General features: G+C 33.2%; 1 protein-coding gene across 1 annotated transcript; it reads left to right on the plus strand.

The window, feature by feature from the left end:
• The first annotated feature begins 21304 nt into the window (after positions 1-21304).
• On the plus strand, positions 21305-55269 carry RASSF9 (Ras association domain family member 9). The gene is made up of 2 exons (XM_063115647.1): positions 21305-21351; positions 54009-55269. Exons 1-2 carry the CDS (start codon positions 21305-21307, stop codon positions 55267-55269), a joined length of 1308 nt encoding a protein of 435 aa, XP_062971717.1.
• Positions 55270-72089: the final 16820 nt, after the last annotated feature.

The raw sequence follows: 72089 nt of genomic DNA on the forward strand, positions 1-72089 counted from the left end.
TTTCTTGTCCCAGGGGAAAGTTATTCTCCAACATCAATCAAAGTGTTTTGAAAAATTAGCTAATTCTCCATGAGTTTCACTATTGTTAGTACAGCATCCCCACAATGAGTTGGAGCACATCCAAAGGGCATTAGTCACTCTAAAATGGGATTTCATTTTGGACAGGTCTCTCTTTTTTGTCTTTATTCTGTATAAAATCATGCTTTTGACATAATCAGTTTAATTGCTATCTTGCAGTAAGCACAAATTATTTAGCTCCTACATCCTGGATTCTCTACTCAGATTTTCTTTTGTTTTACTATGTAATATCATTGACATCAGAGGAGAGGGTCTGAGAAGGCCTGGTAGCTGGCCTCAACCCACCCTGTTCTCTAGCAGGTTCTTGGCTGCCACAAAAAAAGAGTTCAAAGACAGAGTCACAGTACAAATTGAAAACAGGTTTAATGTGACAGTTAAGAATTATAGGCTTCACAGAGAAAGTGCAACCTAGCTCCAGAGACTGAGCAGGGTCTGCACCAAGTTTAATACAAAAGTATTAAAGTATTAACGTTTAGTACAAAGTGTAGGCTGGCTCAAGAGAGTGAGTATCAGCCCCTCAGAAATAAGATTAACTCGAAAGTAAAGTATACACACCACTCCCGGTGAAGCGAAGGTTGGTCCCAGGAAAGTGAGCAACCAACCACAGCAAGTTTAATACAAAACTACAAATACAAACTTATAGAAAAAGAGCAGACTGGCCCCGGGAGAAAACAGCAGCCTGCTAAAGGTAAGTTTCATACAAAAAGAAAGAAATACACACCTCAGAAAGAGTGTGGCTGGCTAGAGAGAGTGAGCAGCCCTGCCTTCTACTGGGATTCATCTTTTATAGTTTCGCTATAATACATATCATGCTAGCTAATGAAGATTTAACTAAGGGGGTGGTTCCCAGTTATACAACATAGTCCTTCACATGCTCAGTTGGTCTCTTTTTGGAGCCCTGTCATTGGTTGATTTCCAACATACCCACCAGAAAACACCTAGAATATTCAGTGTCCTCCAGAGCCTCTAGGGGAGGTCATTCAAGGGATAAACTCCACTTTATGGAGCATACTCGGCTACTGGTTTTATATAACTCTTCTCTACTGAGCATGTCAAGTGATTAGATTTGCATAAGCCAGCCCCTTGTCATCTCAATTTCCCCATGTTAGTGCCCAAAACAGGCCTAACTAGCAATATTGACTGTCCTCTAGGGAAGGGCCTAGAGGAGGGACTTGAGACTTTGGGAGTGGCTTGAAACCCAGAGGTGGGTACTGAAACCTGAACCCAGGGAAACTGAGCACCTCCTATCTCATCATCACCTTTTTTCAATGTCCTCTCTGGCCCTAAAGTAAGGTGAACATGTTCATAAGCTGGTAACCATACTCAAGTGCCTGCAAGGCAAGTTAAATGTCTTATTTAAGGGGGCCATCTGCTTGATACTGAGCTTCAGATGATTTTTCTCCACGTAAAAACATAAACCCAGGATGGCAGTTCTTCCAGTTTTTCAGGATTTTCTAAAAACTCATATTTTTATGAAAATCTTCAATCTTTAAATGCAAATATTTGGTTGAATATTTTCTTTACAATACTATTCAGGTAAATCACAATGTGTATTATTGAGTTCAGCTTCAAGATTCACCATTTTGCTAGGCTTTGGTTTAATCCTATTTCTATAACTTTCTACCTTTGCAGACTTAGATTTTAACTATCTGGGCTTTTTTCACTACCTGTAAAATAAAAATAATAATCACTCTCTAAAAGATGGTAACATGAATTGTATGTGTGAATATGTGGTACATGTATATTACAAAACGTATTATTTAGCATGCACTCAATAAATGTTAGCTTACACATCTCAGTGTAAGCTACATACTCCTCTCATTTATTCATTTCCCACCTTCTGTATTCCTACTTTACATTTACATACCTTAATCTGCTTAAATCATCTCAGAATCTGTTTGCAAAAATTTTAATTATACTTAATCTCAAAGATTCTATGCAAATCTTATCCTTCTTCCTTCCCTCTAAAGTTGGGCATCCTTTTGCCTCTTTGCTTTCCAATATTAAGTTCTTTTAATGTCAGTCCAATATGTAACATTTGTCCCCCTTTGGCTTATTTTGTAATTTAGGTAAAATTTACATACAGGAAGAGACATATATCTTAAATGTAAAGATGGATGAATTTTGACAATTGTATACATTTGTGTAATTAAAAATTCAGTAAAAATGAAGATCATTTTCTTCGCGCCCTAATATTTTCTCATGCACATTCCCAGAGAATGCCTTTGGCATTACAGGGTAAACACTTAATTTTGCCTGTTTTTGATGCTGATATAAAGGACTCAAAAGTCGTACACTTTTTTGTGCATGTCTATTAATGGTCAATATGTTTTTGAGATTAATTTATGCTTTGCACATATCAGCAGTTTGTATCTCTTTATTGCTGAGTACTATTCCATTGTATAAATAAACTATAATTTGTTTATTCAGTCTCCTGTGAGATGGACATTTGTGTTGTTTCAAATTTGGGGCTACTATGAATAAAGATCTTATGAACAGTCATAGAATAACTGGATTTAAGGGTACGTGTATGTTTAACTTAATAGGAACTACGTAATAGTTTTCTATGCTGTAGTACCATTTTAAAATCCCATTAGCAACATCCTTGCTAACACTTGGCGTTTCCACTCTTTTACACCTTATCCATTATAGTTTGTGTAATGTGCTACCTCTTGGTTTTAATTTGCTTTACGTTGATTACTAAGGATGTTGAGCTCTTTTTTATATACATAGTGGCTATTCTTATATTTTTCTTTGGGAAGTGTTTGTTCAGGTCTTTACCCATTGTTTAATTGGGCTATCTGTCTTTTTATTGTTGAGATAGGTTTTCTTTTTCAGACACATGTACTGCAAATTTTTTCTCCCAATTTGCAGTTTGCCTATTTTCATGAAAGTGTCTTTCAACGAACAAGTGTTTAAGTTTGAGGAAATCAGTTTATTATTTTCATTCCTACTGGTTAGTGCTCTTAATATTCTAAGAAATCTTTGTCTGCCCCAATGTCATGAAAATGTTTCTCTACATTTGGTTCTAGCTTTATAGTTTTAATTTTTACAGTTAGATCTTTGAAACATCTCAAATTAACCTTTGTGTATGCTGTAGAGGTCGAAGTTCATATTTTCCACTTCTGTATCCAGATGCTCCACATCATTTGTTACATTGATGTTTGTTTCCCCATTGAAATTATTTGGCTCCTCCTTAGAAAAATCATTGATCACATCATATATGTATAAGTCTCTTTCAAAGATCTATTTGTCTGACCTTATGTAAAAGTAACAGTATTTTGACAGTATTACTGTGGCTTTCTAGTAGCTTTGAAGTCAACAAGTTTAAGTTTCTCAGCTACGACCACCAATACAATGTTAACAAAGTGGCGAGACCAGAAAGCCTTGCCCTACTTCTGATTTTATGTGGAAAGGGTTCAATATTTCACAATTAAGTATTATGCTAACTGTAGATTTTTCCCTTGTATTCCTCTTTGATTTTTTTTTTCAAAATCATTTTGGATACTTTAGGTTCTTTAAATTTCCATATACATTTCAAATTGGGTTCTTTATTTGCATTTTACAAGTCTGATTTGGATTGCATTGAATTAAATTACTCAAATTGGAGATAATTTGTATCTTCAACATATTGAGTCTTCTAATCCATCAATATAGTATATTCTCCATATATTTCGATATTTTAAAACTTTATGTCTCTCAGCAATGTTTTGCAATTTTCAGACTAGAGGTCTGTTTTATTTTTATTTTTAATTATTCATTGTTAGTATATAGACACCAAATTGATATTTGCATAATGTCATTTCATCCTGTAATCTTACTAAATTCACTCATTAGATATACTAGGGCTTTTTTTTTTTTTTTTTTTTTTTTGCAGATTTCTTTAGGTTTTTTACCTAAACCATCATACTGACACAAATAAAGACACTTTTTGTCTTTTTTTTCTAAACTTAAGTCATTTATTTTCTTCTTCTTGTTGTTTCTTACTGAATTACCTAGGACCACCAGTACAATGTTAATAAAGAAATCCTTACTCTATTCCTGATTTTAAGTGGAAGGAGTTCAATATTTCACAATTAAATATTATCTAACTGTAGGTTTTTTCTGTGTATTCCTACTTGATGTGAGGTTTATTTTTTTAAATCATATATGAGAGCTCAATTTTGTCACATGGTTTTGGCACATCTATTAATATTATCATATAAGTTTTGCTTTTTTTCTTTATATTAATATGAGGAATTATTTTGACTGATTTCTTAAATGTTAAATCAGCATTATGTTTCTGTAATAATCCCTACTATATCTTGTCTTATTATCCTATTTATATAGCACTGGATGTATTTTGCTAAGGATTTTTGCATGTCTTTTCATTAGAGATAGTGTCCTGTAGTTTTCTTTTCTTGGAATATATTTAACTAATTTTGGTATTGGTATTAATCAGGCCTCACAAAATGATGTAGGAAGTGATCTGTCCTCTTCTATGCTCAAAAAGTTTGTATAAGATTGGTATCATTACTTTAACTTTTGATTAGAATCTACCAGTGAAGATACCTTGGCCTAATGGGAAAGTTTAAACTTTTGAATTTTTTTAAAACAAGTCTAAGCTTATTTATATGTTCTATTTCTTTCATCTAATCTTTCTAAAACTAATCACGGAGGATGACAAAAGGCTTCCTGTGCTTATGTTTAAGTCCTTCATGTGGATCTACAAGATCCAAGGTATACCACAAATTACTTAAGACATGGATAATCAATGGTTTAAATGAACATAAAAGTTAAAACTTACACATCCCAATAATTATCTTTCACCATAATCATTCTAGGGATCTCCTTACTAACTCTGACAATGATCACAATACCAGTTTGAGATGCTGCCTCAGTAAGTATCTCATTGGTTTTAAATGTATAAATATACCTGGCTGAATAATCCTTGTTTTAGTGATTTGTGCCTTTCAGTGATTTTCCTATATTATCTAAGTTATCAAACTAGTTGACATATATTTGCTCATAATATTTCTTTACCATTTCTTTGTTATCTCTTTATTTTCCATAGGATCTATGGTAACATCTCTTTTTCATTGTAGATATTAGTTATGTGTCTGTGTGTGCTTTTCTCCCCCCTTGATTAATTTTGCTAGGGATTTATTAGTTTTATTCATTTTCAAAAAGGCAACTTTTGGCTTTTGTCAATTTTTTAGATCATTTATTATCCATTCTTATCATTATTGTTTATTTTCTTCTACATACTTTTGATTTAAATTACTCTTCCTTTTCTATCTTCTTAGGGTTAGGCTTAAAATGTTGATTTCAAACCTTTTGTCTATTATAAATGTATAAGTTTATAGATTTCCATCAAATCATGGTTTTAGCTGTTTTTCAGTAATTTTGATAAATTGTATTTTTATTACCACCTATTTGAAAATATATTCTAGATTGAAATTATATCAAAAATATTTTCTGAACACAGTGGAATGAAACTAGAAATCAATAATAAAAGGAATTTTGGAAAATTCAGAAATATGTGCAAATAAAACAACACGCTCCAAAACAACCAAGGGGTCAGAAAGAAATTAAAACAAAAGTTCTAAAATATTATGAGATAAACAAAAATGGAAACAACATAGAAATACTTGTGGAATGCAACAAAAGCAGTTCTAAAAGGGAGACTCATAGCAACACATGCCTACATCAAAAAAGAAGAAAGATTTCAGATAAAAAAGCTAATATTACATCTCAAGGAACTAGAAAAAGAGGAACAAGCTAAGCTCAAAGTTAGTAGAAGGAAGGAAAAGTAATAAATATCTTAACAGAAATAAATGAATTATACATCAGAAAAAATAGAAAGAGCAATAAAACTAAGTTGGTTTTTTAAAAAGACAAACAAAATTGAAAAACATTTAGCTAGATTAAGAAAAAAAAAGACTCAGAAATACAAAGGATCACAAGAGACTACAATTATAGGTCAGCAAATTGGATAACCTAGAAGAAATGGACAAATTTCTGGATATATACAACCTGGATATACTCAACCGACCAAGACTAAATACTGAAGAAACAGAAAATCTTAATAGACTAATAATGAATACGGAGATTGAATCAGTAATAAAAAGTATTTCATCAGAGAAAATCCCAGGACCCAGATAGCTTCACTGCTGAATTCTATCAAACATTTAAAGAAATAATACCAATCTTTCTCAAACTCCTTCAAAAAATCGAAGAGGAGTAAATACTTCCAAACTCATTTTAAGAGATCATAATTACCCTGATACCAAAACCAGATAAGGACACTACAAGAAAAGAAAGTTATGGATTAATATTTCTGATGAACATAGATGCAATAATCGTCAAAAACAAATATGAGCAAACCAAATTCAATAGCACATTGAAAGAATCACTCATCGTTATAATTGGAATGTATTCCTGGCATGCAAATAAGATTCAACATATGCAAATCAATAAATATGATACACCACATTATCAGAATAAAGGACAAAAACTATATAGTCACCTCAATAGATGCAGAAAAAGCATGTGACAAAATTTAATATCCTTTCAAGATACAAACTCTCAACAAATTAGGTATAGAAAGAATGTAACTCAACACAATAAAGACCATATGTGCCAAACCTACAACTAACATTATACTCAATGATGAAAAGTTGAAAGATTTTCCTCTAAGATCAGGACCAAGACAAGGATGCTCACTTCTGCCGTTTTTATTCAACATAGTACTGGAAGTTCTAGCCAGAGCAATTAGGAAGAAGAAAGAAATAAAAGGAATCAAAATTGAAAAGGAAGAAGTTAAATTTTCTCTGTTTGCAGAAGACATGATTTTATATATAGAAAAATCTAAAGACTCCACCAAAATACTGTTGAAATTAATAAATGAACTCAGAAAAGTTTCAGGATACAAAATTAACATTCAAAATTAGTAGTGTTTCTATACAGTATCCAAAAATTTTTTTAAAAAATCAAGAACACAATCCCATTCACAACAGCTATACAAAAAAATACTTAGAAATAAATTTAACCAAGGAAGTGAAAGATAAAACATTGATGACAGAAATTGAAGACACAAATATAAATGGAAAGTACCATGTTCTCATGGATTGAAAAAATTAATCTAGTTAAAACATTCATATTACCCAAAGCAATCTACAGATTCAATGCAATTCATACCAAAATTCCAATGGCATTTTTAACAGAAATATCAAAAAACAATTACAAAAGTCACATGGAACCACAAAAGACCCTGAATAGGCAAAGCAATCCCAAATAAAAAGAACATAGCCAGCGACATCACACTACCTGATTTAAAAATCTACTACAAAGCTATAATAATTAAAACAGAAATATTTATATGAAAGAAGACACATAGACCAATGGAACAGAACAGAGAACACAAAAATAAATCCACACACTTATAGTCAATTGATTTTCAACAAAGATGCCAAGAACACACAATGGGGAAAGGCCAGTCTCTTCAGTAAATGGTGCTGGAAATAACTGGATATTCACATGCAGAAGAATGAAATTAGACCCTCATCTCACACCATCTATGAAGCTCATTAAAAATGGATTTAAAAACTTAAACATAAAATGTGAAACTGTAAAACTACTAGAATAGAACACAGGGGAGAAACTCCTTAAAATTGGTCTGAGCAATCATTACTGGAATAGAACTCCAAAAGGACAGGCAACAAAAGCAATATTAGACAAATTAGGCATCAAACTAAAAAAGCTTCTGCACAACAAAAGAAACAATTAACAGTATGAAGAGACAACCTATGGTATGGGAGAATATATTTGTAAACCATACATCTCATTAGGGGTTGATATCCAAGGTATGTAAAGAACTCAGACAATCTAATAGTAAGAAAACAAATAACCCATTTTAAAAATGGGCACACACTGTGAATAGACATTTCTCAAGATAAGGCATACAAATGGCAAACAGGTAAATGAAAAAATGCTCAACATCACTAATCACTAGGAATATGCAAATTCAAACCACAATGAGATATCACCTGACACCTGATAGAATGACTGTTATGAAAAAGACAAAAGGTGACAAGTATTGGTGAGGATGTGAAAAAAAGGGAACACTGTTGGTGAGAATATATATCAGTACAGCCATTATGAAAAAGTGTGGAAATTCCTCAAAAAATTAAAAATAGAACTAGCATACGATTTAGCAGTCGCATAAGTGGGTATATATCCAAAGGAAATGAAATCAGTTTGCCAAAGAGATAGCCACACTCCCATGTTTATTGCAGCATTATTCACAATAGCCAAGATAGGGAGTCAACCTAAGTGTCCATTAATGGATAAAGAAAAGGTGCTATATATACACAATGGAACCTATTCAGCTATTACAAAGAAGGAAATCCTTCTTTATTTTTATGTTTCTATAACAATATGGATAGACCTGGAGGGCATTATGTTAAATGAAATAAGCCAGGCACAGAAAGACAGATACCACATGAAATCACTCATATGTGGAATCTAAAAACATTGATCTCACAGAAGTAGAGAACAGTGGTTACCAGAGACTAGGGTGGTTGAGTGGGTAAGTGGGGAGATGGGGCAGGGAGATGTTGGTCAAAGGGAGATGCAGAATTTCAGTTAGGTAGGAGGAATAAATTCAAGACATCTACTGTACAACATGGTGACTGTGGTGATGGAGTTTGGATGGGTTGTCCCTGCCAAAACTCATGTGGAAATTTGATCCCCAATGTGGCAGTGTTGGAAACTGATTGAGTCATGGGGGTGGATCCCTCATGAATGGATTAATGCTCTCCCTGAGGGAGGGGGGATTAATGAGTGAGTTCTGGCTCTATTAGTTCCGTGAGACCTGGTTGTTTATAAGACCCTGGCACCTTCTCTCTCTCTCTCTCTCTCTCTCTCTCTCTCTCTCTCTCTCTCTCTCTCTCTCTCTCTCTCGCTTCCTCTTTTGCCATGTGATCTGCTTGTACCTGCCAGCTGCCTGCCACTTTCTGCCATGAGTAGAAGCAGCCTGAGGCCCATGCCAGATGCAGCTGTCCCAGAATTGTAAGCCAAATAAACTTTTGTTCTTTATAAATTACCCAGTTTCAGGTATTTTTGTTGTAGCAACACAAACGGACCAAAGCAGAGGAATAAATTCAAGAGATCTATTGTACAACATGGTGACTGTGGTCGCCATGGTAACAATATATTGCATTCTTGAAAAAATTCTGAGTGGATGTAAAGTGTTTTCACCACAAAATTAATAACTATGTGAGGTAATGCATATGTTAGTTAGCTAGATTTCGTCACTCCACAATATATGTACTTCAAAACATCATGTTGTGCATGCTAAATACATACAATATCATCTCTCAGTTTAAAAAATAAAAATAAAGAATAGCAATTTCTTAATTTATATTAATATCTTTAACTAAAACATTGTCTGTTCTCACACCCTCAGGCCATGACATTCTTACATTATACACAAGTTTGTTAAAATCAGGAATAGTTTTGTGGTAGCAAAATCAGCACAGACTGTTAAATGTAAGAGTGGTTTCTGGCACCAGGCTCTAGTAATCTCATGATTTACCTCCACAGTAACCATAGTTAAAATTTGTTGAGCCATTACTTTCTCACAGCATCTCTATGGGGTACAATTATATCCCTGTTTTACAAATAGAGACATAGAGACACAGAGTTTGAGTAACTAGTAAGTGGTAGAGCTGGGTTTCAAATACATGTGGTCTGGTTCAAGAGTCCAAGTTCTCAACCATTCTGCTATAGGCATGTGCAGAGTCCAATATGTCAGTATGTTACCTACTGATTCTTGGGATGGGCAATACTTGCATTGAGATTACTTGGATATGCCAACTCCTTCTCTCAACTTATCTAAGCTTCAGTGGTTGGCTAATTTCTCTTTGACTAAGACATTATTTCTTTCTTTCTCTCTTTCTTTCTTTATTTTTTTAAGTTTTATTTTGTCGATATACATTGTGGCTGATTATTGCTCCCCATCACCAAAACCTCCCTCCCTTCTCCCTCCCCCCTCCCCCCCAACAATGTCCTTTCTGTTTGCTTGTTGTATCAACTTCAAATAATTGTGGTTGTTATATCTTCTTCCCCCCCCCCCCCCGGTTTGTGTGTGTGTGTATGTGTGTGTGTGAATTTATATATTAATTTTTAGCTCCCTCCAATAAGTGAGAACATGTGGTATTTCTCTTTCTGTGCCTGACTTGTTTCACTTAATATAATTCTCTCAAGGTCCATCCATTTCTTTAGATATGATAATGCAGCCGATCACATTTCAGTGAAGTTTGTCAGGTGGCTTCTTAATTCATTATTATTAATTAATAGGGAGATCTCAACCTGCAACACAGTGAGTGGTTTGCCTTCATAAATGTTGTATCTGGTTTAAGCACTTTTTAAAAAATAATCTGTTGTCATCCATTTAATTTAAGATTTCACATTTTTTAAAAAAGTCAGATTTTCACGGTTTCTCTTGAAAAAAATCAGAAACATTAGAAATAAAGCACTGCAGGAAGACTATAGTTAATAACAATATATTGTATAATTTCAAAGAAAGAAGTATGAATGTTCCCAACACAAAGAAATGATGAATGAATGAGATGATGGACATGGTAATTACCCTGATTTGATCATTGCCTGTTGTACAAATGTACCAAATATCACAATATACCCCATAAACATGTATAGTTATGTGTCAATTAAGAAAAAATAAATTTAATAAAATAAAATAAAATAAAAAAGAAATAATGGATCCATGTTCTCCATAGGGGCAGTCTGCTAGAGCTATTAGAGCTATCCAGGTCACTATATTCATTATATCACCTGCTTTATGCCCTCAGTCATTTTAGTTAACAATGCTTCATACATAGTTTCACTTGAATGAAAATAACCACTGTAACTTGGCGAAATTAGCTATAGATCTACCTTATTGTTTTAAATATTCATATCAAATAAGCTATAATTGGAGTGCATTATTTATTTAAGCTTTGTCTTATTAAAGTACATTCAAATTTTTCTTTATAAATGAGGCAGCCTACTGTAAATCTCTGTTCTGCCTTAAATCTCTGTTCTGCTACTTAGTAGCTTTGTGACCTAGGAAGTTACTACACTTCTCTATTCCGTTTCCCTTATCCGTAAAACGGTGGTTTAAATACAAGCCTATGTTATAGGCTCTTCGTAAGCATTAAGGAAAGTGCCTGACATGTATTAAGTGGTTATTAGACAATTTATTTTTTAGTATTGCACACAATGATGCAAAAGTGAACCTTTTGTACATTTACAGTACTCTTTAAGTTATATTTTTAGAAGGAGAAGTAGAAAACATGTGTGCTTTAAATTCTTATAGATAATATGTTGAAAAATTATTCACCAAATAGGGAGTTTCAATTAAATACCCATCAATATATTATGTAGCTTGGTAGATATTGGGGGTTATAAGTCTTTTAAAATTTTGCCAATGTAATGTTTGAGAAGTAATTTTTTGTTGTTGTTTTATTTTGCTTTTCTCTGATACCTAGTGAGTCTAATTGTAATAGTTATTTAACTAGGTGTAAAAATTTACCCCCAAAATGTAGATGCTTAAAACATTTATTAACTAAAGCAATTTGTAAGAGTCAAGAATCTGGGCACAGCTCTGCTAGGTGGTTCTGTCTCAAGGTTTCTCATAGAGATTTCAGTTAAGCTGTAGGTGGGGGCTGCAATACCTGAAGGGACTGGAACATCTTCTAAATTCACTCCTGTGGTCCCTGACAGGAGGCTTCAGTCCCTCACGATGTGCACCTCTCCATTGGGCTGCTCACGATATGACTTTCCACAGAGCAAGATAGAAGCCATGGTCTTTTTCTAACCTAATATCAAAAATGATATACCCTCACTTCTACCATTATGTTAGAAGCAAGTCACTAAATGTAATTCACTTCTGTTCATTAAAAGTGTGTCACTAAAACCTGTCTACACTCAAGGAGAAGGGAATCAAACTTCACCTATAGAAGGGAGGAAGGTCAAAGAATCTGTGGACATTTTTAACACCTCAACACTGAGTTTCTTTAATCCTTCTGTGAATTCTCTGTTCACATTTATGACCATTTTTAAATGGCAGTTTTTAGAGGGGCTCTGCTACACATTAAAATCAACATTATTACCATACTAAAAAATCTAAGCTACTGGATTGGGTTAGCAATATAGTCACATCTTTTTTGTATTTCTCTTATCAATTATTTGAGTAAATGCTTATATTATCAGAAAATCTAACATTATCACTCCCTCTCTCTTTTACTCCCCCCTCCTTATCTATAAAAACATAGCAGTCCTTCTCACAGAAAGTACTGGGAAGTAAATATGAAAAACACAAACAGCTTAGCTGCAGTTTTAGGTTCTTAGCTTCCCTGGTTTCTACCGCTCTTGCAGGTTTCAATCTCAAAAGTTGGGTGCACAAAGTCAGATCTGCGACCACTGCCTGAACAAGCTCACATCTCACACTCCACATTATGCAAGTACAAAATAGGTAACCTTGATGTTAAAAGGTCATACATTACTTCCTCAACTACATTCAAAAATTTGCACACTTAGCTAGAATTTGCAACACTATAGGGGCTGTGTCTTGAAATGTTTTCAGAAAGAATCCTCCCTCACAAGCCTGCAAGTTTCCCTGTTGAACCCTGATGAGAAAGAGGCAACCTGTGACCTTCCTTACAGTTGGACTTGAATTACTCCTAGCAATCCTGTTACTCTTGCAGTCCAGCGGGACACTTTCATTCATTGAGAAAATCTATAACATTCAAAAGGAAGTGTGTATTCAGACCTCTTCTACTCTTCCCAGGAGGTTGCTAGATTCGGGTGCAAACTTAACTATGTCTTCTCCCAGAACACAATGGGATAGTAAAAGGAGATAGCTTTATTCAAAGAGCAAAAGGTACTGTGATGACCTTCTTCAAGGAAAATCAGTTTAAGTTCATCTGCTTTAGATTATTGATGTATTAGACGTATGACAGCTGGTTGGACTGTCATGAGAAAATACCAAATACCACAGACTGGGTTGCTTAAACAACAAAAAAAAGTTCATATTTTCACAGTTCTGGAGGCTAGACGTCCATGATTAAAATGCCTGAAAATTTAGTTTCAGATAAGGACTCTCTCCCTAGCTTATAGATGTCCACCTTCTGGCTGTGTCCCCACATGACCTTTCATCTATATATAAACGGTGAGAGAGAGAACTTCGTTGTCTCTTTCTCTGATAAGGACAGGAGCCCTATCGGATTAGAGCCCCACCCTTATGACCTCATTTAACCCAAATACTGCCATAAAGGTCCTATCTCCAAATACAGTCACTTGGGGATTAGGGCTTCAACATATGAGTGGGGGTTGGGGGAGAGACACAATTCACTCCATAACAATTGCTATTAGTGCTTTGATTCATATGAGTCTAATGTGTTCTCAATGTCCTCAAGTGTTAATTAACTAAGGAAAAATTTCCAAAGGCTATGTAAATGATTGCATCATAATTCTAAACCATTATTGTTGTTAACATCTATAAAATGGCAATAATAACACCTAATTCTTAGAGTTATGGTGATTTTTCTCAACTCTTCTTAATAGATTTAATTGCTTCCTTCCCTTCTCCTTATCACTGCTATACTTTATACTAGCTCAATTCAAGAAATGATACTTTATATTATAATTGCTTTTCTCTTTCAAGATTTTGAAAGTCGGAACTGTGCTGTCTCATCTTTGAATATCAAGCTTTTAATTCAGTGCCTTGCATATGTAGGTGTCCAATAAACATTCACTGTATCAAAAAATATGTCAACGTGTCTGTTAAACGTGGACTGATCATAAATTGTGAATAATAATAATTAGCAAATTCATTAATTAAGATTCTGTTTCTATCTTTCTAACACTAAGGACTGAATTACTTTTTATAGTTTGTTTTCCTTTTCTTTTTGGGGGGGTGGGGGGCATTTTTGGGCAGCTGGCTGGTATGGGGATCTAAACCTGTGACCTTTGTGTTATAAAGCTGTGCTCTAATCAACTGCGCTAATTAGTCAGCCCTTTAACCTTTGTTAAAATTCATCAGCATTTGTCATTACATAACATTTTCTTCAAATTCCCACAGATTCCCATTTAAAATTTTCACTCACATAATGCATTTCAAAAAGAAAACCAGATGTAAAGTTTTTGTTTTTGGTGTTAATAATATGTGAAGCAAACCCCAGGGTTTTAAATCAACAAATGATTACCCATTATAATATATGTTTTTAATGCTCTGAATTGAAAAGTATTTCAAAGTATTATTTTCAAAGTATTTTCAAAGTATTATTTTCCTCCATACAGACTCTGGCTTCTAGTTTTCTGCTTCTGCTTTTTCATTTTTTCCAACACTGTTAACAATTCTCTGTAGCAAACCTCTCTCAGCTTGAACTACCTAATGTCTAATATCCTGGCCGGAAACATGTGGTATCAGCTTTTCTTTCCACATACATTCCTTATTTTTTTTGGAGTTCTGAATTTTAAAATTATTAGTCTTTGACACATTAGAATGTAAAGAGTGAATTACTAGTAATAAGAATACCATACATCTCTACAAGACATTGTTTTTTCAAGAAAAATTCCAGTGGTGTTTCATGAGTTCATGAAATTTCTTTTTTTAATTAACATTATTTTAATCGACATCATAATTTCAAAATAACTAAAAGAGTAAATTTTAAATGTATCACCATGGGAAATCATAGGTAAGAGAGGTGATGGATATGTTAATTAGCTTGATTTAATCTTTCTACATCATATACATATATCAAAATATCACACTGTGCCCCATAAATGAAATTTCTTGACATTGGATTAAAAATATTTTGTTTCTTTATAACCTATAAAATAGAGGTGAAATTTGAGCCCTAGATATTCAAACACTTGCAAATAGATTAAGCATACAGAGTTATACAATTAAAAACAATACTGTAGCAAGAGAGTTGTTTTGCAACCCTACTACTGTGTGAAGTTTGGAAATTAATTTATTCCCTTCTGAACTCAGAATCTTTAACAGTAAAATAAGGAGTTGCATAGAGAAATTCTAAGGTATTTTTTAGTTCCTAGATTTTTATTTTGTTCTATTTTACATGTCAAATGAAGATAAGCTATGACCAAGTTATTAACATATTCAGTGAGGTCTATTCTTGTTTCTATTCCATGCAAACACATGTTCTTGAGCAAGTACGTTTATCTCTGGGTCTCAGGTTCTTCATTTATAGACTGAGAGATTTGAAATAGAGGGCATCTGTGTTTCTTACCAACTCCAAAATCATTTTGATTCTCATTTGGTCCTAATTTTGCTTTGAGTAATTATTTGATCATCACAAGGCTCTCAACCTCATATTTTTATCTATAAAACTGAAACAATGTTTTCTTTCCTTCTGACCTCACTGGAATCAAATAAGATGTCAAATATAAAAATAGCTTGTGTAGAGCACTGCAACATCATATTTTATGATGTTATTTACTATAGCAGATGAACGTGTAATTTGGGGTGTTTATATATTCATATGCACATATTTAATTTTATTAAAGTGTTTTTGTTTCCAATCTTTCAAAATTATTTTGGGGATTGAACAATTTTTGGTAGCAGCCAGCCTTATATGGATTTGTCACTTTATCTCATTAGAGTTAATAACAGTCATGACTACTAAGTGAAGACATTTGGGCTTTTATTTAGGACACAGGTAGCTGGCTACCCTACCAGTCAGCTATTTGAATACTGAGTTTAATTAATTAAAAACTGTTCTTAATGGAGCTACCTATCGAAGCCGGATGACTAAATTAGGACTGACTATATAAGTCCTACAAAGCTTAGGAGTGCCATTCTAAACTTTTATGGAGAAACAAAAGAACACTGCCACCATAAAATAACCCAGAACTGAAATGGAATCTCTGCTTCTGGGCTTTACCTAAACCATACAAAATAGTTATTTCTTTCATACTTAAAACCTCTTAGGTTATTTCACAATCCATGACCTCTACATCCATTATCTACAAGGTATTGTGAGAAAAGCCACATCCATTCCAATTTTTAGACAGGGTTTCTATTACCATGATCAAATTTAAGAAAGGAAAGAACTGCAGAAGATAGATACTCATTGCAGAAAATAGTAGGAGCTGTAGTAGTGGTGGTAGTAGTAGTACCTCTGGTATTCAAGTTAAACATTTTTCTCCAATAACTTTGGGTTTTCTACCTTCTGCTATAAACAGTTCTGTTTTGCACAATGTCATTTTGGCATATCTTGATTGTACAATGATTCTCACCCAAGTCCGGGCCTCACCCTTCTGGCCAGCTCTAATTATTTCTGAGTTCTTCTCTTTTGTCTAAACAAAACAGGTTCTGTATCTTATTCTTCCCTGAATAGCGAATGGGGTTTCGAGTAAATCAGATAAACTGATTGATTGTTGCAAGCTATCTAATACATTATTTCCTCACAGACTACCACATAAAAGGTGACAAATTGGCTCACAGTCAGGTACCTGTGTGGAATCCAGAACTTAGAATTTCAGCTTTGCTGTTCTTTTTATGCAGGCCCTGGGGAAAACTGGCTCTTACCAGCACAGATGCCTATGATAATTATACCAGTAAGCTAATTTTATCATTAAAATGTGAAGAATAAATTTCTAATAAGAATATAAAACTCTAAATAAGACTTTTAAAAAACCCTTAAATTTACATTTAATGAGAAAATGAGGATGCATTATTCTTCTCCTCATTTTTTAGATCGGAAAACTGAGGCTTAGGTTAAGTAATTTACCCAAGGTCTCTACTAGGAAGTGGCAGAGGTGCGATGTGGATCCCTGACTACCTAGCTCCAAAATTCATCATCTTAACTTCTATGCTATATTTGCCACCATTTTAATTAAGTCATGTAAGGAAAGCTCATATAATAAAGAGACTTGAATGCCAGGCTGCAGAGTTTGTACTTAATTCTGAAACAGTCTAAAAAGGATTTAAGCTGGGAACAAGTGGTATATTTAAAAGATTAGTTTCATAATGCATTGGAGGAGGAAGATAATTGAGACATTGATGTAAGCGGTTAAGAGGCGGTGCCAAGACTTTGCTCTCCATTCTGTGCATGTATAAGAGCAGCCCAAATAATTTTGAAATTTTGTTGTCAGAAAGGGAATCAAGACTTGTTAATATGCAGAGAAGCTGTGTCTATGCTTTAAAAATAAACTATAACAACAATTGATACATTTATTATCTTTGTTACACCTCCCTCAAAAATCGGATTTTCTATCAGAATACATGTTTCAACACTTCTTAGAATTTGGTATCAATTCAACCACAGATTAAATAATATTCATTCAATTACGTATAATATTTATTTATTCTTTCATTATCAAGAATAATGTACTACCTTCCATGTTGATTTTTCACATGTTAATATAAATATGCAAGGGAATACATCTTTTCTATCTATTTTGGATGAGCTTTATATTCATAGAAGAGCAAAAGGACATTTTAACGATTTTCTACCATCAAAACTCTTTTTACATATTTTATCTTTTTAAAAAGTAGGAGTTGTATAGATAAGTAACCATCTTTCTTCTATAAAGACTTCCTGTTGTTTCAGAAAAGGACCAATGCATTCCCATAATTTTTCAAGTTATAGTTTTCAAAAAGCTAAAACATATAAATTTTATACAAATATATAGTGGGCAAATGTCAAAGATTGACATAACTCATTAATAAAGGACTAAGCAGAATTGTAAAGCTGGTCCTAAGGAGGATAGAAAAGATTGTTACATATATAGATAATGAATTACAGACAGAATGCTGAAATAAAATTAAGTTAGTTCTAAAATCGGTTGATGTCCTAAAGGCAAAAAAAAAAATAATAATAAAAAAAATAACCTTTTGGGTTATCTCTTCTACTGGACAAATTATTTGTATTGCCCCTGAACAATAAACATCCACAACTTATCCATTTTTTTTAAACACTTTAATTAACATCTAATTTCAGGGAGTCTCAGCCTAATCAATAAATAGTAAGTTAAAAAATAAAAAATAAATTAAAAAAATTTCTTCCAGAATAATCTTGGAGAGGGACTATTAGACAATGCCCCATTTTATCACTGAAAGGACATGCAGTTATTCATTTGCCTTATTTTCAAGTCTGAGATAATTTTTTTAACACCCTCTACCGCTTAATAAAAATAGTACTTAAGCTAGTACTATGTGTCAGCACTTTGCATGCATTACTTCATTTTAGTTCTTAAAATGATTGTCAATAAGCATAAGGCTTCTTATGAAACTGATTATTTCCCTGGGAAAAATTCTTATGAGAAAAAACTTGGATAAAAGTTTGAATATTTAAAAAAGTTATTGCTGTACATAGCCTAATTCATTTCTAAAAAATAACATACCAATTTATACTAATTATGCAGAGTAGTATACTCTGATAATCATGCTGAAAAAGTTGAGCATCAGCATTTTATAAACCAACCAGTTGGTAGATGCAAAATAAAATCTTATTTCAACTTAACTATACAGTGACTGATTAGAAATGAAGGTGACTTTTTAAAGCATGATTTTGTTATTTTCTTTTAAAATTGTTGTTTGCTTATTTTTCTGTCTAGGCATTTGTATCCATGGTTTTTATTACTTTCAGCTTTTAATATCTGAGAGACATTAACCCTTTGTTTTTCCCAGTTTTACTGAGGTATAATTGACAAATAAAAATCGTGTATATTTAATGTGGACAAACCCCTTTGTGTTTAATCCTTGCACATCAAAGAGCTTGTCATGAAAAGTATTAATAGGATATTTTATGTGAGTGATAATAATACCCTAAATGAGACTCATTTGTGATAACTTGAAACTCAACATTAGATTATGCTAGTAAAGATGTAAAGTTATTTTCTTTTTCCATTAAAACTCTTATTAAAAAATTCAGCACACATACTTATACAAATAATGTTAATAAGGGTGGAGAACTGAAACTACAGGAAACATAGGGATATTTGAAAATGCAAAGTAGTTTGCAAATTGACTGCAATCATTATATTAATAAGTAAACAGTACAGCTTTAGGGATTCATATTTTGAACTACTTAGAATAATTTGGAAAACTTCCATAATACTTTAAATGATTTTTTGTGATGTGCTAATAAAATAAAATCAAGAACTGAAACAGAAGTATACCCAAGGTTATGCAATTTATGTTCCATGTAAGGTGCATATACAAGGGTACTTCAGAAAGTTTGTGAAAAAAATGGAAAAGAATACAAATCTTGCCATTAACTTTTTGAAGTATCCTCTTATATATGTATATGTATAGAGAGAGATAACATGTAAAGTGTATATATATACTTATATGTTTATATATAAAGATGTTTATATAAATGTACATACATTTATGTATATATAAAACATAAAACAAAATATGTCATTACTACTTTTGATGTTTTAAAGGTTTTCTCTGGTACACTGACTATAGATCCATTTTAAGATGGGTATGTATTTCTACATTATTCTATCTCTCTGGAATATAAAAAGGTAACTGAATTATAGTATTGGCTATTGCAAATTTTTTTTTTTTTTAGTTTTTAAAGATTTGGGGGTATATATAATATTACATATAATAATAAAATAATAAAATTTAAAAAATATATAAATCACATAAACGTATATATATATAGAGAGAGAGAAATATCCATAAAATGTGGAGGACTAGAAAAGAAATATTACAGTAAGTAATGAAATGATTTTTTTTTTTTTTTTTTTTTTTTTTTTTGAGCGCTGTAGAATGCTGCATAAGTTAGTGCATATAGAAATTACAGAAACTTTTGGGGACACTTTTGGTGTGCTGTCGTTGGGAGTGGGGGCTCCCAAAGAAAGTGTAAGCCACTCATGTTCTATGTCAAGGCCCAGAGCCCCAGGAGCCTGAAGCGTGGGACCCACAATCCACTGGTTTCTTTTCCTCTCTTTCTCAGTGACTGCCGCGTAAACCAAACCTTAGAAGCGTGGCGGAATGGGGGGGCGGGTGTCTGGGCGGGCGAAATCCTAGAAGAAATGTCCTGGCACAATTCCCAGGCCCTCGCCCCCCGGACAGCGCTCTCCCACGGCGTCGCATCTCTGGCACTGGGCTTGCACTTCGCGGGGCCGCCTGCACCCGCGTCCCCTCGCGCAGCTCGGTCCCGGCTGCCTAGGAAGCTTCGAGTTCTCGTGGGACCAGGTGAAGCCCACCCACCCCGCGCCCTCCACTGCACACCTGGAGTTCCCTGAGCTACTCTAGGTGCGTCCTCTCTAACTCTCCGAAACTCTCAGGGCCTTAAAGGCTGGCTCAGTTCCAACGATGAGGGGGTCGCTTAAATGCTGCGGGAGCCTGACACAGAACCCCAGCTGGCTCCCACGGCGAGGTGCGATCAGCCAGCCCTGGAGCCCTTTGGTGCTTAAGGTCCTTCCACTTTTGAAGATGAACTTGAGAGCGTGGTGGAGGGGAGTTGGAGGAAGCTCCTAGGATCATGAACTCAGGGCCTTGAAATCCCAAGCGGTCTGTGAGTCCACCCGGATCGGGTCTCCAGCTTGTCTCCTGCTTAACATATTTAAAGCACTGACACCTGGGCTGGGGATTTTTATGTCGAATCGGTAGGCAAACAGTTCTTGGCCCTCAGTCGTGTTTGCCATGATCAGATTACTTTTCACAGGCTGGAGTTGCCTGGGACGTGGGGGCTGTTTACTTTTAATTCTTTTATGTGTGTTCAGTTCAACTTGTGTGGAGTTGGACGTGTAAAGCGGGGGTGGGTGGGGGGAGTTTCCAATTCGAATGGAATTCTCATTCCATGGGTATTACCATGCCTGTGGGGTTGGCAGTTCTTAAAGTTTAGCTGGTCTGCAAATAACAACAGAACACAATAGAGTCCTCCTCCCTTCCTCTCCCTTTTTTTTTTTTTTTTTCTTTTCCTGCTTCCAAACGCCTTATTCGAGGCTGAAGCTGGGCAGGTCTCCAAAGGTGCAGTAGCCACAACAATCCCTCAGTTCAAAGTTAAGCAGCAGTTGCACAACTTCCAGCAACTCTCTCAGCCGGCTGCTAATGAGCTCAAAGCCAGGAACATCTGAGGAGAGGAGGAGGAAGCTTCCAGCCTTCCTCCTCTCGCCCTAGACATCCAGATACCCCCACCCCCACCCCCAGATCATTTTGAGACACGGTCCCTGTTATTTGCTTGCCCGGCAGACCATGGCTCCCTTTGGAAGAAACTTTCTAAAGACTCGGCATAAAAACAGGTAAAGTCGTGTGTGTGTGTGTGTGTGTGTGTGTGTGTGTGTGTGTGTGTGTGTGTGTGTGTGAGTGTGTGTGTGTGTGTGTGTGTTTGCACTAGGGACCCTACATATAAAAGTATGTGTCTTGTTGCAGTTAGATTATGATGAAATATGCTTTGGGGGGACAAAGCCCTACGGAGTTATGTCTAATATGAATACCCAAATGGTAAGAATATTGTTCCAGTATTGATGATGACAGTGGCCAGTGCAAGGATCACAGAAAATAAAGAATGATTGTTTTTGACTCCTTTTTCCTTCTTGACCAGTCCTGGTTCCACAATTAACATAACCAAGAATTTCTCTTTTTGTCGCCCTGTGTATTCCGATGACAAGTGTCATTTTGCTTTAAACAGAAGTTTATAATATTACAGAAAGGGTTAAAATTTTGATGAAGATATAACTAGAATTTTTAGCCACTAATTAGAATGAAAAACGCATTTGCTGATACATTCCGGAAACAATGCTTTGGCGCCCCTGAGAAGGGGACATTCCTGAAACCTGGAAAGTTCCCAAAGTGTAAATACTCTGTGGAGAAACTTTGTGAACTGATTCTTTGGAAAACCTATGAGAACTTAGGTGGTTTTAAGCACTAAAAGGGGATTTAAGCAGGTGTCCGCCTTAATCCTTATTATTACTGTTTTACTTTGATTTAATTTTGGTATTTCAAGCCTGCATTGCCCATAGTATAAATAAATGTACTTAAAACACACACACACACACACACACACACACACACACACACACACACACACACACACACACACACACACACACACACACACAAACACACATTCTTCTTGAGCCAGTAGTGTGTTTCAGTTCTTTTAAATATTTTAATTTATACCTCAAATGTTACATTTTTATGCCAAAAAAGCGAGGATAATTTTAGACATAGGCTTTAGTTTTTTAATATATTTGTTTTGGCATAGGGGGTTTTCCACCACTCTTCTCTCAGTCATGCCAGTTTATACTTGTCATAATTTGCTTAGTGTAAATTTAAAAGGATACAATTACATGGTAGGAAATGATATAATTATTTTAAAGTGTCTGCATGACAGTATAGAATGATACATTAAAGTAAATCTCCACACTATTTTGTGCACAAAAGTCTACTTCAAAAATTCTGTTTTTAACTCATTCTCAATGTATTCATGACTTATTTGACTAAATTTCCTTAAAAAAATAAAATAACCATAATAAATACTGTGAAACTTTCTAAACCAATTTTATTTGCTAATAACATGGTAACATATTACAAAAATGGTATTTATGAAAATTAGCGAAACTATCTGTGTTAAAATAAAGTGGTGAGTATTTTTTAAATGTTAGTGATTGTTATCAAAAATAGGTTAGTTTTAATGGTGACAATTTATTTTTTAAAATTCCAGAAAAGCCTCCCCGCAATAAATCCTGTTTTTCAAATGATTTCTGTAGCACTATTTTTACAGCAGCATGTTGGCATTTGTTTAAATGTCATAAAAATATATTTTAAAAAATTACTTTGGAAAAGTATATGGTTTTATAAAGCAAGTTGTATTTCTGTCATACAACCCCTGTAGTTAGAGTGTGCTTGTTTGTTTGTTTTGTCTTGTTTAGTAATTAAAGAATTCTGTTATTGTTCCACCAAATAACACTGCAATAAAACTTTGCATGCACCCCTGTGAGTTTCCCTGAGGGAAGGATATTCTCCACTTCTGTTCATCAGTTTTGCCACTTGCACCATCCACTCTACCCTTAAAATTAGCTTTCATTCAAGGTGGTGAATATACAAACATTTTTTTTAATACGTCATTTTTGTGAAAAATTATGAAAAGATGGAAAGAACAATAAAAAAAAAAGGAGTTTAATAGTGTTTCAAGTTTCTCTGAGAAAATGGAATGCTGTTCCTGAAGGTGATGATTTATTATGAATGCGAGTGTTTTGACAATGGTAGCAATAGTAAGGGTAAGTTGCCCCAATAATTGAGTGCTTCCCTTTATAAATTTGTATTTTTTTGATTCTTAAGTAAAATTTAAATCATAGAAGTGGCTGAGGACTTAAAAGTATGGGTATTTCAAATTAGGCAGTGAATAAATCACATGGTGTATTAAAATAGAATTAATGTATTTCGTTCAGTTACTTATTATTGCTTTAAATGAGGTCTTTCATTTTGTCTTCCTTTATGTTTTGTTTTTGTTTTTTCTTTGTTTTTACCTTCTCAGAGGTCAAACTACAGGTGAAAATTAGTGACTTGAGTATGTTTACCTTTTCATTTGTCAGGTTCCATAATGGTTTGAATAATCCCATTTTCACATACAGAAAACAAATATCTTTTTTGAAATGATGAGTGATTCATCCTTTTACAGAAAATGTGATTGATGATAAGATAGTTACCTGATAAGAGTCAATACTTTCCTCAAATATATAAGAAAATTCCTCGTAGAAGGTAATGGATGAACTTGAGGTATACATCTGTAAGCCTTGTGATTTGTAACTTAGCAAAAAGAACTACTTGAGCATAATTTTGTCTTTATCAGCAGAAAAAATACGAATTGCTAGAAAGAATATTGAGAATTTGAACTCATAAAATTTTGAGATAGTTGGTTCACTAAATTTTTTTTCATGCTAGTCTCTGATTATCTTTTCATTTTTTTGTTCACTCTTGGGGAGATATTTAATCACCCCAGATTGAACCTCATGAGATAGTTCTGGAATTTTTCTCATAACAAATGGATATTTGAGAGTTTTAGAGACTAGTGGGATGCAAAGGAAACCTCAAAGTATGAGGCATAAAAACTTTTAGAATACACAATCTATAAAGTTGGAGAGGGCAGGGCTTTATCTGTCTAGACACCATTATGTCTTCCTGCTTAGAAAGTGCCTGGCATGTGGTGGACCTGCAATATAGTTCTTTATTTAATCTTGTGAGCTAAAAATTTTAATTTGTACTCAAACTAGAAACATACTGATTATTTTATTCTCTATTTATCATGTGATGCCAGATGGTATTATGTAAAAGTGAATAATTTTTAAAGGATTGGTTGACATTTGATATAATCCAAAACCTAAGGAGTTGAATAATTATGTTAATTTGAACACCAAACTAATTCTACACTATCAGATTTTTTTTCTAAATTTTAGGAAGCATTTAATTTAAATATTTAGGAATGATCTTCAAGAACTTTGAGAAAAATACATGGCCACAAAATAATTATATTTGAGCATACAAATATTTTAGGCTTTTTATTTCATACTTTCACATAAATCTAAAATTCTTTATGTCTATAATCAGAGTTAATCGTTTTAAATTTTATAATTGTAGTAATGTTTATTATTTATTTATTTATTTATTTATTTATTTTAGAGATGACCGGTAAGGGGATCTTAACCCTTGACTTGGTGTTGTCAGCACTATGCTCTTCCAAGTGAGCCATGGGCTGGCCCTGTAATGTTTAAATGGAAGAGTGCAGTTTTCAGAGGTCCTTTTGGTTTTAGGAGATGGATGTTTACTTTGCTTTCAGAATAATAGAATGTTTGTGATTAAATCCCCCAAATTGATGTATATCTTCTTAGTCAGATTGTTGTTCAACATGAATAAATATGTTGAACAGCCTAGATACTTTTCAACAAACTATTGAATCAAATATTTAAGTTTCTAAAAATGTTTTCTAAAAGTCACTAAGCAGTCATTATTTCTCACATAAAAGCCAAGGAATTAAATAATGAAACACTGATTCATTTGATATTCATATGGACATTCAGTAATTAAATTTAGATTATTAGCCTTTTTTTAGGTATTCACATAGGTTTCATTTGTGCATATGACTATCTTTATAAGGTATCTTTTAACGTAACGATTATTTTAAAAGTTAATGTGTTAAAATAGCAATTAGGAACTTTTCTAAAAGTTCAGAAAACTAGAATGTAACTATAAAGCTTTTTGGAATACTTGGTTGTTAGACATGACTTCTTGTTATTTTAATTAATAAAATTTAGAGTAGAGAATTGGAACTTTTATTAGACCTTGCTAGAAGCAAAAAAAAATGCCATGGTAAAGCAGTGTTCTATATATTTGTCAGAAGTATGAAGTCAGAATAGTTCATGTAGGTGAATTGTAAAATAAAAGGAAATTAATGGATGAAAAGATGATCTAGTCCAGTTTAAAAGGCCTTTATTAGTATTATGTACTATTTGATTTTTCTTGCCTTTCCCTTGACTTCTCGTAAAAATATCGGTGTATGTCTAGCTATCACAATACGTACCAGACGTCCTTGAATTATTAACTAACCTAAAATTAAAAGGCTCCAAAAAAAGTACTTTTAATAAAGATTTTAGATGTATTACAGTTCTATTATTTTATAATTGTGCATAAAATTTGCATTAAAATTTACTTTTGAATCAAATTAGAACATATCTGGCCAGTTTTTTTAAAACCAGGTACATTATATTGAAGCCATAAGTAAATCATACACTGACTGCTTCATCAGAAGGAAGCATCAAGTTCTATGATTATGGTGAAAGATGTTGGCAAGAAGAGTGTTTTCTCTCTATGATTAGAAGTACAGCAATTTATGAATTCTGCAAAGTGGAAAATTATCATGTACTATTTTGTGTATCCTTACAAAAAGATTTGAAATGTTCCCAAAATCGGATTGAGAAATGCCAGATATTTGAGTATGTAAATGTTCATAGTTCTCAGGAGTTCCTGAAAGAGATTTTTCCTAATGATTCCTGATAATTTAAGTAGTCATTAATTGGCAGCAAATAGCCCATTAGGAACAATGACTGGAATGCTGTCTCCCTGGCAAAAATACTCTGAAAGCATTGGCAGGGATGAAATTGAGCTCCAGGTTAAAACCTGAATTGTCACACACAAAAAACCTAAGCCGGCCTAAATTCTACTACGTAAGATGTACTGTGTTCCATACCAATGTGTGATACATGTCAAGGTGAGAAGTTCTTAAATGGATTTTTTGGGAAAAAAAGTTTTAAAAAGTTTGAAGCTGGATAATAACTTTATTTAGGTAATATCTTTATTAGCTGAACTACATAGCTTAGAAAGATTGATGTTATTTGATTGTATGTAGTTCAAGGAAATCTGATGATAGCTCTAAATAATTCACAAAAGTATAGCTATTGTGTGTACTGTTCTTTTGATTTTTGTTCTGAAAATGAAAAGAAAGTTGAAGTAAGAATGTTTATTACCTCTTTTCATGTGTACTGGTTTATGGATACCAGTCCTTGACAGGGAATTTCATTGTTTCTAACATACTGGATTTAGAAAATGAGACCTTGTAATGTCTGCCCCGTGTATACGTCAAAGGAAAAAGCTCGGCATACTTCTGTGTTCTAACGTTCTTTAACGTATATTTGCTTAAGGAGTTTTCAAGGCATCCAAACACAGCATTAACAAAACATAACATGATTTCTTATGAGTTATTTACTACTTTTTAATAGATTGTGATTCTATTCCTGTGGAGCCTGTTGTAATACTACACCTTCTAGAAAATGTTTATGCATTTGTTGGATATAATCAAAAGCAATTACAAGTAGTCACCCAAATACAAACTAATTACTCTATGTGAATGGAATAGAGACTTAGGAAGATGTTTAGCATTGGCAGTGATAAGCAAAATATTCCAAGAATAGGAATGATCAATGGCTGTTAAATGTGCTGACAAACAAGGAAAATTATCCTCAAAGGTTTATATCTGCAGGCTAAAATGCCCTTTGTTTTTTTTAAATAAGGTGACAAGATTTCTATAAAAAGTTCTCATTGACTATATGCCAATCAGAGCAATGGCCTTACCTGTCTTGTGTCTTTCTAGATAATCAGTGGATAGGTGCTTAATAAATATCGATTGATTGAATTAAGGGATTCAGCATATACCCTCCAAATACAGCTGGTCACCATATGGTTCCTGGATCAGAGTAGTAGGTCGGTACACTTTTGCTGAATGAATGCATAAGCAAATTAAAGAATGAATCCATAAATAAAAGGTTGACCTCTCATCATCCCTGTCCCTAGGCTTAACTGCTCCTTGCTTACAAATGGTGAAGGGCTATATCTGACAAATAGATGTTATGAGAGACCTTTACCAGGCTACCAGGAGAAAAACAAATCAAGGAGTAGCATTACTCCTTCTCTAGCGATGGTCTTATCCCTCATGCCCCATGAATGCAACCATGTATGTACATGAATGAGATTTGGCAGATGATAGTGGATGGCTATTATAGACCCCACTGCTGAATGTGGAGCATCCCTCTTTCTTTTGAGATAAGAAGGAAATATGAGTGGGTAATATTTTTTTTTCTCACATGAAAGGAGGATTTATGCTCTTTATATGAGATTATTACAGTTTATGAGACAAAGGGAAAGTGCTAGAAATAGACAAAAAATATTTTGCCAAGAGTTCCAGCTTTCTAGTCACACAGATTTTAGAACATATCCCAGCTATGTCATTACTAAATGTGTGCCCTGGAGCAAATATTTAATCTTTTAATACAGCAACAATAATAATAATATGTAAGGGCAAATTCAGATTTTACAGAGTATGTGTGTGTGGTGGGGAATACTCTTTAAATAAACTAATATGCAAGTATAAATTTTAAAAATTGCTAAGGTCATTCTGGGCCCTCCGAAGATGACTGTGCAAATGAGGTAGTCCTGGAAGCTTAAGCTTCACTAGCCTCAGGGTAAATTCACCTCTGCTAACACTTCTTATAACACTTACTATGTGTCAGGTACTGTTCTAAGCATTTCACACAAATCAACTCACTTAATACATAAAATAATGCTGTGAAGAAAGTACTACTATTATTCCCATTTTACATATGAAGCAACTAAGACACAGGGCAGTGCAGCAGTTAATAAATGGCAGAGACAGGATTTGAATCCATGCTCTAAACCTTTACCCTGTATGGTCTATTTACGACTTAGTTTTCTCATCTTTAAAATAGAGGTGATACTAAACCATCAAGTGTTGGGGTTAAATCTGATTATCCATAAAAATCTTAGCATAGTTAGTCCTAGGACATAATAAAAGCTCAATAAATATTCACTCATTGTTCAGGCCTGTTAAATTCAAAATGCTATAATATATATCTAAAGTTTTAGTACTTAAATGTGATGTGATATTTTGGCCTTTGAAATCCTAACCTTGACTCACTAGAATTTATGCACCACCGCTGATTTCTCTCCCCCTGAGATATATAGAGATCGATTATAAATTAATGATTATAGTTGGAAATGAGTCTACAAATATGGTACAGAACTATCTTTGGATGTTAATAAAATACTTGAATTCTGACAGACTTTAGGTTTCTTTCTCATGCCTCTTTTGAGGCAAATTTTGAGAACATTAATGATGTTGTAATACATAGCACAGCATAGTTTGAGATATTTCCTTATGGGTCTTTGTACAGTTTTGATAAAAAAGGATCTATAATTATAATATTTTAGATTTATCTTTATCTTAAAGAATTAGAGCTTGAATTAGATACTTAACATCCCTTTCAGGTCTAAGCTTCTATAATTCTAAAATATTCTCTGCAGAGTAGAATTTAATTTTATAGTACTGCTTGTTAACCTTTTCAAGATAATTTAAAAAACAGAATTACAAAAAAAAGGGATTTTTTTGTGATTTTATTTTACCTAAAACATGATGCATTGCTACATAATCTCCACCAAGAAGAGTAACATTATAGCAAAAGTCAAATATGTTTATTTCCACTTATAAAAAGATGTGATTGGTCTATAAATGCAATATATAATAATTGTTGAGCATTTACTATTTGCTAAGCACGGTGCTACATTGAGCAGTGCAGATATATGAGTGAGTAGCTGTCTTTCTATTTTATGTTTTTTAGGACTGGTAAACTCTGTATTTGGTACTGTACCAGACATGCAAAAACACAACCCCATTCCTAAGAGATTAAATTCCTAATTGAGAAAACAGCACTACAGTTAAATAGCTCATGCATGAACTTTTTTTTTTTTTAATCACTCTTCCATGGGAAACTATCTTTGACAGGATAGACGAAATTACGATCTCTATGACACAATTAAGAAAATGAGAGTATAATCTCAAGTTGAGGAATGTTGTTCCTCTGTAGAGCAGATGCTCAATAAATGTTGTTGATTGACTCTAAGTAGAACTATATAAGAGAGGAATAAATGGAAGTAAGGTAAAATAAAAAGAGCATCATCATAATTAGGTAGCATTTATTAAACTCCCACGGTGACAGGCTTGGACAAGAGAAGGGAACACAATAAAATATACAAAAGATGTAGGAGGGGGCTGAATCACACAAAGCTAAGACTGACTCAGATAGGATAATCAAAAGAGAAGAATTCAAAAGCAAGCAGCAATATGGTCAAGTTTGGCAAGAATCCATAATCTTGGCTGTGTTGGTAGAAAACAGTATTTTACAGTTGAATTTACAATGGAAATGTTTAAAAAATGTTAAGGATGTGTTTATATAACAGCAGTCAACTGTAGTTGACTGTCGTTTATTCTAATCATATTAGTCAGTATATCAGATCATGAAATTGAGTCATTCTACCATTTTATGAGTCTTTTAAATTTTAATTCCATTAATGCAGATAGTGATCCAACTTCAGTACACAAATTATGGTGTATAATTGATTGAAGCTTTCTGTCTGAGGCTTATTGAGCTATCCCATGGTGTATGTTGTTCTCAACCAATGACTAGGATGTTTCAAGGCCTCCTCAAATACCTGCAGTTACTTTAAGGCTCCTTATTTACTCTGACCTCTTTGAATCCCACTGGAATTTCCTGCAGTTGTGGTTAACTGAGGAAACAGCATTTGGTAGGAGAGAATTAGTTTGGGGAGTCCATGGTCTCCCATAGTAGAGCCTGAGTGTACCTACATTTAGCTCTGCACATAATACCTCACATTTGCTGGAAGCTGTGAGAGATGCTATTGAAAAACCATGAATATTTCCATGGAGTAGAAATATAATAAATACATTCTCATATGAAGAAAAGAGCCGTACACAATTATAAAAAAAGCACTTAAGTTATAGTGGACCTTTGAGGTTCCATCTTTTTTAATAGTGCAGAAAGCTACACATACAACAGCAGTAGACCACTAAGTACTCACATTTGTTTCTTGACAGTCTGTTCTTCTACTCTAGGAGTGAAAATTCTTCCTTGAATTATGAGTAATAGTCATAAGTCTTAGAATAAATTACTTTTTAGAAAAATGTTGATCATTTTTAGTGGTTCTACTTTTAGTTAGGAAAATTTGCTGTAATCACAATTTAGTGAATTAAGTAAAATGGTTGCTTGTGCAAGATAATACTTTACATATTCTGTGTGTACTATAGCATTGCTTTTTTATCTGGAAGTAGGTAAAAAGGAAAGAATCTAAAAAGGAAACATGCATGAGCTATCCCACTCTGTCAGATTTGCAATCTACACACATATTTCCCTTACTGTGACCCAAGATGATGGTTCTTTGATAATTTTAGAAAACCCAGATATATTAAATAAACCGCCCACTTTGGGTTGCATTATAAAAGATTAATGGTAAATCAGACATGAATCATGTTTTTATGTAACTTGCTGATTAACAGACACACAACACATACATAAATAGCTAAATTATAAAGAAGGAATTTTAAAGTGTCATAATAAATTTCATATGTTTAACAACAAATATTTACTTACCTTGCAATATGTGCCACATGTTATTCTAGGAGTTGAGAATAAAATAGTGAGAAAGATAGTCAAGGTTTCTACTTTCATTGAGTGTATAGTGTACTAGTCAGACAGACTATATATACATAAACAGTTAATGAATAAGAAATTTCAGGTCATGATTTTTGCTACAAGAAAAGATACCAGAGTGCTGTAATGAGGATTGTAGAGTGGCCTGGGAAGAGAAGACTTTTGAGTTGACTTGAATGAACAAAAGTGATCAGGAATGTAAGGCTCTGAAAAAAATGACTGTTTTAGGCAGATGAAACAAAGTATAATGTCACTGAGATGGGATAGGGCTGGGAGTTGTGGAAGAACAGAAGAAAGACCAGTGAATAAGGGCTCTGTCAGTAGGGGATGCAGTTGAGGACCCAGATGAGGGTATGATAACTTAGGAATTCGGGGATAATATTAAGGGATGTACCTTAAATGCAAGGGAAATCCATTGACAGGTGTTACGCAAGAGAATTATACGATCTTCTGTTTTATTTTAAGTAACAGACTTTATTTTTATTGCAGTTTTAGGTTTACAGGAAAATTAGAAAAATTGAGCAATAAATACAGACAGTTCACACAGCCCTCCCCACACAGTTTCTTTTATTATTAACATCTTACATTAGTGTGATACATTTGTTACTATTTTTGAACCAACATTGATACATTATTATTAACTGAAGTTTACATTACTGTTCATTCTTTGTGTTGTATGGTTCATGGTTTTTTCACATGCATAATGTCATATTACAGTATGACAAAATGCATATTACAATATATTACAGTATACAATATGCATATTACAGTATCACACAGAATAGTTTCACTGCCCTAAAAATCCTCTGTGCTCCCCCATCCATTCCTTCCTCTTTTCCTCCCTCCCTCCTCCCCTGAAACCCTGGCAAACATTGATCTTTTTTTTTTTTTCTCCTTTACCTGAAAAATTCATCATTTTTTTGTTTTGGGAACATTCAAAGTCCTCTCTTCTAGTGAATTGAAAATTGGTAATAAATTGTTGTTAGTTATAGTCTCCTTACAGTGCTGTAGAACACCAGATCTCATCCCTCCTATCTACCTGTAATTTTGTATCCATTAACCAACCTCTCACTCCCCTCCCCACTGCCAACCTCCCTTCCCCAGCCTCTGGTAATCACCTTTCTACTATCAATTTATATGCAATTAACCTTCTTAGCTTCCATGGATAAACCTGGCTGCTGTAAGGAGAGGTAACTGTAGGAGGACAAAGACTGGAATGAGGAAATCCAGTTGAGAAGTTACTGCAGTAGTCTCAGCAATAGATGATGACCAGTGTGATGAATGAAGAGAAGAAAAAAAGGTGAAAAATGGATACGCTTTGGAAGGAGAACTTATGGGAACTGTAATGGCGAGGGACAAATGAAGGATGATTGCAAAGTTTTTGTTCTGAACAACTGTGAGTGGTGGGGCCAACAACGGAAAGGGAGACATTGCAGAAGAGCAGATATGGGGGGAAATGTGTGGAAGATTAATGATTCTGGCTCAGCCTTGTTAAGTTTCTGACACTAATTAAATATCCAAGTGGAAGTGTTCAGTAGGCTATCGGTGCCAGAAGCTCAGGACTAGATATAAAGTGGTATGTTAGGTGACAAGGAGAGAGCAGTACCCTTCTGTGGGATTCACAAAACAGCAGCTCAGCTGGACCCTAAATGAGAGGCAAGATTTGAATATAAGAACATGAGAAAAAAACATTGTAAGTAAAGAAGAAACAGAAAGAAAGGCAAAGTGCTTGACACAATAATATCAGTGTGGTTTGTGGAAGGCCAAACAGATTATTTTACTTTTTAAAATTTAATTTAATTTAATTTTGCTATAGGAATCATAACAGGGCCATGGACAAGAAAATGACATGATTATCATGCAACTTAAAAATTAACCTGGAAGAAATATATAGAAAATATTGGAGGGAGTAGAGAAAGAATATAAGTGGGCCAGCTAGGGGAAAGTTAAAGAGAGCTCTTACATAAAAAGAAGAAAATAGATGTAAGAGTCATCATTGAGGCAGAATTTATAGGAATCCAACTTTCAATGGATGGGGGCAGTGTCAGGATGGAAAAAAGCATCAGTGATAACTGCAATTTTGGTGCTGAGAAACTGGGAATATAGGTGTGTCACCATAAAGAATGGAAAAAATAGCAAGTATAATTTTTGGAAGGAAAGAATATTAGGGTGAAGAGCAAAAAACTCTAAGTGTCATTTGAATGTTTCCAAATATTCCACCTCCAAACACCTGGTGTTTGGACACGATGCACCTGAGATGGGACTGTGAAAGCTGCCTTTCATCCAACCTACTCTCATCCCTCCTGATGTGCATGTAGGGCTGATTAATATGGACTACACTGCACCTGGAGTGGGGCTTTAAAGGCAAAACACACTGGTTTCCCAGTCAGAGCCTTCAGGTTGACTAATCTTATGTTAATCCCACTCAATCCATGTGAAACAGCCATCATTTTAACGATCCTTTAATCATTACCTTTGTTTGAAATTGCTTCCAAGGTGGCCATTATTTCCACTAGATTGTACGTTTCTACTGTGTAAAGGTCACATTATTTTTAACCTTTTTATCTCCTAGAGAACCTTGCAAAGATTACTGTGTAGATACTGAAGTTCAAGAAATGTTTTATTATTTAAATAAATAAAGTCCTGGTTTTTGATGCAGGTAAATTATCTAGGTCAGAGGTTGGCAAACTTTTTTGTGTCAAAGGCCACATAATAAATTTCTTAGATTTTCCTGGGCTAATATCACCATCTCAACTATTTACTCTGTCACTGTAGTGTGAAAACAGCCATAGACAATGTATAATGAATGAAATGGGCATGGCTGTTTCAATAAAACTTATAAAAATAGATGGTGAGACACTTATAATTACCTATTCCTATTTTTCAAACCCCTGGTCTAGGTTACTGATTGAGAAATTTGCTTCATGTACCTCCTCACCACCCCCCTTTAAGTCACTCACAAAAGAAGCATTTAACACTATGTTATGCATTTAGGCTTCAGAGGTGAAAGATTCAGTCCAGGAACTGACTGTCAAACTTGCAAATGAGCAAGCATTATGCAAGGTAGAAAATTCATTATTGAGTGTATACTAGTTTCTGTAGAAGCATCAAGAATGGACACCTATATTTTTCTGGGTTTGTGGGAATGGAGTTGTTCAGAGAAGGTCAGAGAATTTTCCTAGCGGAAGCAGCATTTGAAGCTGAGTAAGAATTAATCAGATGGACATTGGGAAGAAAAGGTGTTTCAGGACAAGGAAACAGGCTATGGAGAAGCCCAGAGTCGAAATAGAAGCATGGTGGCAGTTGCAGTTCAATTCCGAATAGCAATCAGTTGTGTGGTATTTATGACAGCAGGATGTTCTCATATTAGATCTGTCAGAGGCCAGCAAGAAGATAGGAAAGACTAGCTCAATGTACATGTTAAAGAATGCTTGGCTATGACTTGGAGGAGTCAGATCAAGGAAAGAATCCTAGGAGCAGGAGGGGGGGGGGAGAGAGAGAGAGAGAGAGTTAAAATAAAAGACTTAGGAATCATTTAGACACTTCAATTAAAGAAGGTACAAAACCAAATTTGCAGTTTTAAAAAAGATTGTGGTGATATTATGGGCACAAATGCAAAGGGGACAAGATTTTATAATAATACATATGTAATAGCTTGTTACAGTAATATATAGTAAAACAGTTGTCTGAATTGTAGTAGTGATGATGGATATGAGGGTAGATATTTGGGACATTTAGTAGAAAAGGTGAAACGGACATAATGGCTGTTGAAGGGGGATGAAAGAGACAGAGGAAAGGGTTTAGGGAGATTCGAGTTTACCAGCTTGGGAGACAGGATGGGGGATAGTAATTCTATTCAGTAAGATGGGGGAATAGTGGGATATGAGAGGAGAAGATGATGAATTCATTTTGATGGGTCAAATTTGAGGTGCCTGTGGGTTATGCAAATATAAATATCAGGTAAAGATGCAACAAAGAAAGAAGTTGAGAATATGGGTCTAGTGCTCAGGGCAAAATAATTAGATTTGGGAACCATCATCATGCAATTGGTTGATAGTGTTGTGACTATTACCACAGTCACCCAGAAGAATGCATATAATGAGAGAAGAAATAAGTCATAGAAAACTTGGGGATGCCAACTGTATCAGTTATCACTTACTGCATCATAAAACACCCCCCCCAAATTAGTGGCTGAAAACAATTTATTGTTTTTCATGGTTCTATGGGTTGGCAAGGGTGGTTGTCCTGCTGGTTTCTCCCAGGCTCTCTCATGAGTAGCTTGTTGGCTGAGGGCTTTGTTCAGTGGTGGGGGGGACAACTGAGATGCTGGGTCTCTCTCTCTCTCTCTCTCTCCATACAATCTTTCACCTCAGGCTTTTTCATCAAACAAATAGTCTCAGGACATCGTTCCAAAAGGAAGAAAGCAGGAGCTTCAGGTCTAGTTGAAGCCTGGACTCCAGAATATACACAACATGGGTTTTGCCACATTCTTTTGGTCATAGCAAGTCCCAAGGTGTATTCAAGGCATGAAGAAATAGGCTCCTTTCCTTGATGAGGGGAGTTGCAAATTGTGAATCTTATTTTACATGATACATATATCAATCGAATATGTGCAAGAAGCAAGGTCCATGTGGGAATTGGGAAGGAGAAGCTAGAAAAGTACCTAAAAAAAAAAGAAAGAAAGAAAGAAAGAAAAGAACCACATGAGAGTTGCATCTTAGAAGTCAAGGAGTGGAGAGTTCCAAGAACGGGAGGAAGAGGTCACAATGCATCATGTTACAACGAGCTCAGGTCAGATCAGTTCTGAAAATGGCTATTGAGCTTGCAGTTAGGAGATTCCTGGTAACCCTAAGAAGAAATGTGCGAATTGGGGGTGGGGGTGGGGTAGAAATCTCTTTGTGGTGGGTTGAAGAGTTGCTGGAAAGTGATGAACTAAAGAGAGTGACTAAGGATTGCTATTTGAGTTTCTGAAAAAAAGATAGTTGAGAGGAACATGGGGTCGAATGGAGGTTGTTACAATGTGACAAGATAGCAGAAAAGACCATAGGGAAAGACAGAAGATAAAAGAGTATAAGGAGGGATAAATTATGAAGTTAACTCCTAGAGGACGTGGAAACAGTAAAATTCAGAGAATATTAATAAGTTTAAAACCTTGGGAAGAAAAGTGGACATGCATTACTTTTGATAGAGATGACTGGTGTTTTTCTCTTAATAATGTTTTCAAGTCTCTTTTTTTTCTTAACAAAATGACATGGCAGGCCCTGGTACATACTTGTTTCTACAGGGTATTAATTCGTTACTGCTCGTTAGGTAATTTATTTGTGGTTAATGTGAAGACTTAATTATTTTAGAGGAAGCTTCCAAGTGGAAATTGCAATTTATTGCATTTTATTATAGAGTAGGTTCAGAAAATGAAAACAAGGGATAAAGGAGCTTCACCTCATGTTTTTAACTATCCTACTGGATAACTCAAATTCTTGCATATTTCTAGTTTCATTCAAATATGCCAATGTATCTCAGAATACATGCACAGGGGAAAGAGTAGGTGGCTGCAGGAAGATAGAAGTTTAAAATCACCATCATTAGGAAATAGCTTCCACTAAAAGGCAAAATCAATTATGGATTTGGCTGCCGAAAGGAAAACTAATGCTAATAATTGAAATAGCTATAGCTGTCATTAAACAGAACACTCAGGCTAGGTAATTTTCTTCTTAATAAATATACTTTGTTGGTTTGAAATATTTCTGTACAAAATCAAGTCTGCAGAGAAACTTTAGGTATTTGACAGGTACAGGTAACACTGGAAAGTAAACAGTAGAATTTCCAATGAGATTAGATATTTTCTCAGCATTTCATCTGGTAAATACTACATGTTAAATATTTACATTTTGATTATAATCAATTTCCAGAATCGGAACTATGAGATTAGTTTACTTAACTCCCAGTAGTCTCCAACACACATTTTTTACACATCCTCTTCCCTTTTCTCTGCTTATGGGAATTCTATTCTATAGCTACCCTGTAGTTGTGGAATGTCTAGGGTTTTTCTTATCCTGCATGGCTGTTTGTAGTATTACTTCATAGAAAATTAAACTGGCATTAGTAGAACATAAAACTAGTCAATATACAAAGGCACTTCAAAAAGTTCAAGGAAAGAATTATGTTATCTTTTAATTAAAAATTTAAAATTTTAGTTTTTACTTATTAATTTTTGCTTGTCCTTATTTTTCATAGAACAACTAATTTTCTGAAATACTTCAATATTTGAACTATTTCAAGAAAAATATTAATGGTTTGAGTTTGGAGTGAGCTATTTTTGTAGCACTACTTTTCATGCTTCATCTATCAAAACAATGATTCAAATTTTCTTAGTGACCTAAGGAAAGATCTGTGTTATTTATGTCAAGGTTCTGTGTTTATTTCTCCCTAGGACTGCAGTGCTGTCATCCAAAAAATGCTACTTCAGAGGGCATTTGCCCCACACTGGGTAAAACTAACCAGAGTTAGCTTGAGGGCCAGAATTTCCTCACCATTTGCCTGTTTCATTCATTGTAATTTTACTTAAACTTTATTTTGTGTGTTTGTACGTGTGTGTGCACTTTAAAGAAAAACAATTGAAATTGTCATTTAACATTGCTATTTCTATTTCTTATATTTGCTTTACATAAAATACCTTCAGTTTTCCTGAGGTAATCATTTCTTATGTACAGAAAATAGCCAAAGAAACTTAAAATAGTATTAAATGGTCAATGTAGCTTTCAAAGTCTGAACAAGTGAGGCACATATCACGCTTTGGAACTTACTAAAAATAACTTAAACAACTCTTACAACTTAAGGAAGACCTGCAACTCTTTCCTAGATTGTTATTCAACATGTTTTCTTTCAAACTTGTAATGCTTTATATTAGATAACCCATCAGCACATTTTATAGAATTATATATAGTCATGTTTTGTTTACATGTGAAAAATATTATTTTAATTTCTTTTATTTATTGAAACATTGATTGTACATATTCGTGGGGCACAGAGTTGAATATCAATAACTGTATATTATATGTGATGATCAAATCAGAGTAATTAGTATATTCATCTTTACAGAATGTAAAATCATTCTTTTTGACCCTTAAGCAATTTCTCACTAATGTCTTACTCCTCTTCCTTTCCCACTTCTCATAACCACAGTTCTGTTCTATCCTTTTGAAAGTTCAACATATTGTGATTGTTTCTTTCTTTCCTTCCTTCCTTCCTTCCTTCCTTCCTTCCTTCCTTCCTTCCTTCCTTCCTTCCTTCTTTCCTTCCTTCCTTTTACTTATTATTTAGCTCCCTCTTGTGAGTGAGAACATGCTGTATTTCTGTTACTGGCTTATTTCACTTAACATAATTTTGTTCATTCTTTTTAATGGCTGAGTACTATTCTATAGTGTATATATACCACATTTTCCTTATCAAGTTGTCCTGTGATGGACAGTTGGTTCCACATCTTGGCTATTGTAAACAGAGCTGTGAAAAACATGGGAGTGCAGGTATCTCTTCGACATGATGATTTCCATTCCTTTGGGCATATACCCAGCAGTGGAATTGCTGGATCGTATGGTAGTCCTATTTGTAGTTGTTTTAGAAACCACCATACTCTTTTCCATAAAGGCTGTACTAATTTACAGTCCTGCCAACAGTGTAGGAGTTCCCCTTTCTCTGCATTCTCACCAGCTTTTGTTATTCTCTGCCTTTTTGATAATGGCCAGTCTGACTGGGGGGAAATGATATCTTAGTGTGCTTTTAAAATGCATTTATATTAAGTGAAACAAGTCAGGCACAGAAAGAGAAATACCACATGTTCTCACTTATTGGAGGGAGCTAAAAATTAATATATAAATTCACACACACACATACACACACACACACACACAAACCAGGGGGGGGGGAAGAAGATATAACAACCACAATTATTTGAAGTTGATACAACAAGCAAACAGAAAGGACATTGTTGGGGGGGAGGGGGGGAGGGAGAAGGGAGGGAGGTTTTGGTGATGGGGAGCAATAATCAGCTACAATGTATATCGACAAAATAAAATTAAAAAAAAAAAACACATTCACATGAAGATACATAGGTAATAGAATAAATGAAAATATAACAAAGTAAAAAATAAAATAAAAAAATAAAAATAAAATGCATTTCCCTGATGCTTAGTGATGTTGAACACTTTTTCATGTATCTGCTGGCCATTTGGATGTCTTCCTTTGAGAAATGTCTATTAGCTCCTTTGCCCACTTTTTAATCAGATTTTCTTTTTTACTGTTAAATTGTTTGAGTTCCTTGTATATTCTGGATATTAATCCCTTGTCAGATGTATAGTTTGCAAATTTTTTCTCCCTTTCCATAGGTTGTTTTTCCGCTCTGTTGGATTGTTTCCTTTGCTGTGCAGACACTTTTTAGTTTGATATAATCCCATTTGTTTATTTTTTCTTTAGTTGCTTGTGCTTTTGGAGTCTTATTCATAAAGTCTTTGCCCAGTCCTACTTCTTGGAGTGTTTCTCTTATGTTTTCTTATAGGAGTGATATACTTTAGGGTCTTGTATTTAAGTCCTTAATCCATTTTGACTTGATTGGAGTATATGGCGAGAGGTACAGGTCTAGTTTCATTCTTCCACACATGGATGTACAGTTTTCCCAACACCATTTATTGAAGAGGCTGTGCATTCCCCAATGTATGTTCTTAAAAACAAATACTGGTGGCTTGTGAAAAAACATGACATGTTTCATTTCATATAGTAAAGAAAATAGCTGAAATGTTTCATGCAAATCATGAATTTTGTGAGGTATTGTGCCAAGAAGGTCAAATAAATTTAGGAAATACTATTTACTAGAATCCTTTCTCTTCTTTTAGTGTTTTATGGTATGACAATGGCATATTAAATGCTGACAAAATTCCTAAAGAAAAGAAACTATTTCACAGTGTTTATCTGTGGCTTGGCAAACTTTTTCTGTATGGCTCTGTAAAGAGCCATATAGTAATATTTTAGGGTTTGTGAGCCTTAAGAGCTCTCTCCCAACTATTTAACTTTGTCATTGCAGTGTGAAAACAGCCATAGACAACATGTAAACAAATGAGCCTGGCTATATTTCAATAAAATTTTATGGACTCTGAAATTTGAATCACATAATTTTCATGAATCATAAAATAATTAATCTCCTTTTGATTTTTTAGAACATCTAAAAATGTGAAAAACATACTTAGTTCATGGACCATATAAAAACAGGCAGTGGGATGGATGTGATCAAAGGCCCATAGTCTACCAATGGTGTGTTAGCCAAATATTTTCCGAATTTATTCAAACATCAAAATATTGACTTGTCACCTATTTATTGCAGAATTGACAAGTCTAAATAAAACTAGAAAATTAACTGAAGCAGTTATCTCTTTCAATTTTTAGTTTCCAAGACTAGCAGAGACATTTAGCTTTGTATATTTAAATATCTAGACAGACAGTGTACTGATATTTACAAATATGAGCTCGGTGTTGTAATGGTCTTCATATAACCACATTCTTGTTGTCTTCCTTCTTTTGCTCTTTGTAAAGCGGAAAGGGAACTAGCAATTACCTAATGCTAACTATCTTTATCAGTCACCAGCCTAGGAACTTCACTTATATTGTCTCATTGAATATTTATGACAATCCTGTGAGTTGCATGTTATTTAGATGAGAAAATTGAAGTCTAGATATATTAAATAATTTCCTCAAGGAATTTTTAAACAAATGACATTAAGTCAAACAACAGAATATGATGCTGTAAAGAATAGTTACTATCATACAGAAAAGGCTAATAATTTAATTTTAAATCAAATTCAGTATTGTGTAATGATCTGTATTTATTCATTCATCCATCCATCCATCCATAAAATGGGCGTAATTGTAGTACACCCCTCATTGATTTGGGATGAGCATGAAATGAATTAGAACATATAAAACACTTCTAAAAGGGCATAGCACATAGTAAGCATTCATTAAATGTTGGTTTTATTATAAATAGTATTATTTCAAAAAACAATGTATAGAAAAAAGACTACAAGGAAATGATTAAATTTTAATTATCTTTAGGGGCTGGGATGAATAGATCATTTTTAATTGCATTATTTTAAATCCATATTTTGCTTATTTTATGATTAACATTATAGTATAATTAGAATGATTAAAATAGTAAAAAAAAATGCTTAGTATATGAAAAAGGAAGTAATCAAACATTAGTTCATCTGATCCCTTCAATTTTACTACATAATATTTTGGGGCGTTTCACAATACTGTGAAAATGAGAAAACTTTACCTTCTGTTTAACACAATTTTTAAAACCTTTTAAACAGTCCAAATTAAATACACAATTCAATATTTATCCACCAGAAAAACTGCAAAATAATTTTATAATTGATTATTAAACAGGAAAAAAATTATAAATTTGAGTATGACAAGCCTCCTGATTGCCAAGTAAGTCAATTATTGAATATTGCATTGATAGACAATGTATTGATAATACATCAAAGTAGGTGATTAATACTCATACATATTTGTTGTCATATTTTTCTTATGATTTCTCAAAAATCATTTTTCTCAATATATTCATGTATGACTGTGATTTACTGTTTTGTTTTCAGAGAGAAAACTTATCAAAACATATTGATTTCTATATTAGACTTAATAGTTTATCAGTAGTCTCATTGGATTCTAATTCATTTACCCAAACTTATTTTTCCCCAATTATTAGTTGAGGATAGTATTAAACAAGTACTTATCTCTTGAACCTTGGTTTTCTAATCTGTAAAATGGGTTTGACAATAGAACCTATTTGATAGGGTTATGGTGAAAATCAAATGAATTTATATGTATAAAGCACGTAGAATAATGGCTGGCACATACTAAGCATGCAATAACTGTGAGCTATTATTATCCAGCGAGTGTATCCTTTCACACATCCTCCACTGTTCTTTTCTACAATTACCTTATTATTTTTTAAGTACCTATTCCTCAACTATGAGGCCCACAATAATGATGTTAAACCACAATCTGAATGGGTCTTCCTTACAGATCCAAATCAGCATCCTTATCTCAAATTAAATCTCTGGAGACTCTTACTCAATCTGACTTTCTACAAAGGGTTATGGAAATTGAAAATGAATTGAAGGCATTGAGGCCAACTTCTGTGTCCTTTTCTTGTTTATTAAATACTACTTAACTTTGATTATTGCTGTTTTCCTTCTCTGAAATTTTATAACATGTTTGTATTGAATGTATCTCCTGATTTCTAATAATGTTTTGTATGGTCTTGAATTTTAAAATCTCTTTCTCTGAGCATATCTTCTTTTCCTTCCCAGCTATCTGACAATTTTCTGAACATAAATATCATCTTGTCTTCCATTTTTTAAAATACCCTTAGCATTTAATTATATTTGTTAAAACTAAAATTCCACTAACAAATGAATGTTGAAACAAATTGTAGTAATTTATATATCATAAATTTAAAATATACAATTTATTTGGAGGTAACAGAACAGATTCAATTGATTTTCATAGAACTTTCATTTTAAGCATACTTTTAAGCTTTTATCCTTTCCCAATTTTGTCTCTAAATTTTTGTCGGTATTTGGATCTTTCCTTTTCTCTAATTACAAAGCCACCCAATTATATTTACAAAATATATATTTTTCTCTTACATAATAATGATGAAGCTAAAGTAATTTACTACCTAAACTAATTATAGTTGCACTCTGACAATTTTGACTTTTGGGAAAAGGTACTATTAAATTTGAAAGTATGATCTTTTAGTCTGAAAATAGCTGTGACATTCCATTTAAAATTTCAGCATCCAAACTGGTTATTTATGGCATCCCTAATATTTTGAACTTCATAATTGGTATAGAGCTGGGTTTGCAAACTTAACTACCAGTTTTCAACCTCTGGTATAGGGCTAAATTTTGTAAACTTCCTCCTTATCCCATTCATTTTTATTATTTAATGAATCACATGCTTTTATTCTTAACGATGTAAATTTTTACAAATTTTTTTCCATATTTTGAGCCTGAGATAAATATACTGAAATCAGATCTCTTATCTTATTGTTGTTTTATAGCTCCCATTCCTAATTATCACTTCTGAACCCTGCGTTTTTGAGTCATTCAATCTCCAAATGTTATTTGCTGACATGTTTTAGTATGAATGCCTCGTACAGTGAGCTGTTGAAGTGTTCAGTGAGGCTAGATCTCATTCCTCATGAGACTTAATAACTGCTTTGGGTAAGATGTTCTGAGAAAGCATGGTCTAAAATGGGATTTTATAACTGTCACAGTCATCTATCTTTACCATGAAAAAAGTCTTACTCTTATGAGTCATTAATTAAAATCTGTGTTTCCTGCTGCATCAGATTCTCAGAGCAGGAATTAAATATTTTTCTCTGTATTATTTTGTATTGCATTTATTAAACTACTGGACACATATAGGTGAATAATGTGTGTTGTACTAATTTTGGTTTTGGTCCTTGCTATGACATTAAATTGCGTAGTGCTATTAGCACGTAATAAGCTTCTATCTACTGAGAAGTGCATAGATGCACTGAGATTTAATCAAACGTTTCAGGGAATTAATTGTATTATGTATTAAGAAACTATTAGGAAGACAATTCCCATTTCCCCATGAAATAAGAAATTTGAGTGAAAAACATTTATTTGCTTTCTACAGCATGGAAAAAGCCATGCTCTGACCCTGATTTAGCTTATCCAAAAGGCTGATAAAATGCAGAATATTAGTAACCCTTGCTTTATATTGAGCATTCAGAAAGCATAAATAATCAGGTTTCTTTTGATATAGTGTTATGTTGCCAATTCAAGTGAAAAATGGTGACTTTAGGGCTATATTAGACTCCAGAGTGTCTTCTGAACAACAAACGCAAGATAATGTTATATTCAGTATAGTGTTATGGCTAAGCTGTTTTTAAAGGCTGTCTCTGACTTATCTAGGCCTATCTTCCCTGCCAACAACTCCCCAGCCCTAACTGACAGCAGAGATTTTTTTCTTTTTCATTTCCCACAGTTGTCCCTGGGGATTTTTCTTTCATCCTGCAAAGACTGCAGATACTGTCTTTGCCTCTTCTTTTCCTAAACTCTGGGTGCCTAGATACATTCCTTCTTATTTCCGATTTTTGTTTGTCCCTTCTGTCTAGGGCAAGGAAGGAGTAGGAGAGAAGTGCAATGATGACCCATTGTGCTGACAACCCCACCACAACCCTGGCATTGCACTGGTGTCCTTGGCCATTCCCAGCATGTCATATCATCCACACATCTTTTTGTCTGACAGCCCACTCCCCATATTTAGTGACTAGATGTTCAAATACTGTTTCTTGAAGATGTCAGATTTACTAGGCTATGAATGCAAGCTTTTCCCTGAAGTAAAATTAACCTTATTCCGGATGTTGGTGTTTCTATAAAATCTAAATGTAAATAATAGTATTCCTTAGAACCAGCTCTGGGAATAACAGGGAAGTTCAGTTGAGCAGGGTTTAATAATAACAAGGATAAAGATTGACTGTCAAGTGAAAAAAAAGCAAGAAAAACAAGATTTATTTATATTTTATTAAATGGAAGGTCAAATTTCATCATTTATTTTTAGACTTCTTGAGATTTGTAATGTCTCTCGTTCGTTATTTTTGCTTTTGTTTTACTATTCATAGTAAATTTACTATATTTTGATTTCATTTTACTATTAGATTCCTCAGAATATGTAAGAAAAATGGGTAAAGATGGAGCTGTGATGAAAATATATTTTATTTTAAATCTGGAACATGGTTCTTCAACAGCATCACTATTGACATTTTAGGTCAGATAATTCTTTGCTATGAGCGGCTGTCTTGTACATTATAGGATATTTATGTCCCTGGCCTCTACTGTAAATGTCAGTCGCACCTCCGGATCTGATACAAAAACCAAAAATGTCTCTACACACTGCCAAATGTCTCCTGGGGGACAAAATCATCCCGGTAGAGAACCACTAAGAGAATATTCATTCTAAAGAAAAGGAAACAGGGATGTCTTTGGGCAGTAGGCCAGGACTCAGATATGCCCCCAAACTTTACAGTTCTTTATTCTCTAATCTGATGGAGCCATCCGTCACAATCTCCTGGTACAGTGCCATCAATAGGTTGGAACTGAAAAAGTTCTAACTCTGATCTCCAACAATAAAATCTTGTTTTTCAGAGACTGAAGCAATAAAAGCATTTCACTTAAAAGTTCAAGGTATTATTGTGATTGTTGTATCTTTTATTTATTTATTTGTTTGTTTGTTTGTTTGTTTATTTATTTATATTAGGTCCCGCATATAAGTGAGTACTTGTGGTACTTCTCTTTCTGTGCCTGGCTTATTTCACTTAACATAATTTTCTCAAATACATCCATGTTGCTGTGAATGGCAGAATTTCATTCTTTTTTATGACACAGTAGTATTCCAGAAGAAAATAGTACTGAGGTTACTGGAGGTCAGGAAAAAGGGGTGGGAGGGGAAAGGATGGAATTGGTAAAGGGCCACGATGTAGATTATAATGTAGATTATACTAATTATCCTGATTTGAAAATCACATATTGCACGCAGGTATTAATATTCAATGCTTTATCCCACAGATATGTACAATCAACTATATTCCAATAAAAAATAAAATAATAAGTACATTTAGAAAATCAATTAAAAAAATAAAAAGTAGTATACTTAGAATCATTCCTATACATAGTAGCTAGATTGTGTTGCTATCATACTTTCCAGACTGGCCTATGAAATGAAGAATTGTTGCATAGGTTCTATGAAAAAATACATTCAGAAGTCCCACTATTTTCCTTAAATATCTGTATATTGCATCCTAGTGTTTACATACTGGGTTTAGAAGCATATCTTATAATGTAATTATTCTTAATAATTTAACATTTTAATGATTCTTACTGTTTTGAAAATAGACTTAACATGAAATATTTGGCCTGCTAAGTTTTTATATATCAAATTTCAGGAAATGTTTAGTGTCTGCTATCTATTAGCAAGAAATGTTGCTCTTTGATTCTCCTGCAACCCTGCATCAATGCCTTTTTCCTTTGAGAACTGAATAAAGATAACCAAAGTTTACACATTTTTCTCTTCCACCTTCTCTGTAAATATGTATTTGGTTGGATCTTCTATTTGACATTACAATATCATAGTTGATACTTTACCTTAAAATTTCAAGATTTAAGTTGCTTATTTATTCTCTGATACTTTGTGCATAGTTAATGTTGAAGGAATTCTTGATTGCATAAATGTTACAGTTTTAATTACAAGCCAACTCATTTTAGTTCTGTGTAATTGTTTTTGTGGTATTAAAATTGATTACTAATGGAAAAATATTTTTAAGTTCCTGATTGACAGTAGAGTCAATGTAAAAAGTTCCATGTTTAAGTTTTTTCACTATTATTTCAGAGTGCATATGGAAAAGTGAGGCTAACACATATTGTTGAGTTTCATTTAGCATATAAGTCTTAATGTTATGACTAGGATATTCTAAAAGGGCAAAACCTGAATAATGAAATAGTTGTAGAAGAATAATCAGGTTTATATATATCTTTTCAGTAAAATGCACCTTATTGCCACAAACTTAATCAAAATCAGACAGTTAAAATTGGGGAAGATTAAAAGCATCATTGGCTCATCTGTGATCCAAAGAATATAGTAATGATTTTTAAAGCATCTCTTATTTGGTAAAGAATTATTTTATATTGGTAGTATATATGCAAAGAAAACCAAATTGGTAGAGATAGGTTAGAAAATATTTACAAAATCATATTGTTGACTACTGTACTAAGTTCAGTAAGGTTACTGAATAAGAATACCAAAGACACTGCACTTTTCTCTGTGTTAAATAATAACAGTAATTTTATTATTGTTGTTTATAACTATATTTACACAGTACATTTTTTTTTACAATCTCCAAAGCTCTTTTATTTTTTCTCTTATTTGATATTTGCACTAAATTTGTGAGAAGTATGAGTCAGATATGTAAACTGAAGTGAAGGACACAGAGGATTAAAAAATATATGATCTAAAATATATATTAAAATTTATTTATATAAATTCAAATAGCTTTTAGTGATAGTTAAGATGAAATCATAAATTTTAAATTCAAAGTCCAATTGTTCCACTATATTTTTTGCAGATATTTATAAATGAATCTCATTAATGTTTCAAAAGGAAAAAAATAATTTAGAAATTAGAGTGTATATATAGCATTGTTTATATATATTAATACATTTCAAACATATTTTGTAATTATAAATTGTTTTAAAATAAACAAAAGTGTGCTGAAAAACAAAACAATATTTCTGTGAGAACCTAACTATATAAAGTTATCAAATTTAACAAAGTAGTAAAAACACATATATAACTAAGAATAGTATATGCATGAGAAATATTATAAACATATACTACATAATTATAGCTGTAGTATACTGTTTTAGTATGTGTAATAAAATCTGTTGAATAATGTTTCAAATTACTTTTAATCCAATTTCCAATTACTAAAACATAGGAAAAGATTAATTGTGTAAAACAGTTATGTGTTGGTGAGAGTCATACTTTAGATGTAACTAAATCATTTTCTCTTATTTTATGGACCATACTTGAAACAGACAAAGTGGTCCACATGAAGTCAAAACACAACTATGATCTTATTCAATTTTTCAACATATATTTCATTGTAAAATGTTTAAAGTATTATTGATGTGATAGGTAATAATTAGAAACAAAACCTGAGATACCCTACTTAACATTATGTAAGACAGTATTTTAAATTTTTATTTATTCATTCTTTTTGCCTGCTGAAAGTGGACACCTCATAAATTATCTTATTATATGTGATGATACAGGTAACTGATTCAAATCTTTCTGGTCACATAGTTTATTCAAGAAACCTCATGTATAATAAGATATTAGGAATGCTAAGTATTGTATTTTGAAGCTATGCCCTGACTAGATTCTGGCTTATGAAATTTCATATCTACTTGCAAATTGGAGGAATGAACAGTTATTGAATTAACCTTAAATTTCAAATTTAAACTAGTGCAAACTAAATGTGAGTGTGGTAGCTACTTTGTTCTTATAAATACAGGTTTTGAGTAAATGCTTTTACTCCATAATGTAACACAGAAGTAATATGTTTTGAATTATGTAATCCAGGTAATCCCATTTTATAACCAGTAATTAATTTATAGCTAACCTATACTGCAAACACCTATACTATTCTTATATAGTCCCCCATCAGGACGTCCACCTGTTGGTTGTTCCCTCCCAGAGTATCTAAGCAGTACCAATCCTAGAACCCCATTTATATAAACCTTACCATCTGCCTTCAATCTCTTTGTCTCTCCTCACTTAATTTTACAGACTCAGATACATGGGACTCTCTAGATACTTTCCTTTATACCAGATGTTCAAACAGAACAATAGAGTCGAAGGAAGGTAAACTTGTCTTTTACCTAAAAGCATTCAAACTAGGAGTTTGATTGATTACGGCAAGTGAAACATTAATCTTATTGGGAGAATCTATTAAGTTCCAAGTAGTTAACTTAAAAATAAAAATAACCATTGAAATGTAATCAATTCATAAATTGGGAAATATTTGTAAGTGGGTAGCTGTAACAGTTATTGTAATTTTATTTTATTTATTTATTTTTATTTTTTATTTTTTTATTTTTTTAGGGATTAGTTGTAGGTTAACATCTAAAGTCAAAGTTGAAGGGAAGACTCCTACTTCCTAGCTTTGTGACTTTAGGCAAGTTCCTTACCATCTCCTTGTCTCAGTTCCCTCATCTGCAAAATGGGAATAATGTTAGTAACAACAGCATATGTGAGTTAACTTACTTAACTTGAGGGATGTTGCAAGCCAAGAAATGTCTAAAATAGAGGTAACTTCATTGGACTGAAAATAGTAAATGTCAACAAACATATTTCCAATATAAAGAAAAAAAATTAATTTGACATTAAATAACATTAAGTGAGCAAGAGAATACGGTGAGCTGAAAAGAAAAAGTAAAATAATAACCTTAATCAGGTTGACAGTGAGATTTTTTTATAAATGGAACTAAAACACTGGGATAAGAACAGAAAGTAGAAGTGAATTATTGGGCTATGAGATCTTGCAAATTAAAAACAGAATAAAGCTATGTGAGTATTCAGTTTTTATGTAGCTACAGCATGTTATCTGGGCAGTTTAAGACCAAGTAAAATGTTTATCTGCTCACCCCAGACATACACAAAAACAAAGCAAAGCAAAACGAAACACTTTTCAGCTTGTTGTGTATGTATATATTTTTATTTTGAAATGGCAGTCCCCTGTTGCACTAGAATTAGAGGTTATGTGTCCCAATTACTAGGTTTGAATTCATTAAGTAAAAACCCTTTGTTATATTATGTTATATAACAAACCAAGTTATTTAGTCTAAGTTTGTATTTTTAACCTTTGGCTGCATATGTGTTTGTAGATATCATTACTTCTAGTAGACAGTAAATTTCCAAAGGTTGGGAAGGAAAAATTTTATTGAGTTCCAATTTTAGAGTCAAAATCTTTATATCAGATGACTAGATTTGCATGGGGCTGTGACCAAATAACAACAATTATTTCTGTAAAATAATGATTATTAACAATTTCTAAATTGGTTTAATTTTAATGAATGTTTATTTTGCATTCTTTCTATATTTTTGATTTGAATGTTTTGGGTGTTTTGCTTTATAAACTGATGCTGAGATTCATTAGTTTGTATCAGTTTAGCATTTGGGTGCCATTAAGGTGATAAGGAATTTAGTATTAGAACTGACACTAAAAAAAGTGTTCCCTTTCCTACTTTTGCGCTGCTTCCCACAATAAGCCAAAGACAACTCTCTTATAAATCATTCATGTCTTTGTCTCATACACATTTCCCATGACAGTGCCAGCCACAGAGGTGCTCAGCAAATATTTGTCGAATGAATGAATAGAAACTCAGTCAGAGCCATATTATAAAATAAATACAGTTTTCAAAATCTTAAGCCTGCTATAAAGTAGATGTTAGACATGATGAAGCATATACTAGTTGTGGGAGATTTATTGCCTAAATTCAGTAATGAATGGTTATTACTTTTAAATGTGTTCAGTCAAGTGACAAAAGTTTTGAGAATGATTTGGTTTGAATAGTGGTTGTAAATGTTTTCCAAAATATTTAGAAATAGTTGACCCGAGAAAATACAAGGACATTAAAAAAGACTTTAAAAAAAATGGATTTAATCGGACTGTAAGGTTATCAATAAAGGCACTTATTTTCTCACTTGTAACATGGAATTAATAATATCTTTCTTGATTGTGCGTAATGACTATTAGTTCTTCATTGTGCACATGAGTCAAAAACTAGCAGATTTCTAAGGGAGGTCACAGTATTAAAGAACTTGATGTTTCCAAAGCAAGAAGGATCCCAATCTGAGCAGATAACATGGAAGCATTTGGAAATTGTCATGTACATTATTATTATTATCCTACTATTTAAAAGGATTCTCTGCTCCCTTCTTCCCAGTTTTCTTCACAGCTCTAGTGTAGAGCTAAAGAATTTATAGGTTATGTGTCATCCTTGGCTACAGAACCAAAACTGATGGTTCCCACTAAAGGTTCCCAACCAGAAAAGAGAACAAGACATAAGGACTACTCTAAGGAGACAACAATAGAGGCTTTTGAGTATATGAGAGTTTTGTCAGCTAAGGGAGATACTCAGGCCAGCCAGAAACCTTCTATTAGTGTATTGGCTCAGGAACAAGATTAATTTTTTTTTTTTTAATTTTAAAGTCACAGAAGGTAGCCCGTTCTCACACACATTTCTCCATGGCTGGCCATTGGGAAGAGTCTTTTGATGACTAGTTGAGTGCTCTAATGGGGCTCTGTAGTTCCACTGCTATCAAACACTGGTTTATGTGATAAACTTCTTCTTTAATAAGTAGTTTATTTTGTTTGTTTCTAATTTAATCCATGTGTCTAAATCATTGAACTTATAAACTTGTTTTTATAGTGTAGTAGTTAGAACTGCAAACTCTAAAGCCAGCTTTCTTGCTTAAACTTGAATCCTCATGGTATCACTAACTGTGTGATCTTAGTCAACTTATTAACACACCCTGTCCCTCAGTTTCTTTATTTGTAAAAGGATTTTTACTATTACCTACCTTAAGGAGTTGTGACAAATAAATGACTTAATACATGCAAGAGCTTTGAACAGTGCCTGGAACATTTTAAATATCTTATGATTGGTAGTTGCTATCTTTAATGCTGTTTGTTTTTAATGGGATTTTACTTTAGAATTTTACCCTAAGCACTAAAAAATAACATAAAATAAAGATATGCTTAGTTTTAATATAATAGCTATAGAATTATCTTATAAGGATGATGATTATAACTTTCATTTTATTTTTACCATTATTTATAAAAAGTTCGTTTTGAAATTAATTGCAATTTAACATGCAGTATGTTCATAGAATTTGGTTGACTGCTTTTCAAATAATCCAAGTTAAGTTAAGTAAACTCCTAACTAACTACATGGCATAAAAAAATTACATTAATTTTCAGTATAGTATTACAAGATTCAAACATATCAAGGTAAGGAGTTAGAGTTTTTAATGCTGTATAGCCATATCACAGACGGTAGTTAGTATTAGTTACTTTGATAACTTACTGATTTTTGTCTATAATGTACTTTGTATGTTATTTTTCTACTAATCAGAAGATGAAAGTAATTTTATTATCCTAAATTCTAGCTACTTATTGGCCGCTTAGAGTTATTAAATGAATTATAAAGATTACCAAAATATGACATGTACTTCTAAATATCATATTATTCTGTACTGAATCATTAAATGCAAAATAGTTCATAAGAACTCTCACAACTTAGTGTGGCTTTTTGAGTAACCCCTTATAAAATTCTACTTGCTAAAGCTGAATACTAAAATTTTACTGGGTACTCTTTGTTTGGATCTGTACCTAATCTTTTATGTTACTTGGCATCATTTCCTTATTCTTTCACCTTTAGTAATCACTAATCACTTTTTTTAACCTCAGGTGAGTCAATAACCAAAGTATAATAATTATTTTATTTAAAATAAAGAAAATAACATAGGATTAGTCACTATTGCTACTAAAACATAAACACTATAAATTCTAAGTGGTAAAAGAATCTAGAAGTCAGGGAAACTTTCTCTGGTTTGTGCTTCATGGAGCCATATTCTTTGAGGGTATGTAATCTTTGAGGGTATTACATAAATAAAGTGATGAATTACTATGACTGAACTTTCATAACGAGCCAATTACTGCTCAAAAATCTTATGTCACCATAAATCATTATAGTATGTAATTCATTTCATATCATTTGTTTCTTAGCATTTCTGTTAAAGAGGTATCATGAAAGACACAGTCAATTTGATTTACAGTTATTATGGAAAATACAATCTTAAACATTCTCCAATAAGTATGGACTAGAAATCATGGAAGTTCCTTACTATTTTTGCTATGTGTTTCTTTTTTCCCCCAGAAAAGTGTTTCCCACCCTGTCTTTCTATATGCATACATATGTTTGATAATACTTTCCTCTGTAGCATGTTTCCAGGAAATCATCATCTCTCTCCTAGACTACTGCTACTAATAGTCTTCTAACTCAGAATTCCAGCTTCTACTTTTTCCTTTTTTCATAGTCCATTCCACAAACAGAAGCCAATTATGTATAAGCATGAGTTGGATCATATTCTTCCCTGCTTAAAACTTTCACATGGCTATCCATTAAAATTGGAAAACAATTCAAACACCTTATCATGGCCTGCAAAGTTTTGCCTTTCTCTTCCACCCCCCTTACCTATTATTTGACCTCTCCCTCCCACCCAGAGCAACCCCAACTCCGCTCTCCACAGTCTTCAATTACATCCACATTCTTTCTGTTTCTTGAACATACAAGGGTGTTTCAAAAAGTTCATGGAAAAATAGAATTAGAAGATGACACAAATCTTCCCACGAACTTCTCAAAGTACCCTCGTACTTCATGACCCTTGCACCTCTGTTCGCTCTTCCTAGAATTCTTCCCTTAGGTCTCTGGTTACCTTTTTCTGATAATTTATGTCCCTATTCACATGTCACCTTCTTAGAGAAGCTTCTCCTAACCGCTATAAATAAAGTAGACCCACCTTCGCCTAAGTCGCTTTTTATCTCTTCACCCAGTTTAATTTTCCCCATAGCATTTTTTATCATCTTATTCTATTAGTTACATATCCATGCCTGTGTTCTTGTCTCCTTTGGTTATTACTGTACTATTATTATCTTCAGACATGGCTGACACATAGTTGGCATATAGTAAATCCTTGTGGAATGAAAGAATGGCTATTTTCAATATTGAGCTATTTTAACTCTGTGACTTTAATACCATCCTAACATTTCTACCTGTGACTCCATGGTCATTCTCTAGTCTTAAGTCTCCAGCAAAAATAGTTTTATTCTACCTCCTCTTATTCATCTCCTCTTTGATTATTGTCTTAACTCCAGCAATTCTGTGATTATATTGTGGCTAACTTCTAAAGGTAAATTAAAATTGCCTCAGTTGTCTTTGATGATAACTAGCTCTTTCCTGAGCACACTAGAAATTAAAAAATAAAAATAAAAATACTTTCCATAGTTTTTTTTTTTTTTTTCCCCCTTGCATTAAGTCTTCTGATTCTTAAGTAGTATCAACCTCAACATGGATCTCTCATTAAAGTAAAATCTAGAAAGGGTATTAATGTTAAACCTTCTTTCTGAGTTTACACAGGTGATGACAGAAATATAATGTGCTTTGTTATTCTTTTAGATCTCCAACTAAAGACATGGATTCAGAAGAGAAGGAAATTGTAGTTTGGGTCTGCCAAGAAGAGAAGATTGTCTGTGGGTTAACTAAACGCACCACCTCTGCTGATGTCATCCAGGCTTTGCTTGAGGAACACGAGACTACATTTGGAGAGAAAAGATTTCTGCTGGGGAAGCCCAATGATTACTGCATCATTGAGAAGTGGAGAGGCTCAGAACGAGTTCTTCCTCCATTAACGCGAATCCTGAAGCTTTGGAAAGCTTGGGGGGATGAGCAGCCCAATATGCAATTTGTTTTGGTTAAAGCAGATGCTTTCCTTCCGATTCCCTTGTGGCGGACAGCTGAAGCCAAATCAGTGCAAAACACAGAAAAACTGTGGGAGCTCAGCCCAGCAAATTACATGAAGACATTACCACCAGATAAACAAAAAAGAATAGTCAGAAAAACTTTCCGGAAACTGGCTAAAATTAAGGAGGACTCGGTTTCCCATGATCGAGATAATATGGAGACATTAGTCCATCTGATCATTTCCCAGGACCATACTATTCATCAGCAGGTCAAGAGAATGAAAGAGCTGGATCTGGAAATTGAAAAGTGTGAAGCTAAGTTCCACCTTGATCGGGTAGAAAACGACGGAGAAAATTATGTTCAGAATGCATATTTAATGCCCAGTTTCAGTGAGGCTGAGCAAAAGCTAGACTTGCCGTATGAGGAAAACCAGATTCTGGAGGAACTGAGTGAAAATGATGGAATTGTACAACTGGAAGAACAACTAAAATATTACAGGATGCTCATTGATAAGCTCTCTGCTGAAATAGAAAAAGAGGTAAGAAGTGTTAGCACTGAAATAAATGAAGATACAAAGGGGGCAGCTGCAAATGAACTGGAAAGCTCTAATTTAGAAAGTGTTAAGTGTGATTTGGAGAAAAGCATGAAAGCTGGTTTGAAAATCCACTCTCACTTGAGTGGCATCCAGAAAGAGATTAAATACAGTGACTCATTGCTTCAGATGAAAGCAGAAGAATATGAATTGCTGGCCAAGGAGTTTAATTCCCTTTACATTAGCAACAAAGATGGATGCCAGCTACAAGAAAGCAGAGGGAAGGAATCCAAGGTTCCCAGCAGCAGTGGTGAAGTTCCTCCCTTTGCTCAAAGGGTATTTAACATGTATACAAATGACACAGACTCGGACACTGGTATCAGCTCTAATCACAGTCAGGACTCAGAAACAACTGTAGGAGATGTGGTGCTGCTGTCAACATAATTTGAATGGCTTCTTTCTGACCTACCTGCTTTAATGTTGTTCATGTTTGTTTTATTTAATAGGAAACTTTATGTTAAGTCTAACTTTCTGGAAAACAAAAGTAAATTGTATTATTCAGTAGTTTAAAAAAACTAGAGAAATTTGTTGTTTTTGACATGAGTTCTAAGGTGACCTTAATTATTACAAGTTCAAGCAATGAACTATTTATTAGGAATGCAGCACAAAGAGCTTGTAGGTATATAATACAGAAATAATTTGATTCGGATTGTATGATAGTCTCCCATAGTTTCTATAGGAAATAATTTGTATAAACTTAAAAATAATTCTTAATATTAAACAGCCAAAATATTCAAACTGCACACATGAAGAACTAATGAAGAACACATGAAGAAAAATTAAAATGTGCTATAATAACTCTTTTCCACACTGTATTATTGGAATTTTTAACTGTAAAGTACATGACAGCTACTGTGTTGTAGTTTCATTAATCCAAATTTTGGTTCTTTAATTGATACTTAGATTGTACAACATATCATGTCTGTCACTTCCTGAACTCTTCTACCTGTTTAGGCCTATGTGACAGGCTGCTGTTGGGACATGTAGAAATACTGGCAGGGGATCAGATAGGGGTTTAGATAAGGTAGGGCCAAGTGCTGCATACAAACAGTGATTTTTCTAAAGAAGCCCCAAATTACTAAGAGCTATGCATGGGCTTTTGCTATCTAGCAATGCAGATCTTCTGATCAAACCAGTGTTCTGTGTAGGCTCATTCTTTGAATAATGTAGGGTATGGGTTACAGAGGAAATCAAAAAGTTGTAGTCGTGTTTGTTTATGACCTATTTATAGAAGTAGAAATGATAAAATTTGGGGTTCTGTGTGCCAGACTATACTTGGTTTTGCTTAGTCTTATTTAGAAACTTACTTTCTCTTTTTCTCCCTTCTTTCCTTCCTTTCTTCTTGTTTGCCTACTTGTCTGCCTTTCCTCCTCCCTTTTCCTGCCTCCATTTCTTCCTTCTCCCCTTCCTCCCATTCTTCCTTCCTTCCTTCTTGCCGGTGAACACATGATGTAATCATATGGAAAACAATTTTATCATTTTACTGTACTGTTAACAAAATGCTGCTGCATTTTATTTCTCTTTAGCTAATAACACCTTTCCTGTATGTCAATTCACATGTAAGTAGAAATATTATTTTGCTTAGTTTTAATATGGTTTAATTGGTTAAGATTCCCAGTATGTCTCATTCCTTTCCTTTTTTTCTCATGTATACTGTAATGTAGATTTTAACTTTTTAATTTCTTGTTAACTCAGTTTTATGAATCTATTTTTTCATTCCTCTCTCCCTCAGTCTTTCCACCCATCTCTGGGAAGTTATTTTAAATTTCCTTAGAGTTTTACTTTTGAGGAACATCTATGTTATCATTACTTATACCAGGATATTTTCACGCCACATTTGAAGTTGGCTGGTAATAAAAGCAGAAATTTCCATTCCATGGAAAGTACAGTGATAAAGAGTAATAATGTTAACATGGGTTATAATTTTTTAAAAAGGAGGAATTGAATAGTCATCTGTGAAAGGAAAATTTACCTGACTAATAGCCCATTAAATCATTCAGCAATGTGGTAAGCTATTGACATATTCATTCTTTGCTACTGGGGATTAAATTCAGAAGATCATCTTAATGTAAATGATAAACCAATTATAATGTTGTTTTCCTAAAGCAAAAGTAATCTCTCTGGATTACTCTTATCTTTAGTAAGAAAATAATGGAAAGAACATTGCTTATCCATTTGACTAATTATAATTATCTGAATTCAAAAGAGGTTCTAATAAGATATAGGCCTGGAGAGATAATTTCTGATCTATATAGTTAAGAAAGGTGATGCATTCCAGGGGGTGATTCTTTTATATTTTACAGTAAATAATGTTTCAAACTCTTGGTAGAAAGCAGGACAATAGATTTTTAAATTCATTTTAGAATTTCTATTTGCTCTTTAGTTATACAAATATATTTATGCTTTTGATTATTACAATGTTAAATCATTCATCAGTTACCATGGTGAATTTCTAATTTAGAGTTATATATTAATATATTAATACAAATAGAAATACTAAAATACAATGCCCTCATGCCTGGATACTGAGCTATTTGTTATTAAGTTAAGTGAGAATTAGAGTTATAAATACAGGACTTGATAGTTATTAAACTTTAAATTTTATTAAACATTCATTTTCATTATCCATAGAAACTTTACAGTATTTACAAATTCTTGAATAACATGACAGGTTAAGTATGAAATTGCTATATGCAACTAGAAGAAGCAAACCAATGCTAAGTATGCTTGATTTCTGTAAGAAGACCAAGATTGTTCATCCTTCCACTTGGAATGCCTCTTTTTTTCTACATCAGCCGAAGACTAAAATCTTCCCATTTTCAGCCTTTTAAATGTGTCTCTTCAGTGGAACATTTTTGTTCAGTTCAATCAGTTATAATCTCTTCACTCTGAACACATAACTATTTTCGATGTATTTCCTATAGAGGAGCATTTATATTCTGGGTTAGGTTGTATTTATTTATTGACTCCCCTCATCCGAAGGATTCTTAAGATATTACTTTATCACCTACCTTGTTAACCCTACTCCCTCAATCAACTTCTTTGCCTCTCCCACTCAATTTTTGAGTCAAATTGCTAAATTTTAGAGGATTGTAGGTTTGGATTTTTTTTGGGGGGGGGAGAATTTTTGTACATGGTAAATGACACTTATACATTTTGTACATAAATACGAAGTTTAGTGAACTTAAAACATTAACAGTAATTGTACTTAGAAATTTTAGGGAGTGGGTGGTGCTAAATCTTCATGTTGCTAAGAATTTTTTTTAAGTGTGACATCACTTTTAACTATAATTCACAGAATTACTGATTGACTAACATTGAAATATTCTAAATGAAATACATACTTCTTAATGAGAAAAAGTTTTTTAAAAGTTTCCTCATTAGTGTGTAGAAGCTGTTCTAATCCATTAAAATTTTATTTTTATATTTATTTAAATGTCTACTGTATGTGACAAAATATATTTCTGTGGCTGCCTTTTATAATTTTTCAAAGTAGGATTATTGTTTTTCTATTTAAAACATATTTTTCTAGTGACAAAGGGGTACCTTTTAATCCTGATATAGATTTTCTAAATATTAGGCTATTACTTTTCATACTGCCTGATGGTTTAATAATAAACCTGATATGACAAATATAAAGTATATATTTCTTCAAGTTGTAATTAATGCAGAATAAAAGGAATAACTGTACCCTTTCATGTGATATTGTCTTTGTGGGTGTTTTACTTGACAATATTGAAAATAAATTTTATATAGGTTTGAATTGTATAATTGCTAAGCTAGCTCTCACAATTTAAGATTAGGTATTATTTCATGACAGTGTAAACATAGAGCAAATAAAATCTAACAAAACTTTTTACTAGGTTTTATACATATTTGTTTCAATTTTCTTGGAAGAATGTCCTAACTTTTATACTGAATAGCTGGTTTTATGGCACAGTTATCTTGCTTTTAATGAAGTCATTCTAATGTAAAATATTCAAGAAAGTGTAAATCTTTCCTAGTATAATTCATTTTGTCGCTATACTCTTCTTTCTCAAAATAGGCCATTAATTTAAATTGTTTTTAAAAACTAAATCATTTGAACCACAATGGAAATTCACTTGTTCATTCTGTTATTAAAAGATTGTATATAATGTTCAGTAAAACATACAGAAATATGTTAATGCTATTTTCTTAGCCAATGTATCTCAATAGTGAGAGAAAACACACACAATCATATTGTTAATCTTCACTTAATTTGTATTTTCAATAATGGTTGGAATTGAGGTTCACAAATTTTAAGTTCTGTAATTAGGTTCATATTTGACAGTGAAAATCTTGATTATCTTGATAATTCAAATAAAAGCAATTTAAATATTATGTTTTTCTTAAGTAGAAATATCAGGCACCTTACAGAAGGCTACTAATTCTTTCACTACATTTTATATATATAATACCATTAATTCTATTTTTAGATAAAACAGACACATGATATAAAACTCAAATTTTTCAAAAATTTTACACAATGAAAAGTAAATCTCCTTTTTATCCTTGTGGTCTTTCTATCCAAATGTCCTTCTCAAAAATGTCCAATGTTAAGTATCATTTATGAATTGTTCTAGAGGTAATCTATACGTACAGAGCTATATATGTATTTATCACATATATTATATTATTTTCCACAAAAGGTTGCTTACTGTACAGACACTTTGGTACTTTGCTTTTCTCATGTAACACTTTTCTCATTTTTAGATGTGACTATTCTGGAGATGATTCTATATTGGTTAGATAGAGATTCTACATTGCTGATATTCGCTTGATGGCAGCAGGAGATTCTATTGTATCAATTATTGTAACTTATTAAGTAGACCTTTCCTGATGAGATTTTAGGTGGTTTCCAATCATTAACTATAAACAATATTACTGTATCAATGCATTTCTGAGAGGCTAGATTGCTATATATAAAAATATTGGCTCAAAAGGTGACAAAGGCATTTTAATTTTTAATGAATATTGACAATCTCTGTGGAAATTAATCTTTGTTAGCTGAGTTAGAAATATACTCTTCCCACCCCCAGTGTGTGCTATTTGTCTTTTTACATGCTTATTTTAATGCAAAAAGAAATTTATCTAATTGAATTTATAGATTAATAACTCATGAGTTTTTTTTTGACGTGCTTAAAAAGGCCTTCACATTGCATGATAATTTTAAAAAACAATTTTCCATGCTTTTTAAATTAGTGCATTTATGTTTTAGTTTGAAATGTTTGAACAATCCATAATTTATTTTGTAACAGTGTTCTAAAGTAAGGAGATAACTTGTAATCATCCAATCGAGAATCAGTTATCCCACATCAAAATTACTTTGTCCTGCTGTTTTTAAGTGCCACTTTTTTTGCGAGCCAAACTTTGGTGTGTATTTTGGAGCTATTTCTGGACTTTCCATACCGTTCAATTGATTTGGCAGTTTATTCATGTTCTAGCATTACACTATTTGTATTATTGTGACATTATAATTCTTTTAATATTTAGAGTATTCTAATTATTGATATATCCCTAATACCCAAGCTTTAAAATTTTTCTCTATTGTTTTTGTTTTTTAAATTTGGAAATATTTACAATCACCTTGCATAGCTACAAAAATATTCTGCTGATATTTTAAATTGGGATCATGCTAAATTTATAGATACATGTAGGGATAACCGATTCTCTTGATATTGAGACATTATCTGAGAACACTGTGTGTTTCCTTTTGTCCAAGGCTTCTATTGTGGCCCTCAGCAGTTATTTCACACTTTTATTTAGTTTAAATGTGGAAATTCCCTAGTGGTGGCCCGTATATTTGTTGTTGTTTTTGTTATGTTTCTTGGCATCTGGTCAGTACAGGGTTTGAACCCTGGACCTTGGCGTTATCAGCACCACACTCTAACCAAGGTTGCTTATTTTAAGCCCACACATTAGAAAAATATTTTATCTATTGAATTGACTAACCCTATTAAAAGTAATGATTTGGATATCTTTCTTTTACTCTCATGCATACAGACTTTCTTTCTCATTGTTTGCATTCCAGAAAAGTAAACTGGAAAAAATTAGGAAATTCTATAGAATTTCAAACAAACTCTCCTTACCCCTGAGAAAAAATTTGCAGTGGATTGAATGTCCTCCCAAACTCCTTGAAGCTTAATCCCCACTGTACCTGTTGCGAGTGGGAAATCCTATCATGATAATTGAAGGGGAAGCCTTGAAGAGGTGATTAGATTGTGAGCACCATGCTCAAGTAAATGGATGATGGTCTTGGGTATGGATCTAAGGGCTTTAAAAGAGGGAGTGACGAGTTTCTCTCTCTGCTCTGCCATTGTTGCGATGTGACACCCTGCACTGCTGTAGAGTCACCTCACCAGATGTGTTTCCTGGACTGTGGACTTCCCAGCTTCTGAAACTGTAAGTTAATAAATATTGTTTCTTTTTAAATTACCCAGTTCCAAGTATTTTGTTATACAACAGAAATGGACTATTACAAAATTTCTCTTGCCAAAAATATTAAGATCAAAGAAAATCTGAATGCAGAGAAGTCTAACATTTCTACTTATCTGCATAGGAAAGAGTATATGAAATGTGACTCCTAATATTTGCGATGGCCATAACTATTGGATAGATATGAATATAAAGTATATTAATGTTGCATCTTTAGTCAAGTTAGAACATTATAAAGCTACAAAATGAATGTTTACATAAGAAAAATGCTTAAACTAAAATCTTTCTCAGCAGTGGCACTATTGGCATTTTGGCAGGAGAGATTTGGGTGTGCCAAACTCCCTCATTAATTGCAGAACATTTAGCACTCCAGATCCCTCCTATGAAATGTCAATAGTATCCTCTATATAAATGGATAAACAAAAATGCCCTCCCCGAACCCCACCTCCCATCCCTCATATTTCCAAACATCCCCTAGAGGCTAATATTGTCCCTTATTGCAAACAATGAAGTAATATAGGAGTCGATTATTATTAAAAAAAATAGAACTTATCTTTTTGAAATAAAATTAAAAGAAAAATTAATGATATAGTCCTGTTTAATTGACTATCTATGCACAGAACAGTCCGTTTAAACCAAAGTAAGGAGGGCCATAGTAGGTCAAATCCAGTAACTATGGGACTGAGTAAGCATAGATGGGGTACGATGTAGGACTTTTATATATATATAACGATTGACGCTATTTCTGTTTGTCAGGAATTCAGTTAGTCCAAGTTGATTTCAAGTATTATACAATGTTGTTGTTATGCTTCCATAGTTACTGGTGCTTCAGAAAGTGCTAATTAAATGATCAGTTATTGAAACAGTTGTCTAAGCATAGGTATTCTGTAATTTCTGCTAGGTTAAAATTAAAGTTAAAAAAGTTCTCAGTATGGAGAAGCATATTTTCCTTTAGTTTTGTTTAGTTGTTATCTATAAGGATGATTAACAATAAATTAAAACACTAATTATTTTTCTGAGATGAGAAAATGTTGCTTAGAAAAGTTGCCACTTAAGAATTCATCCAATGGCCAATCAGAAAAGCAAAAAAGTAGAGAGAGAGATTAGAGAACTAGCTATCACAGATACTAAATATGTTCGTAATGGCTCTGATCTGTAAGTGGAATTCTAGGTAATTGGGAATTATAATTACATAGTTGATTGGAAGAAAGAGAGCAAAGGAATGTAGCAATACATTCAGTAGATATAAATTCAGTAGTAGACATTTGCTTTCCTTCTGGTACTTTTAGAAGGTAGGAACTGTTGCTCCAAAAAAACAAGAAAACAACAGTGGCTATTATTTTTTTAATGGTTTGAGAAAATGCCTGTTCAAAACAATTATGGGATACTATATCAACAAGAATCTACAAGATTCTGACTATCAAAGCCATATGTCTGGACAACAAATATGACCCAAGTGACAAACAAAACTAATTTTGGGGTAAAATGGGTAGGAAAGTACATTTGAAAGTTATCTGTCAAATATCAACAACTTCACTGCTTGAGAGAGTTTAAATGTTGGAATAAGTTGATTAAAATTAATATGACTCATTAATATTAAATATATTTTTGTTGACATTTTAAATTCTACTTTCAAGGATTTCACTTCAATGTGTTATACCTTAAGATCATGGCTTAGTTTGATAACATATTTTTGTACATCAACTAACAAATAGTAGGCTATCACATAGTATCATATATTCTAGCCAATGACTCATTTGTGATGTTATGACTTAATATTGCACAATACTTAATCATCTATACAATATACTATTTAATTTAATTTTACTTACTCTTTCACACAAATTAGGAACTTGAAAAATAAAAATCACTAATATTCATAATGAGATGTCTAGAATTCCTAATCTTAATGCCATTAAAATAACTTGGAAATAACTGTTTCTCAATGCAGCAATTATTTTAACCTCAAGAAAATATTCACTGATTTTTAAATGTAGTCCCTGTATGGTCCATTGTGAAATAAAAGTGCAAAATTTGCAATATATATAGTTGTTATAATACATTGTCAAACATGACCCCAAAGTTGAGGTATTATTAATGATTTCATAATATATTTCACTCCTTGAGAGTAGCACCTCCTCATAACTCTAATCTCTGTTATTTGACTTTGGCAATTTGATTATATATTGGCAAGTTGGTTTATATTCACAAAACTCTTATGTAGCCAAGAAGGAACTCTGGGCACATTTTGCTTAATCAAGTATGATTTATGCCGTTTATGCTTATAATATTTTATGTTTCTTGTTTTAAAAATTAGGACTGGCCAGTTAGCTCAAATGGTTAGAGCACAGTGATGTAACCCCAAGGTCAAAGATTCAGATCCCCATACCAGCCAGCTGCCAAACAAACAAACAAACCCAATTTAGTTTGGCTTCACCTTCACTTTTAGAAAAGAGTTGCATGGAAAGAAGCAATAAATGAAACTAAGTAATTCAAACAATACGCCAATAGTTAAATTAGTATGTTGTACTGGTAGCAATACTATTGGCTCCCATGATTTGGATAATGATATTTCTTTGTTTAATTGTAATGACATTTTCTGACACAGAAGGTTTTCTGGGTAAGAAAAACACTATTAGTACTATGAGTCCCTTTGGATATCTCAAGCAGTTATGTTTGCATTTTTTCATCTGTCCATAACAAATTATCCTCAGGACCCATATTTGGTGATTCTTAATGCTGCTGATAGCTTACAAAACACAAAATTAAAATACAAAATAAAGGCAAGTAATGCAAGATTCCTGTTTCCTGGAAATAATTTTACACATATAATAAACACCCTTCTACCGATATTATTCAAAAAGAATAAAGCATAAAAGAATAAGTGACCAATATCAAAACTTAATGTTTAAATATTCTTATTATTAAATATTTAAGGAAGCTGTATATCTTATATGTTCCAATGTTAATAGTATAGCACCATGCATATACACTCGATTATTATACTCTAAAACACTAGCATTATAAAAAGTTGTTTGTGTCAAGATGCTAGCCTCTAAAAGAATAAAGAAAATTTGAATTGCATTAAAAAATAATAGTTCTAGGTATTTAGTTATGTTCTTGACATTATTAGAATTTATGCATTTTTATCATGTACCAGCCACACTTTGTATTATTGAAGACATTTCCATTGGAAAATAAAATAAATGAAATGGCCTTCCCTGATGAGGGAATCACTAGATTTATTTATGGCTGTTATAACAGATTAGAAAGTAATTTGGAAATACTCATATAAATCAATAGTTATCAGTTATTAATAGCTTTAAATCATTACTCCTACTGTTCATAATAAATAGCAAGAAAATACTCATATTTCAAAATTTGTGAAAACACATTCATGAAGGTATTCATCTTAGCTTTATGTATAATAGTAAGTGAAAGGCCCAATAATAAAGAAAGTGTTAGGTAAGTTCTGGGCTATTATTTGGGTAAGTTGAAATTATTGAAATCTGTAAATATTAATACTCAGATAATACAATAGTGAAATCTAGTTTGAAAGAAATTAATTAAAATTGTATATAGACCAACTATGTTAAAAAATTTCAAAACCTGCATATCAAAAATAAATGCATATGAAAATCAAAGTGCAAAATTTTGCAAAAAATATTATATCAAAGAAATGATTTGGGGCATGATATATTCCTTTTTCTCCATTATATATATTTCAAAATTTAGAATCTTTATAATTTAAAAACATTAACTATGCTTTCTATATAAAATATCCTTCTGACTCTCATTTCTCTGCTGAAGTTCTTTAGAACTTTGAAGAACATCAAAAACCTAGAGAATAATGAGTAATAACAAGATAACTAACTGCGAATTGGAAGCCTGAATGCTGTAAACAAATCATTTAAATCCCATCATGTCAGATTCCTACTTATAAAATAATTTTTATATAGAAAAGGAAAAGTTAAAAACTTAGATAATCCTTAAGGTCCTTTTAGCTTGGTTAAATTATGTAAGATAGTGCATTCAATGGATTTGGTACATGTACAACAAATATTAGGTATTTACTTATTGTTCATGGCTCTACTGTTTATTTTATCCTTGGTAGATCCTGCACAAGGTTAAATTAAAGTAGCACACTAACTGATAAAGGAGGGATTTAAAATTCAAAACTCTGCTTCTCCCAACATTTTTATTCTTATTGCTCATTTATTTCCAAATTTGTTAGGATGGGGCTGTAGGGTTGTTAGTATTGACCCTGATAGACAAAAGAGTCATGGTTAAGTTAGTTAAACAATATATATTGCTCCCCTCTTCCTGTCCCCCCCCAAATCATTTGTGTTTCCAGAACAGAAAAACTACCCTGGAAATAGAGGTGGGGGGAGAGAGTAATCTGTATTGTGTATTTTTTTTCTCTACAGTGCCTAACAGAAATTAGTACCTAATATCTGCCAGTAAATGTTTATAAAATTACGTAAGTAAAGGGCTAGTACAATTCCTGGAACATAAGAGTTTCTGTAAATGTTAAGTCTTATTATTGTAAGTAATGAAAGAAAAATCAAACTCCTATCCATAGGTAAAATTTTGTTTATGTATTAAATTAAAAATGAACATTACCTCTTTCCCTTTTTGTTTCTATCACTCAGCATAAATACACAGGTACTCATACAGATATACATTCAAGAAAAGGTTTTTCCATCACAAATTCTATTTTTAAAGATTCTGAAATGTTTGTTAGTATCACCTTTCATATATGTGAAATTTGCACGTCATTCTCCTCTGGTAAGTGCAGGTATATGGTGTGGTGATAGTTAATGATTTTTCTGCTTTTCGAATATGGATCTTTGACCAAAATTCTAAATTACCAGTAGGAGAAAAAGCCCAAAGATGTATAGGAGAGCTATATATCCCTTTTTCAGAATCCACCCATACTACCCCACTCAGAGGTCATCTTCTGAGGAATTATAAAATGTACAAATGTCAAATACTGTGAGAAGGAGTAATTTCACTTGGATGGTGGTAGAAGTTGATTTATCATTTAAAAGTAAGACAGACTAGGGAGGAAAAGGTCTTGAGTTGGAGATTTAATTTTTAGGTTAACCCAAGTCATGAGTCTTTCTGAGGTAACTTCCAAACTTGTCTCCACAACAGAATAACAAAGAGTGCTTATTAAAAATACAGATTCTTTAACTTCGCCCTGGTGAATCTGATTGAGGTCTGAACTGCAGCCCCAAACTTTTGTTTTTTTGAATAGCTACTCAAGTGATTCTAAAGCAATTGCATCAGAGTGTGGATTATTAATTCTAGCACAGTTGGTAACTGAAGACTTTTCCAAGCTAAAGTGAAGGGGTGTCAAGAGCAAGCATTCCCAAGGTGACCAAGAGAGCTCACTGGCTTGGAAAAGACATAAAAGGCTCTCGGGCCCTAAGCCAAAGTTGATCTGGAAACAGAAACTTGTTAAAAGGCTGTTCCAGAGACAGAAGGCCTCTTGTCTCATTTCTTTCTTCCTTCCTTCCTTCCTTCCTTCCTTCCTTCCTTCCTTCCTTCCTTCCTTCCTTCCTTCCTTCCTTCCTTCCTTCCTTTCTTTCTTTCTTTCTCTCTTCTTCCCTTTTCAACAGTATAAAATTTATGTAAAATACAATGACACATCATTCTTAAATAAGAATTTAGTTTATTTATTTAGTATTATTTAGTCCAACCCTTTAATTTCATAGTTTTTAAAAAAAATTTTATTATCTTATTTCATTTTTGACAGTTGTTTTCTTTATTGAAACATAATTGATTATATATATATTTGTGGGGTACAGATTTGAATATCAATACCTGTGTACACTGCCTCTTCAATAAATGGTCCTGGGAAATCTGGATGTCCATATGCAGAAGAATGAAACTAGATCTGTACCTCTCACCATATACCAAAATCAACTCAAATTGGATTAAACACTGAAATATAAGATCCAAAATTATAAACTCTTAAAAGAAAACATAGGGAAAAAAATTTCAGGATGTAGGACTGGGCAAAGACTTTATAAATACGACCCCAAAAGCACAGGCAACAAAAGAAAAAAAAGTGGGATTATATCAAATTAAAAACTTATGCACAGCAAAAGAAACAATTAACAGAGTGAGAAGACAAACTACAGAATGGGAGAAAATATTGAAAACTATGCATCAACAAGGGATTAATATCCGGAATATACAAAGAACTCAAGCAAGTTAACAGCAAGAAAACAAGTAACCAGATTAAAAAATAGACAAAGGAGCTGAATAGGCACATAGGAAGATACAAATGACCAGCAGACATACGAAAAAATGGTCAGCATCACTCAACATCAGAGAAATGCAAGCCAAAAGCACACTGAGATATCATCTCACCCTCTTAGACTGACTATTATCAAAAAGACAGAGAACAAATGCTGGTGAGCATGCGGAGAAAGGGAAACCCTCCTACACTATTGGTGTATCTGTAAATTGGTACAGCCATTATAGGAAATGCTACAGAAATTCCTCAAACAAATACAGATAGAACTACCATACAATCCAGCAACTCTTCTGCTGGGTATATACCCAAAAGAATGGAAATCATCATGTCATAGGGATACCTGCACTCCTATGTTTATTGCAGCTGTATTTAGAGTAGCCAATATATGGAACCAATCTAAATGTCCATTAATAGACAACTGGGTAAAGAATATATGGTATATATACTCAATGGAATACTACTCTGCCATAAAAAAGAATGAAATACTGCCATTTGCAGCAACATGGATGAACTTAGAGAAAAGTATGTTAAGTGAAATAAGCCAGACATAGAAAGAGAAATACTGAATGTTCTCACTCATAAGTGGAAGTGAAAGGAAGGAAAAGAAAGGGGAAAGGAAAGAAAAGAAGAAAGGAAGAAAGAAAGGAAAAGAAAGAAAGAAACAGCAATCACAATACTACATTGAATTTTCAAAAAAGAGAACAGAATTAGATGTGAGGGAAGGGCAGGGGGGCTAGTGAGAAATTGGTTAAGGGTTGCAAAGATTGATTACGTTTTGTAAACATGAGTATACTAATTATCCTTATTTGATCTCCACATGTTGTACACAGGTATTGATATTCAAACCTGTATTCTACGAATATGTATAATCAATTTTGTTTCATTTCTACATAGTGCCTAATCTAAGGTGAAAATAACTGAAGAAATTAGGACATTGTGAGAAGTACTGTCCTCATGTAAGTACTGCAGATATTTTCTATGTGTTATATACTCTTGTCCTCAAATATGCCATCAAGAGGGGTTGTGTATTTGTCAGGGTGCTCTCTCAGTCAGCCAGGCCCGGGCTCTGGATTTCCTGGCCATGGCCACCAAGCGAACCCCAGCTGACTCCCTATCCCCGCCCAGGCAGGACCAGATGAGTTGCCCTCTGCGGAGTAAGCTGAAGAAGGATCTCAGAAGGTGGGTGAGTGCACCGCCCGCCTATTCAGCCCGCAAAGGAACACTCAGACGTGGCGGGGGTTCCCTCAAGTAGTTCCGTTTATTGTCTTTTAAGCACTTGTATTTATATCTAAGCAAGGGGGGATTTCAACACTGAGAGCCAATCACTGGAAAGGTCACATGTGCATGCACCTTACTTTCCTATGCTTAGTCTACTGATCATGCACTGATCACAAGCGCAGAAAAGCGCAACTACCAATACAAATTTTTGCGGAACTAAAATTGACACTCACCCTTTGCTTCCTCTAGGAGCCATCTTGTGTGGACCATGCGGGTGGGGAACTTAAACAGCTGCTATTTGGTGTGGCCTCCTTTCACCCTAGCAATTGCTATAGCAAGTGGAGCGGTTGCAGCCCAACATGTATTAACAATAATAAGCTATCCAAAAAATGTTGTTTATCTTTGCTCAAATTAAATGTAATTTATTCTGCAAAATAGCTAAGACAGGTGTCCTTCAAGAAGCCAGATAGATTGAGTTCAAATTTGGGTTCAAGCCCTTGTCACCTAAATGATATCAGTCAAATTATTCAAGTATTCTGTGCTTGAATTTCCTCAACTGGAAAATTGAGATGATAATAGTATCTGACTTTTTGGAATGCTTTAAGGATAGGTAATGTAGCATAAAAAAATCCTAGCATTTCACCTGGTATAGAGGAGGCTTTCATTATTATGGCAGCTATTATTAGTGCCGCCTTTTCTTAATTTTATTACTTTTTACTATGTTAGTGATAATAAAAGAAGAATGCATCACTGTATTTATGTCGAATGAGATATAAATACCCCCTGACTGAAAGACATGCTGTAGTTTTTGCTGCCAGCTCTTGGGGATTATTAATAGAGTGTCTATCTGTTCATTTCATTGTCATTTCAGTTAGGTACTTATACAATTTGCACTATGTCATAAAAGTTCACATTTATGTTTTACTACCGTTCAGCATTGAAATAAAAACTTTGTGGATGGATAAAAAGAGAACAAAAATAAAGCCATGAGATGAGATATAATACAAATTTTACAAGCAATACACGTGTTCTTCCTTGGAGGAAGACCATGTGTTTATACTTAAATTAGGGAAACAACCAAAAGGTTTATAAAACCTAATAAGACAAGATAAAGTTGCATTGTATTTGGCCATTGAAAGGACTTCCTATTCACAAAACAGATAATGTAATTAAAGTTAGTAGAAATTGCCAAGTATCTCAGAATAGGCCACAGAATTTATAAAGTAAAGAGAGGTTGGAATGAGAAACTTACATGTCATAAAGGCAATCACTCAAGCACCAAATGACAATTTGTCAAAACCATGTCTTATTATCAGGAAAAATTAATTTCCAGTATTATTTAATTATGTTAAGGAATCAAGAGAAGGGCAGATTGCTTATATTTTATGTTTTTTCTCAAAGAAATCAAGTTCATAAATATCGTAAAAACCAGCATTTTATAAACACTTGAACTAGTCATAATTGCCAATATTCAAAAGTGATTTAGAACAATTTAGGAATTCTTAATGGAAGGGCTTAGACCTAAACTTTTGTTATAACATAGAAATAGAAAGTCATATAATTGTTGGCTAAAAATACTATAGCATGTATGATTTCTTCTATTCTTCAAAATTGTTTTGAGCAAGTATGCATTATTATAAGTATAGCACAGTTTATTTTTATAACAGATGTAACAGATAACATAAATAGTGACAGAATCAAGAACACAATTTCCAAAAGAAGCAAAAAATTCTAATAAAAATTTCCATTGCATAAGTGCATCAGGAAAAAATGAAGTTACTATCCAAAGGAAGAATTTACTATGGCCACAATAAAAATTCATCTCACTTGTCTGTGTTACTTTGGTTTAGGTACTCTGTATAATATTTCTTTTTGTTTGTATAAAAGAATGCTATAGAACCCACAATGGAATCGAAAGTCAGAATTTTATCAAAGAGAGGAAAATGGAAAAAAAAATTATCAGAGATAAAAAAATAATCTTGCTGTACAGAGTTTTGAGCCTTAGGAGATGATAGTAAGCAGATGATTCCTTGTGAGGAATTACCAATGAATTTTGAAGTCTTACTTTGAATTGAATTTTTTCTTCTCTGAGCTTCATTTTATATCATTATCCTCAAATCCCAATAGCATTATTTTACACAAAATTTTTGTATTAATAGTATTTTGGAGAATGAAGAAGATTCTATGTCCACCTACTGGACAAAGTGGAATTGAGAGAAGAGAGCAGCAGAGGGAACTAAAATGATAAGAAGGGACCAAAGTATACAGTGGGAGAACCGAGTGGATGGCTAAAGATGTGAAATGCAGTTATCTAGTTTCTTTCGTTCAATCATTCTTTTTATGCTTCTCCTACAGAATGTTATGTGCGATATGCCTGTTTGTTATTGTTGGATACAAAGTTCTTCATTGATAAGAGTCCAATGAAAAAATAAATATGAATATAAAGCTTCATTCTTTCGTGTTGGAAATATATCTAATAACCAGACATTCTTAGAAAAATGCATTAAGCTAATGTTTTACATGAAGTGTTTAATACCAAATATAAACAAAATATATTGCTGCTATTTGTAAAAAAAAAAGCTTTTAAACACTCCCCAGAATATTCTTTTTAAAAGTATTTCAGTGAAGTAACTTGTTAATTATTTGAATATTGTTTTAATTGCTATAAAACACTGATAACTACAAGTCTTCATTGTTCTATGATATTATTAGGTATCCCCTGTAGATCTGTATCAAATAAAGGCATATTGCTAAGGACTTGACAAACAAAATTAAGAATTCAATTTAAGTTAACAAAAATTTCCCAATGTAATTAAAACAAACAAACAAACAAAAAAACGACCCTGAAAAACCTAATAGAGGGAAAAAAAATGGAAAAAGAAGAGACGGGGGCACTAATTCGTTTGGTAATCCTAGGAAAGATTTGACAGAGCATTCATTCTCTACAGTACACGAGTGCTTCAAGTGGTTTTATTTGGATATCAAAAGGAACGATAAATGCTGGCGAGGCTGTGGAGAAAAAGGAACTCTCATACATTGTTGGTGGGACTGCAAAATGGTGCAGCCTCTATGGAAAATGGTATGGAGGTTCCTCAAACAATTGCAGATAGATCTACCATACGACCCAGCTATCCCACTGCTGGGAATATACCCAGAGGAATGGAAATCATCAAGTCGAAGGTATACCTGTTCCCCAATGTTCATCGCAGCACTCTTTACAATAGCCAAGAGTTGGAACCAGCCCAAATGCCCATCATCGGAT

Source organism: Cynocephalus volans, chromosome 12 (genome assembly GCF_027409185.1).
Source record: "Cynocephalus volans isolate mCynVol1 chromosome 12, mCynVol1.pri, whole genome shotgun sequence".
Taxonomy (NCBI): domain Eukaryota; kingdom Metazoa; phylum Chordata; class Mammalia; order Dermoptera; family Cynocephalidae; genus Cynocephalus; species Cynocephalus volans.

What these genes read in the sequence shown, in the direction of transcription:
- RASSF9 (XM_063115647.1), top strand. Translation starts at nt 21,305, where the DNA reads ATGGCTCCCTTTGGAAGAAACTTTCTAAAGACTCGGCATAAAAACAG. An exon ending in AAGACTCGGCATAAAAACAG is followed by an intron (nt 21,352 to 54,008) that starts GTAAAGTCGTGT and finishes TTATTCTTTTAG; the next exon opens with ATCTCCAACTAAAGACATGG.